General features: G+C 44.6%; 5 protein-coding genes and 1 long non-coding RNA gene across 11 annotated transcripts in view; 2 read left to right on the forward strand and 4 right to left on the reverse strand.

The window, feature by feature from the left end:
* Positions 1 to 13,707: 13,707 nt before the first annotated feature.
* Positions 13,708 to 29,646, reverse strand: LOC124476836 (two pore channel protein 2-like). The gene is made up of 23 exons (XM_047034230.1): positions 29,568 to 29,646; positions 29,222 to 29,298; positions 28,687 to 28,870; positions 28,407 to 28,523; positions 28,211 to 28,317; positions 27,251 to 27,323; positions 26,932 to 27,031; positions 26,609 to 26,674; positions 25,873 to 25,937; positions 25,180 to 25,289; positions 24,191 to 24,272; positions 22,795 to 22,881; positions 21,110 to 21,169; positions 20,671 to 20,799; positions 20,357 to 20,406; positions 19,422 to 19,521; positions 19,228 to 19,299; positions 18,854 to 18,927; positions 18,660 to 18,765; positions 18,447 to 18,529; positions 15,944 to 16,025; positions 15,670 to 15,761; positions 13,708 to 13,938 (listed from the first exon to the last, which is right to left on the reverse strand). The coding sequence occupies exons 1-23, from the start codon at positions 29,577 to 29,579 to the stop codon at positions 13,860 to 13,862; spliced, it is 2,007 nt and encodes a 668-aa protein (XP_046890186.1). The 5' UTR covers positions 29,580 to 29,646; the 3' UTR covers positions 13,708 to 13,859.
* A 1,163-nt stretch (positions 29,647 to 30,809) lies between these two features.
* ric8a (RIC8 guanine nucleotide exchange factor A) lies at positions 30,810 to 45,120 on the forward strand. The gene is made up of 10 exons (XM_047034212.1): positions 30,810 to 30,989; positions 36,617 to 36,664; positions 38,487 to 39,131; positions 39,555 to 39,649; positions 41,283 to 41,433; positions 41,896 to 41,991; positions 42,094 to 42,238; positions 43,234 to 43,378; positions 43,660 to 43,779; positions 44,189 to 45,120. Exons 1-10 carry the CDS (start codon positions 30,906 to 30,908, stop codon positions 44,325 to 44,327), a joined length of 1,668 nt encoding a protein of 555 aa, XP_046890168.1. The 5' UTR covers positions 30,810 to 30,905; the 3' UTR covers positions 44,328 to 45,120.
* A 1,387-nt stretch (positions 45,121 to 46,507) lies between these two features.
* LOC124476709 (cytochrome c oxidase subunit 8B, mitochondrial) lies at positions 46,508 to 47,645 on the reverse strand. The gene is made up of 2 exons (XM_047034008.1): positions 47,364 to 47,645; positions 46,508 to 46,740 (listed from the first exon to the last, which is right to left on the reverse strand). The coding sequence occupies exons 1-2, from the start codon at positions 47,472 to 47,474 to the stop codon at positions 46,648 to 46,650; spliced, it is 204 nt and encodes a 67-aa protein (XP_046889964.1). The 5' UTR covers positions 47,475 to 47,645; the 3' UTR covers positions 46,508 to 46,647.
* Positions 47,646 to 48,542: 897 nt separating this feature from the next.
* On the reverse strand, positions 48,543 to 49,555 carry LOC124477111. Of its 2 annotated transcripts, XR_006957084.1 has the most exons (5): positions 49,388 to 49,555; positions 49,241 to 49,318; positions 49,065 to 49,122; positions 48,852 to 48,926; positions 48,543 to 48,690 (listed from the first exon to the last, which is right to left on the reverse strand). It is a non-coding gene; the product is annotated as an uncharacterized LOC124477111 (long non-coding RNA). The 2 variants fall into 2 exon arrangements; XR_006957083.1 differs by having other exon boundaries at positions 49,241 to 49,555.
* A 562-nt stretch (positions 49,556 to 50,117) lies between these two features.
* On the reverse strand, positions 50,118 to 56,598 carry LOC124476971 (protein lin-54 homolog). The gene is made up of 10 exons (XM_047034441.1): positions 55,997 to 56,598; positions 55,623 to 55,751; positions 54,893 to 55,058; positions 54,037 to 54,221; positions 53,726 to 53,820; positions 53,505 to 53,576; positions 52,964 to 53,066; positions 51,670 to 51,807; positions 50,733 to 50,866; positions 50,118 to 50,521 (listed from the first exon to the last, which is right to left on the reverse strand). Exons 1-10 carry the CDS (start codon positions 56,432 to 56,434, stop codon positions 50,338 to 50,340), a joined length of 1,644 nt encoding a protein of 547 aa, XP_046890397.1. The 5' UTR covers positions 56,435 to 56,598; the 3' UTR covers positions 50,118 to 50,337.
* Positions 56,599 to 60,276: 3,678 nt separating this feature from the next.
* cax2 (cation/H+ exchanger protein 2) overlaps positions 60,277 to 69,261 on the forward strand; it is a 9,493-nt gene continuing 508 nt past the window's right edge. Inside the window, exons 1-19 of one of the 5 annotated variants that reach the window (XM_047033261.1) lie at positions 60,277 to 60,627; positions 61,062 to 61,220; positions 61,330 to 61,436; positions 61,553 to 61,661; positions 61,819 to 61,935; positions 62,112 to 62,173; positions 63,652 to 63,801; positions 64,316 to 64,507; positions 64,578 to 64,677; positions 64,753 to 64,894; positions 65,000 to 65,183; positions 65,343 to 65,442; positions 65,615 to 65,733; positions 65,923 to 65,960; positions 66,053 to 66,165; positions 66,300 to 66,448; positions 68,204 to 68,298; positions 68,630 to 68,708; positions 68,910 to 69,018. In XM_047033261.1, coding sequence (XP_046889217.1) covers positions 60,549 to 60,627; positions 61,062 to 61,220; positions 61,330 to 61,436; positions 61,553 to 61,661; positions 61,819 to 61,935; positions 62,112 to 62,173; positions 63,652 to 63,801; positions 64,316 to 64,507; positions 64,578 to 64,677; positions 64,753 to 64,894; positions 65,000 to 65,183; positions 65,343 to 65,442; positions 65,615 to 65,733; positions 65,923 to 65,960; positions 66,053 to 66,165; positions 66,300 to 66,448; positions 68,204 to 68,298; positions 68,630 to 68,708; positions 68,910 to 69,018 — 2,203 coding nt within the window. In that variant the 5' untranslated portion in view covers positions 60,277 to 60,548. The other 4 variants (XM_047033262.1, XM_047033263.1, XM_047033265.1 and 1 more) reach the window with 4 other exon arrangements.

The raw sequence follows: 69,261 nt of genomic DNA on the forward strand, positions 1-69,261 counted from the left end.
GCAAGGCCCATAACTCTGCCTAGGAAGGCCCTAGAGGCCCCAAAGTTGGCCTGGCCTGTTCATCAGGGTCCCCCCTACGGTCATATTTTCCATTGGATTTGGACTTTTTTTGAGCCATATTCGCCTTGCCCTTTTGCAAGGCCCATAACTCTGCCTAGGAAGGCCCTAGAGGCCCCAAAGTTGGCCTGGCCTGTTCATCAGGGTCCCCCCTACGGTCATATTTTCCATTGGATTTGGACTTTTTTTGAGCCATATTCGCCTTGCCCTTTTGCAAGGCCCATAACTCTGCCTAGGAAGGCCCTAGAGGCCCCAAAGTTGGCCTGGCCTGTTCATCAGGGTCCCCCCTACGGTCATATTTTCCATTGGATTTGGACTTTTTTTGAGCCATATTCGCCTTGCCCTTTTGCAAGGCCCATAACTCTGCCTAGGAAGGCCCTAGAGGCCCCAAAGTTGGCCTGGCCTGTTCATCAGGGTCCCCCCTACGGTCATATTTTCCATTGGATTTGGACTTTTTTTGAGCCATATTCGCCTTGCCCTTTTGCAAGGCCCATAACTCTGCCTAGGAAGGCCCTAGAGGCCCCAAAGTTGGCCTGGCCTGTTCATCAGGGTCCCCCCTACGGTCATATTTTCCATTGGATTTGGACTTTTTTTGAGCCATATTCGCCTTGCCCTTTTGCAAGGCCCATAACTCTGCCTAGGAAGGCCCTAGAGGCCCCAAAGTTGGCCTGGCCTGTTCATCAGGGTCCCCCCTACGGTCATATTTTCCATTGGATTTGGACTTTTTTTGAGCCATATTCGCCTTGCCCTTTTGCAAGGCCCATAACTCTGCCTAGGAAGGCCCTAGAGGCCCCAAAGTTGGCCTGGCCTGTTCATCAGGGTCCCCCCTACGGTCACATTTTCCATTGGATTTGGACTTTTTTTGAGCCATATTCGCCTTGCCCTTTTGCAAGGCCCATAACTCTGCCTAGGAAGGCCCTAGAGGCCCCAAAGTTGGCCTGGCCTGTTCATCAGGGTCCCCCCTACGGTCATATTTTCCATTGGATTTGGACTTTTTTTGAGCCATATTCGCCTTGCCCTCTTGCAAGGCCCATAACTCTGCCTAGGAAGGCCCTAGAGGCCCCAAAGTTGGCCTGGCCTGTTCATCAGGGTCCCCCCTACGGTCATATTTTCCATTGGATTTGGACTTTTTTTGAGCCATATTCGCCTTGCCCTCTTGCAAGGCCCATAACTCTGCCTAGGAAGGCCCTAGAGGCCCCAAAGTTGGCCTGGCCTGTTCATCAGGGTCCCCCCTACGGTCATATTTTCCATTGGATTTGGACTTTTTTTGAGCCATATTCGCCTTGCCCTTTTGCAAGGCCCATAACTCTGCCTAGGAAGGCCCTAGAGGCCCCAAAGTTGGCCTGGCCTGTTCATCAGGGTCCCCCCTACGGTCATATTTTCCATTGGATTTGGACATATTTTTTTTTTGACTTTTTTTGAGCCATATTCGCCTTGCCCTCTTGCAAGGCCCATAACTCTGCCTAGGAAGGCCCTAGAGGCCCCAAAGTTGGCCTGGCCTGTTCATCAGGGTCCCCCCTACGGTCATATTTTCCATTGGATTTGGACTTTTTTTGAGCCATATTCGCCTTGCCCTTTTGCAAGGCCCATAACTCTGCCTAGGAAGGCCCAGCCCCAAAGTTGGCCTGGCCTGTTCATCAGGGTCCCCCCTACGGTCATATTTTCCATTGGATTTGGACTTTTTTTGAGCCATATTCGCCTTGCCCTTTTGCAAGGCCCATAACTCTGCCTAGGAAGGCCCTAGAGGCCCCAAAGTTGGCCTGGCCTGTTCATCAGGGTCCCCCCTACGGTCATATTTTCCATTGGATTTGGACTTTTTTTGAGCCATATTCGCCTTGCCCTTTTGCAAGGCCCATAACTCTGCCTAGGAAGGCCCTAGAGGCCCCAAAGTTGGCCTGGCCTGTTCATCAGGGTCCCCCCTACGGTCATATTTTCCATTGGATTTGGACTTTTTTTGAGCCATATTCGCCTTGCCCTTTTGCAAGGCCCATAACTCTGCCTAGGAAGGCCCTAGAGGCCCCAAAGTTGGCCTGGCCTGTTCATCAGGGTCCCCCCTACGGTCATATTTTCCATTGGATTTGGACTTTTTTTGAGCCATATTCGCCTTGCCCTTTTGCAAGGCCCATAACTCTGCCTAGGAAGGCCCTAGAGGCCCCAAAGTTGGCCTGGCCTGTTCATCAGGGTCCCCCCTACGGTCATATTTTCCATTGGATTTGGACTTTTTTTGAGCCATATTCGCCTTGCCCTTTTGCAAGGCCCATAACTCTGCCTAGGAAGGCCCTAGAGGCCCCAAAGTTGGCCTGGCCTGTTCATCAGGGTCCCCCCTACGGTCATATTTTCCATTGGATTTGGACTTTTTTTGAGCCATATTCGCCTTGCCCTTTTGCAAGGCCCATAACTCTGCCTAGGAAGGCCCTAGAGGCCCCAAAGTTGGCCTGGCCTGTTCATCAGGGTCCCCCCTACGGTCATATTTTCCATTGGATTTGGACTTTTTTTGAGCCATATTCGCCTTGCCCTTTTGCAAGGCCCATAACTCTGCCTAGGAAGGCCCTAGAGGCCCCAAAGTTGGCCTGGCCTGTTCATCAGGGTCCCCCCTACGGTCATATTTTCCATTGGATTTGGACTTTTTTTGAGCCATATTCGCCTTGCCCTCTTGCAAGGCCCATAACTCTGCCTAGGAAGGCCCTAGAGGCCCCAAAGTTGGCCTGGCCTGTTCATCAGGGTCCCCCCTACGGTCATATTTTCCATTGGATTTGGACTTTTTTTGAGCCATATTCGCCTTGCCCTTTTGCAAGGCCCATAACTCTGCCTAGGAAGGCCCTAGAGGCCCCAAAGTTGGCCTGGCCTGTTCATCAGGGTCCCCCCTACGGTCATATTTTCCATTGGATTTGGACTTTTTTTGAGCCATATTCGCCTTGCCCTTTTGCAAGGCCCATAACTCTGCCTAGGAAGGCCCTAGAGGCCCCAAAGTTGGCCTGGCCTGTTCATCAGGGTCCCCCCTACGGTCATATTTTCCATTGGATTTGGACTTTTTTTGAGCCATATTCGCCTTGCCCTTTTGCAAGGCCCATAACTCTGCCTAGGAAGGCCCTAGAGGCCCCAAAGTTGGCCTGGCCTGTTCATCAGGGTCCCCCCTACGGTCATATTTTCCATTGGATTTGGACTTTTTTTGAGCCATATTCGCCTTGCCCTTTTGCAAGGCCCATAACTCTGCCTAGGAAGGCCCTAGAGGCCCCAAAGTTGGCCTGGCCTGTTCATCAGGGTCCCCCCTACGGTCATATTTTCCATTGGATTTGGACTTTTTTTGAGCCATATTCGCCTTGCCCTTTTGCAAGGCCCATAACTCTGCCTAGGAAGGCCCTAGAGGCCCCAAAGTTGGCCTGGCCTGTTCATCAGGGTCCCCCCTACGGTCATATTTTCCATTGGATTTGGACTTTTTTTGAGCCATATTCGCCTTGCCCTTTTGCAAGGCCCATAACTCTGCCTAGGAAGGCCCTAGAGGCCCCAAAGTTGGCCTGGCCTGTTCATCAGGGTCCCCCCTACGGTCATATTTTCCATTGGATTTGGACTTTTTTTGAGCCATATTCGCCTTGCCCTTTTGCAAGGCCCATAACTCTGCCTAGGAAGGCCCTAGAGGCCCCAAAGTTGGCCTGGCCTGTTCATCAGGGTCCCCCCTACGGTCATATTTTCCATTGGATTTGGACTTTTTTTGAGCCATATTCGCCTTGCCCTTTTGCAAGGCCCATAACTCTGCCTAGGAAGGCCCTAGAGGCCCCAAAGTTGGCCTGGCCTGTTCATCAGGGTCCCCCCTACGGTCATATTTTCCATTGGATTTGGACTTTTTTTGAGCCATATTCGCCTTGCCCTTTTGCAAGGCCCATAACTCTGCCTAGGAAGGCCCTAGAGGCCCCAAAGTTGGCCTGGCCTGTTCATCAGGGTCCCCCCTACGGTCATATTTTCCATTGGATTTGGACTTTTTTTGAGCCATATTCGCCTTGCCCTTTTGCAAGGCCCATAACTCTGCCTAGGAAGGCCCTAGAGGCCCCAAAGTTGGCCTGGCCTGTTCATCAGGGTCCCCCCTACGGTCATATTTTCCATTGGATTTGGACTTTTTTTGAGCCATATTCGCCTTGCCCTTTTGCAAGGCCCATAACTCTGCCTAGGAAGGCCCTAGAGGCCCCAAAGTTGGCCTGGCCTGTTCATCAGGGTCCCCCCTACGGTCACATTTTCCATTGGATTTGGACTTTTTTTGAGCCATATTCGCCTTGCCCTTTTGCAAGGCCCATAACTCTGCCTAGGAAGGCCCTAGAGGCCCCAAAGTTGGCCTGGCCTGTTCATCAGGGTCCCCCCTACGGTCATATTTTCCATTGGATTTGGACTTTTTTTGAGCCATATTCGCCTTGCCCTTTTGCAAGGCCCATAACTCTGCCTAGGAAGGCCCTAGAGGCCCCAAAGTTGGCCTGGCCTGTTCATCAGGGTCCCCCCTACGGTCATATTTTCCATTGGATTTGGACTTTTTTTGAGCCATATTCGCCTTGCCCTTTTGCAAGGCCCATAACTCTGCCTAGGAAGGCCCTAGAGGCCCCAAAGTTGGCCTGGCCTGTTCATCAGGGTCCCCCCTACGGTCATATTTTCCATTGGATTTGGACTTTTTTTGAGCCATATTCGCCTTGCCCTCTTGCAAGGCCCATAACTCTGCCTAGGAAGGCCCTAGAGGCCCCAAAGTTGGCCTGGCCTGTTCATCAGGGTCCCCCCTACGGTCATATTTTCCATTGGATTTGGACTTTTTTTGAGCCATATTCGCCTTGCCCTTTTGCAAGGCCCATAACTCTGCCTAGGAAGGCCCTAGAGGCCCCAAAGTTGGCCTGGCCTGTTCATCAGGGTCCCCCCTACGGTCATATTTTCCATTGGATTTGGACTTTTTTTGAGCCATATTCGCCTTGCCCTTTTGCAAGGCCCATAACTCTGCCTAGGAAGGCCCTAGAGGCCCCAAAGTTGGCCTGGCCTGTTCATCAGGGTCCCCCCTACGGTCATATTTTCCATTGGATTTGGACTTTTTTTGAGCCATATTCGCCTTGCCCTTTTGCAAGGCCCATAACTCTGCCTAGGAAGGCCCTAGAGGCCCCAAAGTTGGCCTGGCCTGTTCATCAGGGTCCCCCCTACGGTCATATTTTCCATTGGATTTGGACTTTTTTTGAGCCATATTCGCCTTGCCCTTTTGCAAGGCCCATAACTCTGCCTAGGAAGGCCCTAGAGGCCCCAAAGTTGGCCTGGCCTGTTCATCAGGGTCCCCCCTACGGTCATATTTTCCATTGGATTTGGACTTTTTTTGAGCCATATTCGCCTTGCCCTTTTGCAAGGCCCATAACTCTGCCTAGGAAGGCCCTAGAGGCCCCAAAGTTGGCCTGGCCTGTTCATCAGGGTCCCCCCTACGGTCATATTTTCCATTGGATTTGGACTTTTTTTGAGCCATATTCGCCTTGCCCTTTTGCAAGGCCCATAACTCTGCCTAGGAAGGCCCTAGAGGCCCCAAAGTTGGCCTGGCCTGTTCATCAGGGTCCCCCCTACGGTCATATTTTCCATTGGATTTGGACTTTTTTTGAGCCATATTCGCCTTGCCCTTTTGCAAGGCCCATAACTCTGCCTAGGAAGGCCCTAGAGGCCCCAAAGTTGGCCTGGCCTGTTCATCAGGGTCCCCCCTACGGTCATATTTTCCATTGGATTTGGACTTTTTTTGAGCCATATTCGCCTTGCCCTTTTGCAAGGCCCATAACTCTGCCTAGGAAGGCCCTAGAGGCCCCAAAGTTGGCCTGGCCTGTTCATCAGGGTCCCCCCTACGGTCATATTTTCCATTGGATTTGGACTTTTTTTGAGCCATATTCGCCTTGCCCTTTTGCAAGGCCCATAACTCTGCCTAGGAAGGCCCTAGAGGCCCCAAAGTTGGCCTGGCCTGTTCATCAGGGTCCCCCCTACGGTCATATTTTCCATTGGATTTGGACTTTTTTTGAGCCATATTCGCCTTGCCCTTTTGCAAGGCCCATAACTCTGCCTAGGAAGGCCCTAGAGGCCCCAAAGTTGGCCTGGCCTGTTCATCAGGGTCCCCCCTACGGTCATATTTTCCATTGGATTTGGACTTTTTTTGAGCCATATTCGCCTTGCCCTTTTGCAAGGCCCATAACTCTGCCTAGGAAGGCCCTAGAGGCCCCAAAGTTGGCCTGGCCTGTTCATCAGGGTCCCCCCTACGGTCATATTTTCCATTGGATTTGGACTTTTTTTGAGCCATATTCGCCTTGCCCTTTTGCAAGGCCCATAACTCTGCCTAGGAAGGCCCTAGAGGCCCCAAAGTTGGCCTGGCCTGTTCATCAGGGTCCCCCCTACGGTCACATTTTCCATTGGATTTGGACTTTTTTTGAGCCATATTCGCCTTGCCCTTTTGCAAGGCCCATAACTCTGCCTAGGAAGGCCCTAGAGGCCCCAAAGTTGGCCTGGCCTGTTCATCAGGGTCCCCCCTACGGTCATATTTTCCATTGGATTTGGACTTTTTTTGAGCCATATTCGCCTTGCCCTTTTGCAAGGCCCATAACTCTGCCTAGGAAGGCCCTAGAGGCCCCAAAGTTGGCCTGGCCTGTTCATCAGGGTCCCCCCTACGGTCATATTTTCCATTGGATTTGGACTTTTTTTGAGCCATATTCGCCTTGCCCTTTTGCAAGGCCCATAACTCTGCCTAGGAAGGCCCTAGAGGCCCCAAAGTTGGCCTGGCCTGTTCATCAGGGTCCCCCCTACGGTCATATTTTCCATTGGATTTGGACTTTTTTTGAGCCATATTCGCCTTGCCCTTTTGCAAGGCCCATAACTCTGCCTAGGAAGGCCCTAGAGGCCCCAAAGTTGGCCTGGCCTGTTCATCAGGGTCCCCCCTACGGTCATATTTTCCATTGGATTTGGACTTTTTTTGAGCCATATTCGCCTTGCCCTTTTGCAAGGCCCATAACTCTGCCTAGGAAGGCCCTAGAGGCCCCAAAGTTGGCCTGGCCTGTTCATCAGGGTCCCCCCTACGGTCATATTTTCCATTGGATTTGGACTTTTTTTGAGCCATATTCGCCTTGCCCTTTTGCAAGGCCCATAACTCTGCCTAGGAAGGCCCTAGAGGCCCCAAAGTTGGCCTGGCCTGTTCATCAGGGTCCCCCCTACGGTCCATTTTCCATTGGATTTGGACTTTTTTTGAGCCATATTCGCCTTGCCCTTTTGCAAGGCCCATAACTCTGCCTAGGAAGGCCCTAGAGGCCCCAAAGTTGGCCTGGCCTGTTCATCAGGGTCCCCCCTACGGTCATATTTTCCATTGGATTTGGACTTTTTTTGAGCCATATTCGCCTTGCCCTTTTGCAAGGCCCATAACTCTGCCTAGGAAGGCCCTAGAGGCCCCAAAGTTGGCCTGGCCTGTTCATCAGGGTCCCCCCTACGGTCATATTTTCCATTGGATTTGGACTTTTTTTGAGCCATATTCGCCTTGCCCTTTTGCAAGGCCCATAACTCTGCCTAGGAAGGCCCTAGAGGCCCCAAAGTTGGCCTGGCCTGTTCATCAGGGTCCCCCCTACGGTCATATTTTCCATTGGATTTGGACTTTTTTTGAGCCATATTCGCCTTGCCCTTTTGCAAGGCCCATAACTCTGCCTAGGAAGGCCCTAGAGGCCCCAAAGTTGGCCTGGCCTGTTCATCAGGGTCCCCCCTACGGTCATATTTTCCATTGGATTTGGACTTTTTTTGAGCCATATTCGCCTTGCCCTTTTGCAAGGCCCATAACTCTGCCTAGGAAGGCCCTAGAGGCCCCAAAGTTGGCCTGGCCTGTTCATCAGGGTCCCCCCTACGGTCATATTTTCCATTGGATTTGGACTTTTTTTGAGCCATATTCGCCTTGCCCTTTTGCAAGGCCCATAACTCTGCCTAGGAAGGCCCTAGAGGCCCCAAAGTTGGCCTGGCCTGTTCATCAGGGTCCCCCCTACGGTCATATTTTCCATTGGATTTGGACTTTTTTTGAGCCATATTCGCCTTGCCCTTTTGCAAGGCCCATAACTCTGCCTAGGAAGGCCCTAGAGGCCCCAAAGTTGGCCTGGCCTGTTCATCAGGGTCCCCCCTACGGTCATATTTTCCATTGGATTTGGACTTTTTTTGAGCCATATTCGCCTTGCCCTTTTGCAAGGCCCATAACTCTGCCTAGGAAGGCCCTAGAGGCCCCAAAGTTGGCCTGGCCTGTTCATCAGGGTCCCCCCTACGGTCATATTTTCCATTGGATTTGGACTTTTTTTGAGCCATATTCGCCTTGCCCTTTTGCAAGGCCCATAACTCTGCCTAGGAAGGCCCTAGAGGCCCCAAAGTTGGCCTGGCCTGTTCATCAGGGTCCCCCCTACGGTCATATTTTCCATTGGATTTGGACTTTTTTTGAGCCATATTCGCCTTGCCCTCTTGCAAGGCCCATAACTCTGCCTAGGAAGGCCCTAGAGGCCCCAAAGTTGGCCTGGCCTGATCATCAGAGTCCCCCCTACGGTCATATTTTCCATTGGATTTGGACTTTTTTTGAGCCATATTCGCCTTGCCCTTTTGCAAGGCCCATAACTCTGCCTAGGAAGGCCCTAGAGGCCCCAAAGTTGGCCTGGCCTGTTCATCAGGGTCCCCCCTACGGTCATATTTTCCATTGGATTTGGACTTTTTTTGAGCCATATTCGCCTTGCCCTTTTGCAAGGCCCATAACTCTGCCTAGGAAGGCCCTAGAGGCCCCAAAGTTGGCCTGGCCTGTTCATCAGGGTCCCCCCTACGGTCATATTTTCCATTGGATTTGGACTTTTTTTGAGCCATATTCGCCTTGCCCTTTTGCAAGGCCCATAACTCTGCCTAGGAAGGCCCTAGAGGCCCCAAAGTTGGCCTGGCCTGTTCATCAGGGTCCCCCCTACGGTCATATTTTCCATTGGATTTGGACTTTTTTTGAGCCATATTCGCCTTGCCCTTTTGCAAGGCCCATAACTCTGCCTAGGAAGGCCCTAGAGGCCCCAAAGTTGGCCTGGCCTGTTCATCAGGGTCCCCCCTACGGTCATATTTTCCATTGGATTTGGACTTTTTTTGAGCCATATTCGCCTTGCCCTTTTGCAAGGCCCATAACTCTGCCTAGGAAGGCCCTAGAGGCCCCAAAGTTGGCCTGGCCTGTTCATCAGGGTCCCCCCTACGGTCATATTTTCCATTGGATTTGGACTTTTTTTGAGCCATATTCGCCTTGCCCTTTTGCAAGGCCCATAACTCTGCCTAGGAAGGCCCTAGAGGCCCCAAAGTTGGCCTGGCCTGTTCATCAGGGTCCCCCCTACGGTCATATTTTCCATTGGATTTGGACTTTTTTTGAGCCATATTCGCCTTGCCCTTTTGCAAGGCCCATAACTCTGCCTAGGAAGGCCCTAGAGGCCCCAAAGTTGGCCTGGCCTGTTCATCAGGGTCCCCCCTACGGTCATATTTTCCATTGGATTTGGACTTTTTTTGAGCCATATTCGCCTTGCCCTCTTGCAAGGCCCATAACTCTGCCTAGGAAGGCCCTAGAGGCCCCAAAGTTGGCCTGGCCTGTTCATCAGGGTCCCCCCTACGGTCATATTTTCCATTGGATTTGGACTTTTTTTGAGCCATATTCGCCTTGCCCTTTTGCAAGGCCCATAACTCTGCCTAGGAAGGCCCTAGAGGCCCCAAAGTTGGCCTGGCCTGTTCATCAGGGTCCCCCCTACGGTCATATTTTCCATTGGATTTGGACTTTTTTTGAGCCATATTCGCCTTGCCCTTTTGCAAGGCCCATAACTCTGCCTAGGAAGGCCCTAGAGGCCCCAAAGTTGGCCTGGCCTGTTCATCAGGGTCCCCCCTACGGTCACATTTTCCATTGGATTTGGACTTTTTTTGAGCCATATTCGCCTTGCCCTTTTGCAAGGCCCATAACTCTGCCTAGGAAGGCCCTAGAGGCCCCAAAGTTGGCCTGGCCTGTTCATCAGGGTCCCCCCTACGGTCATATTTTCCATTGGATTTGGACTTTTTTTGAGCCATATTCGCCTTGCCCTTTTGCAAGGCCCATAACTCTGCCTAGGAAGGCCCTAGAGGCCCCAAAGTTGGCCTGGCCTGTTCATCAGGGTCCCCCCTACGGTCACATTTTCCATTGGATTTGGACTTTTTTTGAGCCATATTCGCCTTGCCCTTTTGCAAGGCCCATAACTCTGCCTAGGAAGGCCCTAGAGGCCCCAAAGTTGGCCTGGCCTGTTCATCAGGGTCCCCCCTACGGTCATATTTTCCATTGGATTTGGACTTTTTTTGAGCCATATTCGCCTTGCCCTTTTGCAAGGCCCATAACTCTGCCTAGGAAGGCCCTAGAGGCCCCAAAGTTGGCCTGGCCTGTTCATCAGGGTCCCCCCTACGGTCATATTTTCCATTGGATTTGGACTTTTTTTGAGCCATATTCGCCTTGCCCTCTTGCAAGGCCCATAACTCTGCCTAGGAAGGCCCTAGAGGCCCCAAAGTTGGCCTGGCCTGTTCATCAGGGTCCCCCCTACGGTCATATTTTCCATTGGATTTGGACTTTTTTTGAGCCATATTCGCCTTGCCCTCTTGCAAGGCCCATAACTCTGCCTAGGAAGGCCCTAGAGGCCCCAAAGTTGGCCTGGCCTGTTCATCAGAGTCCCCCCTACGGTCATATTTTCCATTGGATTTGGACTTTTTTTGAGCCATATTCGCCTTGCCCTTTTGCAAGGCCCATAACTCTGCCTAGGAAGGCCCTAGAGGCCCCAAAGTTGGCCTGGCCTGTTCATCAGGGTCCCCCCTACGGTCATATTTTCCATTGGATTTGGACTTTTTTTGAGCCATATTCGCCTTGCCCTTTTGCAAGGCCCATAACTCTGCCTAGGAAGGCCCTAGAGGCCCCAAAGTTGGCCTGGCCTGATCATCAGAGTCCCCCCTACGGTCATATTTTCCATTGGATTTGGACTTTTTTTGAGCCATATTCGCCTTGCCCTTTTGCAAGGCCCATAACTCTGCCTAGGAAGGCCCTAGAGGCCCCAAAGTTGGCCTGGCCTGTTCATCAGGGTCCCCCCTACGGTCATATTTTCCATTGGATTTGGACTTTTTTTGAGCCATATTCGCCTTGCCCTTTTGCAAGGCCCATAACTCTGCCTAGGAAGGCCCTAGAGGCCCCAAAGTTGGCCTGGCCTGTTCATCAGGGTCCCCCCTACGGTCACATTTTCCATTGGATTTGGACTTTTTTTGAGCCATATTCGCCTTGCCCTTTTGCAAGGCCCATAACTCTGCCTAGGAAGGCCCTAGAGGCCCCAAAGTTGGCCTGGCCTGTTCATCAGGGTCCCCCCTACGGTCATATTTTCCATTGGATTTGGACTTTTTTTGAGCCATATTCGCCTTGCCCTTTTGCAAGGCCCATAACTCTGCCTAGGAAGGCCCTAGAGGCCCCAAAGTTGGCCTGGCCTGTTCATCAGGGTCCCCCCTACGGTCATATTTTCCATTGGATTTGGACTTTTTTTGAGCCATATTCGCCTTGCCCTCTTGCAAGGCCCATAACTCTGCCTAGGAAGGCCCTAGAGGCCCCAAAGTTGGCCTGGCCTGTTCATCAGGGTCCCCCCTACGGTCATATTTTCCATTGGATTTGGACTTTTTTTGAGCCATATTCGCCTTGCCCTTTTGCAAGGCCCATAACTCTGCCTAGGAAGGCCCTAGAGGCCCCAAAGTTGGCCTGGCCTGTTCATCAGGGTCCCCCCTACGGTCATATTTTCCATTGGATTTGGACTTTTTTTGAGCCATATTCGCCTTGCCCTTTTGCAAGGCCCATAACTCTGCCTAGGAAGGCCCTAGAGGCCCCAAAGTTGGCCTGGCCTGTTCATCAGGGTCCCCCCTACGGTCACATTTTCCATTGGATTTGGACTTTTTTTGAGCCATATTCGCCTTGCCCTCTTGCAAGGCCCATAACTCTGCCTAGGAAGGCCCTAGAGGCCCCAAAGTTGGCCTGGCCTGATCATCAGAGTCCCCCCTACGGTCATATTTTCCATTGGATTTGGACTTTTTTTGAGCCATATTCGCCTTGCCCTTTTGCAAGGCCCATAACTCTGCCTAGGAAGGCCCTAGAGGCCCCAAAGTTGGCCTGGCCTGTTCATCAGGGTCCCCCCTACGGTCATATTTTCCATTGGATTTGGACTTTTTTTAGCCATATTCGCCTTGCCCTCTTGCAAGGCCCATAACTCTGCCTAGGAAGGCCCTAGAGGCCCCAAAGTTGGCCTGGCCTGTTCATCAGGGTCCCCACTACGGTCATATTTTCCATTGGATTTGGACTTTTTTTGAGCCATATTCGCCTTGCCCTTTTGCAAGGCCCATAACTCTGCCTAGGAAGGCCCTAGAGGCCCCAAAGTTGGCCTGGCCTGTTCATCAGAGTCCCCCCTACGGTCATATTTTCCATTGGATTTGGACTTTTTTTTAGCCATATTCGCCTTGCCCTTTTGCAAGGCCCATAACTCTGCCTAGGAAGGCCCTAGAGGCCCCAAAGTTGGCCTGGCCTGTTCATCAGAGTCCCCCCTACGGTCATATTTTCCATTGGATTTGGACTTTTTTTGAGCCATATTCGCCTTGCCCTCTTGCAAGGCCCATAACTCTGCCTAGGAAGGCCCTAGAGGCCCCAAAGTTGGCCTGGCCTGTTCATCAGAGTCCCCCCTACGGTCACATTTTCCATTGGATTTGGACTTTTTTTGACCCATATTCGCCTTGCCCTTTTGCAAGGCCCATAACTCTTTCTAGGAAGGCCCTAGAGGCCCCAAAGTTGGCCTGGCCTGTTCATCAGAGTCCCCTCTACGGTCATATTTTCCATTGGATTTGGACTTTTTTTGACCCATATTCGCCTTGCCCTTTTGCAAAGCCCATAACTCTGCCTAGGAAGGCCCTAGAGGCCTCAAAGTTAGCCTGGCCTGTTCATCAGAGTCCCCTCTACGGTCATATTTTCCATTGGATTTGGACTTTTTTTGACCCATATTCGCCTTGCCCTCTTGCAAGGCCCATAACTCTGCCTAGGAAGGCCCTAGAGGCCCCAAAGTTGGCCTGGCCTGTTCATCAGAGTCCCCTCTACGGTCATATTTTCCATTGGATTTGGACTTTTTTTGACCATGCCATTGGATGCCAAGTCAAATCTACTTTTAACCGTTTCACTCGTAAAATCATGGCACAAACCCTGTACTTCAAAAGCATACAAAGCTTAAACAGAAGGCAATTTAATTCTCTGATCCTCCAGCATTCTTGGGGTTGGTGCTGCTGTGGTTTGATGGTTGATTCACAATTGGATTCACAAGTAGGGTGTTTTTTTGCTAACCTAGCAACTATGCCTTGAGTTTGGAGGGATTCAAACCAAAATATCTTCAATGCGTTGCCTCTCTACTGCAAGGCTGTGGTCGGTAGACAGGAAAGTAGCCCATCCAATCATTGCATTCGATCCAAATGCTGTCTAATCATTTTGTTCGGTCCAAACAAAATAATTGGTCGTGTTTTTAACAGTCCTGCAATGCCCACAGATATCGAATGTGTATAATTTTACTGTCAAACCTTTAGATTTATTGGCTACTAATCAAGATGTGTTCATTTCAGAAAGATCTCAGAAGTTTATTTCAAAAAATATGACAAAATGCTGCACCAACACATTACATACTCATGCCTGTAAGGGGTTATTTAAGTTAAATGTTACAATGCGGAGGAGACGTTTGGTGTGATGATGTCACAGAGTCTGAGGAAAGTGACGGAGCTTGAGAAGGTCACATGGTGAGATGGAGGTGTGGATGCTGGAGTGGCTGAGAGACAAACCCTTCCTCTGTTGGCTCGAGCATCCGCTCCCTGAAGACAGAGATCAGACCGTAAATAAACACAGTGAACACATTTTTGTGTCCTGAGGCCTGTTCCATAAAGCCAGTTTATCAAATAAGCCAGACTTGTGTCAGTTAGTCTGACTCATTTCTAGTTCATTCGGTTCCATAAAGCTAGCTCAATGTAGTTCTAACTCGGTTACTATGGCAACTTAGGCTGCAAAACTGTCTAGTCAGTGTCAGGCTAACTGTCAGGCTTAGCGTGACTTGGTGCATAACCAGACCTTCCTGTAACATGGACCCAACGGGAAAACGATGATTTATCACGTATATTCTCATTTTCTTATGCTCATCAGTTCAATATGTTGAACATTGGTAGAAAATCTACTTAAATAGCCTACATAAGCTACAACATTTAGCCTAATGCATTAAATGAAGATGAACAATGATTTGATACACGCCACGTTAAACGTATGGCTGTATAGCCTAATTATTGATTTCAAATGTTTAGACATCAGGCATAGGCCTATCTCAATCTAAATTATCCGAGTATAATTATTATGGGTATATAGGCCTAGTTGTTAACAGTAGTCTACAATTACAAAACTAAACTAAATCCATTAGCTACATCTATATCCTCCATGTTCCCGACACAACAACCATGTTATAAAAATAGGCTACTGGGTAATGTATTGATTAATAGTTGGCTATTTATTTAAAACAATGTCAAAAAAGTAAATGTACATGTGTTTAGAGGTTGTCTGTTTTTCAATCAACAAAGTAAAGGTCTAAAAAAGGACCTCGACCTACATAGCCTTTCGTTCATGTGAATCATGGCGTGTCGTTTCATTTTGATGAAGCGGTGGATGAGGGGCTGTCATAGTAAAAAACTTAAAGAGAACGTTCTTTCTGGAAGAAGTCACATGGGCGTGTGCATTTCTTTTGCCTTGTTGGATTGTATGATCCATGTTTAACCTCTCGGGTTGCTTAAGAATAGGGTGCACGCGCAATTAGCTTGACTACTTAAATCTGACTTGAATTAGTAGGAGTGCGTGAACTGAAATTGGCCTTTGTGGAACCGCTTTAGCCCTGCTTGACTTGTTAAGCTAATTCAAGTCTGTTTTGGGACAAGTCCAATTTATTTGAGCGGCCTTTATGGAACAGGCCCCTGGTTACACGTGTTCTTCCAAACAGAAGTTGCTGTGGATCATACGATAAAGTATTAAAATCACAAAAGAATGTCTAGGGTTCCAAGCTCCCTGTGCACAGTTACGTACGTACATGGTAGGTACGTAAAAGATATGTATGTGTAGCGGTTGTTAGTACTCCTCGCGCGTTGTGTATGTGTATGCAACAGATGTCGTCTTGCAAGCTCTGTCAGAGTTACCGGTCCGTGTTCATCCTTCACCGAGAATCAAACACGCCATCTCTGACTTCCCAAGCGTGACCACTACCAGCTACGCCGCGGGTGGCCTGCTACATGCTTGAGGAGTGAGTTTCACCGATTCACACCGGCTAGACATGCGGTATTGTTCACATACTCAACTGCGTTCTTTGGAAACATGGTCCACTTGGAGGACCATGCAAGGGAGGGAGACGTGCAAAAAGTACGCACCAACCAAACAACGGATACCTAGGGCGTCATTCAGCGTATGCATACACATACTTATTGTGAAGGATATTTCCGCTTTTACACACACAAGAATAAACATAATTGAATAAACACAATAAAATAAAATAAATAAACAACATTGTGTTGTACCTGAACATCAGCTGGACTGTGGTCTCCACATCAGCTCTCCTTACATCAGACATGGATTGACTTTGGCTACGATCCCACTTATAGATGAAGTTCTGGGTGAAGATTGACATGACACACACACACACACACACCAGGAACAGTGTGTTAGCCCCACCTCCAAGATAGAACAGTGTGCTAGCTCCACTTCCGAGATGGAACTGTGTGCTAGCTCCGACTCCAAGATGGAACAGTGTGTTAGTCCTATCTCAAGAAAGGAACAGTGTTTAAGCCCTACCTCCAGAATAAATGCCACGAACAGGTTAGCCCACATGACAGAGGATGTGAGCCACCAGGCTATGAAGTACAGCTTTGACCACCTAGACATGAATTGGACGTCATTAACATCATAAAACATCAACTCGAACAAATGAAGAAAGTAGGTTAACAAATGGCTGAATATGTGTGGATGCATAGGTGTGATTAGTAGAATAGATGGAGGAATACTTGGATGAACGAATACTTGTTTTAATGAATGAATGCATGATTTAAGCCGGCTGCACACTGTACGATTTTGGCCACGATTGGATCGTCTGGGACAAATTGAGAATCCTGAAAGATTCCTATAATCTTAAAATATTCCTATAATCCTAGGCAAAAATCTGGTCTTTGATCAATAGTTTGACATGTTCCCTGCCCCCCGAAGTATGGATGTTGCAATCAAATTTAACCTCAGATTAAATTTGGGCAGTGTCATAAGATTTTTTTCTCCTACGACAATTCTCAAATCATAAACTAATGCAGAACCTGATGACGTACATAGTGCGTCTTCATGGAGCACCTCTAAACAGCCATCATTGAGTCCATCCTCACCTCCTCCATCACCATCTGGTACGCTGCTGCCACAGTCAAGGACAAGAGCAGACTGAAGCGTATCATCCGCACTGCTGAGAAGGTCATTGGCTGCAATCTGCCTATCCTCAAGGACCTCGAGGACCAAGGCCAGGAGGACTCACACTGATATACCACTTTATCTACAGCAGTGGCGAACCGTGAGTACTACAACTGGGCCTTCACCTCGGCCATCACCGCAGAGAAAAAAATAATCGCGGAAAAAAGGAACAATACGATTAATTAAATGGGTTAAACAAGTGCAATCCTTTAATTACTGTAGCTAAAGATGACACGGATGTAAACAAATAGACCATACTGTAACGTCAATAACATCTGTTCAGGCACACCGAGTACAACGCTCGCCTTCTGCGTAGGAGTAACGCGTATCAAGTGATAATAGTTGTATCTGAAGTAGTACACTAACTAAACTGGTAAATAAATTATAGAGATGGAGCAGCATATTTCTTTCACCTTCCATGTTCATCTTGACATTAGCTATAGCTATAGAGCGCAAGCTAACCCCAGTGTCATGGCAACTGAACATTATCGTATCTGAAAAGCTCCGAGGACCCCGTCCACACTACTACGCGAACCCGGCGTTTTCAAATGTCTCCGGCTAGGGGAGCATATTCGAAAAGCTCCGTTTTCAGTGTCCGAATACGCCGTATTAGTGTGGACGGGAGGTGCAAACGCAGACATGTATGCGTTTCTAAATGTACCCGGGCTAGTGTGGACGGTGCCTCTGTCTCTCAACCGCTCTCACCACTCTGCAAGAGGTTAGGACTTCATGAAGGCCTAAAATGTTTTGTTTTGCTCCCGCCCACTTGAAATCAAAGCGTGATTGGTCAATTTGCCCGTCACTCTTCACACCAAAACACATAGCTTGGCCCTTTCCAGGATTTGTGAAGTCCTAACCAATGAATGAGCCAGCTAACTGGGCCTTAATATAGACAGACGATTCTGATTGGATAACATGTTTTCAGGACATGAACTTGACAGTAAGCTTAACTATAGAACATAGATGAGCGAAAATGTATTGTATTAAATTAAATGAGATATAATTGTTTTAAATTATTTATTGAATCCTTTATTATTAGTATTACATATATTATTATTTATAATTTGTTTAGGCCTTCTCTGAAGGCGTGGAAGGCCCTGAAGGTTCCCCACTGATCTACAGTATATCCTTTCACAAGTCCATCCATATCCATAAGTCCATTCACCACCTATTTGCACAATTCATTTTGCACTATGCTGCCGGATTTCATATCTTGTAACTTTGTAATATCTCATATTTTATATTGTATATATATTTTATATCTACATTGTTTAGCTCTTTAGGATATGTTTAACTCTTTAGTATTAGACTTTTAAAATTGTATTTATACAATCTGCTTTTTCTACAACAACAAAAAATATTCTGATCCGTATATGTGTTTATTGTATGCACCTTCCTGCCACAGTAAATTCTGTGTTTAACCCTAACTTACATGGCAATAAAACCCAGTTCTGATTCTGTCAAGATGTGTTTTTCTGCATTTATTATCAAGACAAGACATTGATCAAATCAACACTACAGATTTTGTGGTTTCAGATTCTGATGTTTTGTTTGCCGCTAGCTACCATAGTAAATTTGCGGGTGAATGCGGCTCACCGTCATAGAACGTATCACGGATGGATGACGTAAAAGGACTATTACACTGTGCACCCGGCTTCGGGCCAGAAGGGGTCAGTTCTTCTGGGACCAGAGAAGGGCAGTGGGACTGGACACTCACTTTGGTTTACAAGTGAATTAATACATTAATTTATCTAGAGGGAGGTAAGAAATCTTGTTGGTGTGACCTTACCCAGGTGTGTATTAATGTGAATAAAATAATTAAGGAATAAAGGAATTTGTGTTATATTACTCAGAGGTGTATCGGGAGTAGACATCTAGAAATACATTCCAGTTGTTGACCACCATGATGTTGTAGAGCAGTACCAGCGCAGACTGGAGACAAAGCACAAAACCACAGGTTGAGACCTTTGGTGAACCTGTGAAACCAATGTCACCCGACATTGGTGTTTATTCCACAGTCAATGTACCTTCTGTCTTGAAGGTTGGGTTTCTGTTAACTCACTGCAAAGTCATCAAAGTTGTTTGACCAGTATCCCAGCTGCTCGTATGAACCACACACTACAGTTGTGTTGGAACTCATCTTCCCTGTTCCAGAGCCATTTGTCACACTGTAAGACAGGAAAATGAATAAATAGAAAATAACAAGCGCCTTTAAATGAATAAGAGACCATTTATCTGGTCTAGCATGTCCTATACCTCCCAGTAGCAGGTGCAGTGATGACCCCTTTGAAGAGCCAGATTCCAACCACCGCAAACATGTAATACACCACCTGGCAGAGATTGTGAACACAACACAATCCCTGTACACCTCGTTCACTACAATGATTATTTGAAGCTTTTGAATGACCTAATAATACTCCGAACCACCTAATAAAGAAGTATGGTCCTTTTATTTCACAGAAGTGAATTTGGTCAATCAAGCACACCCCAAAAAACGAATCGTATTTGTAGCAAGTATTTTAAGAAGAATGAAATCCCACGCAGCCTTGGTCCTCTCTTGTGTTTAACGGTAAACCCCACAGGGACATCTCCTTCTGATTGTGAAATAATGACGGTGCACCAGCACTCACCACCAGAATCCCAGCGAAGGCTCGGAGGTTCTTCACCAGGTCCATTAGGGTGCTGGCCACCAGGGCCATCAGCTGGTGGTTGGGACAGCAGAATAAGAGGCCTGGCAAATAACTCTAGGTTTGAGATTAATCATACCCCTAGACTAACGAGACAGACATGTAAGGTGTATTAGATTGTGGTTCAGTGCATGTACCTTGATGTTAGGGATGATCCTGAGGAAGCGAAATATGATCAGCATGTTGAGGAGCCGGCTCATCTCCCACAGAGGCAGCAAGCCTTCATGGGACGGGTTCCTGTCACACAAACACCACACGCACACACATACACACACAAAGAGACACACACTCAAAATGAACATAATATTGCTCTACAGCAAACATGCACATACAGTGTATGTGCCATTTTGTATGAGCTTTTAATGTGTTGACAAATTGCAGTGCATTTTCAGTTACAACATGGAGTTAAGAGTGCATTTCCCCCAAACCGCCACTAGAGGTCAAAGTGACACTGTTTCACTGATGTAACCTGACAGCACCGCTGGAACACCCAGTGTTGCCAGTGGGAGGGAGAGTAAAAGTCAGAGACTTTTCTAAGAATTGCTCAATTGGGCTCATTGGATTTGATCCATTAGGCTCGTTGGTATAGGGGCATAATTCTTGCTTTGGGTGCAAGAATCCCTGACCTGACCGACAATTATGATGTAGTTTGAATCAAGTATAACTACCAAGTTACCAGTAGAGCGCCAGAAATCTGCCACATCACCAAGGCAAAAGTCGAAGAAGGACGGGGTTTAAATAGTATTTGGCGCCTTCTCAGGCAGGCTCATTGGTCTACGGGTATGATTCTCGCTTAGGGTGCGAGAGGCCCTGGGTTTGAGTCCCGGGCGGGCCCTGTTCGTTTGTGAACATATTGCAGAGAGGTAACAATGAACCGTGTATGTAAATGCCTGATATTAAAATAAAAATTGTATATGTTTGCTCATACGTGTGGATAGAGGGTGTACTGATGTGAGGCTTGTTGAGCTATTATTATGTCATTAAGGATTGCGGTAACCAAAAGCCTGAAGATTTTTGCACAAAGCCTCTGACTTACACATAAAATATTAATTATAAAAAGACTAGATCTCACCACTGGGAGAAGGGAAGCCGATAGGTGGCGAATATGGATATCTGGAGACCCTGTTGTAATAGAAAAATAAGACAAAATCAGGTAGCCGTTTTATTTCAGGAATTTTTTTCAGAACGAAAAGATGCAACTTAAGACAATGAAAAGAGGCATTAGAATGAACTGAAGTATGAATTTTTGTGTGAATGGATACCTGAAAAAAAGAAAAGGTGTATTTTAGAGAATGAAAGTGTGCATTTCAGAGAATTAAAGGTTGGGTTTTAGAGATGAAAGGGTGAGTTCCAGATAATAAAGTTAGTACTGGTGAGAGCACATACCAGCAGAAGGAGTGTTATGGATCCATCAAAGATGTTACTGTTGTAGGACACGTAGCCCCTCAGGCCAAAAGCTACCATCTTCAGCCCCATCTCAAGCAGGTAGCAGACAATGAAGAAACTGTTAATTGTCTGTAAAAGTCACAGAGCACACAAAGACAAATATACAAAGAGGCACAGACCGAGAGATACACAGACACTTACACAGTGCATTGTTAATGGTAATGTTTTGAACGTAAAAACGTTTCATAATTTCAACAGTGAGTGAACAGAAACCCAAACATATAAAATACAGAAATAGAGTTAAAAACAGTGACTGGTAATAAATATGGGTGGTGTACATTGCTAGCATTGAGACAGATGTAACAACTTTACATGATGCAACATAACTTAATACGGTATGATCAATCCAAGAAGGTATACAAACTACATACGTGTTTACCTCTAAATAGTAGTCCTCTCTTTCAGACAGCTTCTTCTCTGAATCATTCACCAGGATTATCTGAGAGCATGAAATTGCTCACATTATGGATGCAGTAGTGGCAAACCAGGTTTAATCCAGTAAATAGTTATTACACCACTCACAGCATTGTAGCTATGTTGACAGACTGTACCTCAAACAGGAATACATTAAAAACAGTCTAAAACTATGAAACATGATGGGATTCTCTGTACACAGTTTCCTTTACGATCGATTGTTCTTTACATTCTCCTCGTCCCATTTACAGTGTTGAACTACCTAACTACTATTCATATAGGTTGCTAATGTCTCTTGATGAAGATGAGCATGCTAACATCTAGATGCAGTACCTCTATCTTGCAAGATTGCAGTGGCAGGGTTTTCCAGAAAGCTATGTGAACTCTTAAAAGTGACAAACGGGTTAAATCCCAGACAAGAAATGAGAAGTTAGTTTATAACGATCCCAATAATGAGATGATAGTTTATAACGATCCCAGTGGACCTTAACCCTTTTAATGATACGAGTTTCACTATTATAGTAGACATTTGAGCATTGAACAAACACATAGAGAACACAGTAGTAAGCACTACCAGTAGTACTGCATCCACACCAGGGTGAAATGAACTCACACCAATGCAGATTACATTAGACAGAGCCACCATGTTCCCCACCACGGTAATGTAATGCTGGCTGAAGACACGTTGGACTCTCTGCAGGCTCCTGCTGGAGTATTTGGGCAACACAGGATGCTGTCATGGGAGTAGATGAGGGAATCATGGTTTCCCGCAGAACATTTTTTTAGTTAAGGTGGTAGGGTGTGGTTTGCCTTCAGATCGGGGGGGGGGGGGTCGTCTATCGCTTGTTGGGGGGTCTATTAGTCTATCGCTTCGTTTGTTTGTGCGATAGACTAATGCGTTCTGCAGAGAAGGGAGATTGGCATTGGTCACGGTTTGAAATGAACGGGAGAAAATTATTATTTTTTTTTTACTTTTTTACGATGTAGTTACGGTGGCAGGCGTGTGTTGCTTAGGTGGCCATTGGCTGCAAAGTACTGAAGGGAAACCCTGGGATTCTGACTGGGAACCCTGGGAATGAATGACTTACGGTCATAAAGGAAGAATGGAAGGAAGTAAGGAATGTTGTCAGTATGACCATAGGTGCTTGTCAAGATGAATTAATGAAGGGTTAGGGCTAACTCTAACCCTAAAGACAGGATTCTGTTATGAAAGGCAAAAAAATTACAACAGAGATATATCTTGATCTTGACATTCGCCAATAGAGGCTTTTCTCACTTTCCAACGTCCGTCACTGTTTATCTTCTAAAACATTCTTACTTACAGAAACAGGAAATAGTACTACCATGTACTAACTAAATCTGCAAGGCAGTGCTAGCAGCTAAACTGTGGTGACTCATGTTTATGGACAATTGACATTTACTTTTACCACCCTAATAGACTTAGACTCTAATAGAGGCAAATATGATTACGGTACTGGTTCTGTTTAATGGGGCTTTAATACCTCACCTATATACTAAACTCTATCAAACTGAATACAGTAGGACCACATACTATAACCTTTCTTCAATTTGAGGTGCAGGAAATCATGAAGGCAGAAACTTGAGGAGTGGAATTCCAAGGTGCTATTGTCCAAACCATGTGATAGCTACCTCTTTGATCCTGTCCTTGTCCAGCTCATCAAACAGCTCCTGGAAAGCTTTCCGGCCAAGGTAGCCACAGTACGACTGGTGGGCTTTCTGAGGAGACATCAGTTACAGGATATTATTTTCACTTGGGATGGGAAAGGTGTGGTCATCCATTTTTCATTTTCTTTCTTACAGTTTTTTGCAATCGCTAGGACCCGTTTCTCAATCATTTGGCCACATTTTCTAAACTCTTCATACACAGTTCTCCAAACCCACTTTCAGCTTGGCACAGCAGTTATTTTCCAATCCAAAATGCACTAAAACTACCAAAACACTTCATACATGTCTTATATCAACTCTACTTCACTCTATCTCTACTCTACTATCACCCAACAAGGCTACTACTCATAAATCACTGACCTAAAAAACATCAGCAACAGGTACCATTACACAATGATATCGTTAGTAAATTCTATTTACAAAACAATGACACCTCTCAACTGTTTAGATTTCACTGCAGTATGTCTTACAGGAATGAATCAGACATGGTGCAATTAGCATCGATATGACATACATTGCCAAATATTTTATTTATTCATTTATTTAATATTCAAAATACAATATAGTAAGTTGTACCCCATCTACAGATACAATAGCAATGCTAGGCAACCCTGTCATTTACATTTGGCTACAGGTTCTCATGCACATCATATCTTGTCATCTTGGGTAATACACGTCGGAAAAAAACTTTTGGCATGCCTGGTCCATCCTTGACTATCTTCTGCTGACATGTCCAGGAAACCAGATTTCATTGCTTCCAAGAGGGAGTGAATTGGTATAATTGTTATGATAGTATATAACTATGACATTTGTAATATGTTTCTATATTTTCTATAGAAATGAAGCAAATTGCAGTCTATTTGGTGTCATGTTATGTTTAGAACGTAAGTTTAACAGTTTTGAAAAGAGTATAAAACGTACAAATGGGCTTGAGCGATGTGTTCATGTGATATGAAAGATGTTGTCAATGTATTTTGTGCAAAAACATTGAGAAATTATCCACAGTTTAGATGAAATAGACTGCTCTTGTGCTCAATGTATAAAGAGTTTTGAAAATGTGACCTAAAGGGCTTTATATGGGCATTCCACCTAGACAAAGGCGTTCCCATCTGTTCGTTTTTTGGAAAACAGTTAAACGGAGTACCCTAAGTCGACCTTTAGTATTGACAAATGGATCCTAGAGATTGTAAAACAAAAAACTGTAAATAAGTGAGAGAGAATGTGGTCTCATGAGAATTTGTGGATACATACACACTTTAAAACAATAACTTAAGAATAAAACATACTTTCTAAAAACACTTTTAAAACTCTGTCATACATAAGACAATTGAGAGAGAGAAAAATAAAACTGCCAAATCACCCTGATGATGGCTTTTCTGTAGTAATCGTTTATTTTCACCCTCTTCATCACCTTCACAACAGTCTTGACCAGAACACACTCACTGAAAGAGACAAACATTTGGTGTTACAGTAAAACCATATTCCATTTTCATTAAATATGGATTAAAATATTATGAATTAAACCTACAGTACTCAACATCAAGGATGTAAACTCTTCAACCCCAAAGTCAGTGTATCATCCACATTTCCAAGATTCTCTGTGGGTATGCTAGGGTATGTAGGGTGTGTAAGTCTGTGGCATGAGTATCTCGCGAACTAGGCACTTTATGAAGTTGATAATTGTCATATCTTTCTCAGGACTCAAGGAGGTGGAGTTTTGCACAGGTGTGTTGTTGTTTGATGAGTTACTTGTGTTTGTGAAAAATGTATAAGCCCAAACAGTTACATATGCAGCATCACAGGCACTTTATGCAAAAACTGCATTCCCCTTTTCACCAATACACTGTCTGAACCTGTTGCAGTTTTTAATTCTGTTAATCACTTGACAGTATTATAAGGAGGTACACAATCAACTCACGCGCCATCCGTTTGTTTAGTAGCCTAAAGTTTAGCTCTATATGCAGGTATTTGATTTCCATTGCTTTGCTAGACATCATCAAATGAGGACCGCACAGACTACATGCACCAGCTAAAAATTTTCGTGGGGCTGAAATGGCGTAAAGTCAAAGACCGCCGAGGGTGGCCAAGGGCTGTCTCCAAAAAACTCAAAATATGGTCACTTCCAAAAACCCAAGATGGCGACCAGGAAGTGTAAAAATCAAAGCTTCAAAAGGGCTTTCACAAACCAATGGGTGACGTCACGATGACTACGCCCATCTTTTATATAGTCCTACACTCTATGGTCAAAAGAAACAAACATACTACCACACACACACTACCACACACACACAAATATTTTCATGTCTAAACACTTTGCAGAGGGAGCTTTGTACCCCCATGCAGCCTTACCTCGTGTCTTCCTCAGTGTGACTGCGTTCCTGGAAGACCTGTCCGTGGAGCAGCTCAAACGCAGCCCTGATAGCCAGCCGCCTCCTCGCGATGGATGTCTGGATTGACATCTGCAGCACCATAAAGCAACTTGTATGAATAAATGTTCATCAAAATAATGCAATTTTATTATATTATATTCAGAACAAGGACATACCTTTTGCTTTGTGATAGATGATACAAACAGACAATTCAAATGAATGGCTCGTTATAATTTATAGGGCCTCATTTACTAACATTGCGACCGCAGCTTAATCTGTGCCTTTGCCCAACCGCGGAAGGTGTATTTCCGCATTTTGCGTGGTATTTATCAAACCAGGTCCTTGTCTGGCAATCTGTGCCCATTAGTGTTAATTAGCGCACCGTTAAAATATGGGAAAAATCCCCTGCATGTTACTGCCACCATGGGTGATTCGAGGAAAATAAGAAAAAAAAGGTCAGCGAACAGGAGCTAGAAATATACACACACACTTTCCCTAATACCCTCCCAGCAGCGGTAATCTGCGTTTTTACCCAAATGCGCTGCCTTTGTAAATACAGTGTTATGGCTTTACCCGCTATTTCACGCCTGAAATGGGCGCAATCCTGTTAGTAAATGAGGCCCATAGTCTTAACAAACCTTCTAAAGACACAAAAGGATCTACTCTGACTTACCACTAGGTATCCTCTGAATTGATTGTAGATGATAGCCGTCACAAGATTCATCAGAAAAAAAGTTCCTGAAGTATATAAAAAACTTTGAAGATTACTGTAGATTACGGATTACAGTAAACATGTAACGGAATTAGAACCGTGAAACTCGCTCTTCAGGTATGTAGCAGGACACCCTCGTCAACGAAGAGCTAGCTTTTCTTTGGCGTAGCTGGAAGTGGTCACGCTTGGCAAGTCGGAGGTTGTGCGTTCAAGTCCAGTGAGTGGGGAACGAGCCTTGTCGTGACGGAGCGTGGCTACAGCTGTTACATACCCGTCACATTGGTGCCGTGACCCGGATTCACGAGGTTAGCACAGCTAACCACCGGAGTGAGTTTCAGAGGGGTGAGTGTAACGGAGTTAGAACCGTGAAACTCGCCCTCAGGTATGTAACAGGACACCCTCGTCAACGAAGAGCTAGCTTTTCTTTGGCGTAGCTGGTAGTGGTCACGCTTGGCAAGTCGGAGGTTGTGCGTTCGAGCCCAGTGAGTGGCGAAGGAGCCTTGTCGTGATGGAGCGTGGCTACAGCTGTTACATACCCGTCACAAACACACCAGGCTAAAATAAGATAGTTGATCAATTATTTGCATTAATACCAACACTTATATGAGCATATGAACAATCCATTCATATCATTCATATCATTGATATCATTGATATCATCAAGAACAAAACAGAGAAACTGTTTCTGTAGACAAACCGAAGCCACTGAAGAGCATGAAGAAAGCTGAGAAGGCTCTGTTCAGGGAATACGCCGGCGTCATCACTACACAACAGAGAGAAAGCAAGAATCATAATCTAAACTGCCATGATGCTGCTGTTTTGGTTTTCTAACCAGGTGGAATCCTATGGTATTATAGCAAGAGGTATTGGGCAAATTTGTAGCAGGGAGGATGTTTGTCAGAGATGGCAAACCATAAACAGTTTTGAGGATGAGATATATATTTAAAAACCTAACAGTTCAGAGCATATGTTCAGGCGCCTATACGTGCAGTTGTGTGTCTGTGTGTTCCAGTACTTTACCGTCTGGGTTGTTGGCAGTGGTCAGCAAGACTAGCAGTGATGTGAGTGACTGAGGAAAGTTTCTAAAATAGAAGTCCCATTCCTTATTCTCTTCTGGGTTCTAGTGAAAAACATCCACACACATGTAAACACCCACCATCAGCTTTGGCTCCAACTGCAATTCACTCAATAACTCAGAACTATTTTCTAATAATCATCAATTCTCTGTGTTGTTGCTGGTGCTGATATATAATAACATACAAATTCCAGAAAGGCCATACTAAGCTGTCTCACTTGCTACTACAAGGAATTTAAGAAAATGTCAACAAGTTTAACCTACCTCGCCCCGGACAAACAACAGCATAGCAAACATGGTGAACAGGAACACATGTAGAACCACAAGGAACATCACACTGGCAAGAAAGAATAACTTTACTTTACCATCTGATTATGCATGGCATGCTACATCTGTGCCCATTCCCCCACCCAGGTCAGCAGATGTGGTGAAAATGTCGCTAATCGCCTGGTAGAAATAAATGAACAGGAATCTGTCTGAAAATCTCAAATTTCGAATACCTTCAGGAATGTACCTTTCATGTGCCCCTTTGTTACATTTAGTAATTTTGTAATGACAGGTTTTTTCTAAAAACCTGCCCTGTGTGAGGCTCGAACTCATGACCTTCAGATGACGCGCGAGACATGCAGTATGTCTGAAGCCCTCCCCCCACAGGTCAACAGTTGCAGTGATATAAGCTTAAAAAGAACCAACTGGTATCTGTGAGGTACATACTCATGACCTGCAGATTATGATACTGAGATTCTGCTTAGTGTGCTAAAATGCATGAATGAATGTGTACATATGTAACCAGTGTAAATCGGTGAAACTCACTCCTCAGGTATGTAATAGGCCACCCGCGTCAACAAATAGTTAGGTTTTCTTTGGCATAGTTGGTAGTGGTCACACTTGGCAAGTCAGAGGTCTTGCGTTCGAGCCCAGTGAGTGGCGAACGACACCTTGTTGTGACGGAGCGTGGCTACGTCTGTTACATACCGTCACACATACTGTACGTAAATGCATGGGTATCAATATTACAATCTAAAGTTTAGAAGAAAAAAACTGCCCTATCTGGGATTTAATCTCACGACCTACAAATTTTGAGATTGACGAGCTGCCAAGTGCATTCCAACACCACACGCCTAAAACAGTTCAATCAATACAGATGTCACCAAAAAATCTGAATCTCACAATCTTTGACGTACAACTGTCACGCTCTACAATCAACAATGGAACACTAGCTACCTTGCAATCTCAGGTACTGTCCTCTTGATGCATTTCAAAGTTTTCTTCATTAAAGATGAGTTTTGAAGGAGGAAGAATGGACGCAAAATTCTTCTAATTCTCATTGTCTGTAGTCAAGAATGTTAACACGCGTTAGGATACATCTCTGTTTCAAGTAAACAGATGCACAATATATAAAGTATCTGGCTTGACTTACTCCATCACAAGCCAGACCCAGGGATAACATCCAATCAGCAATAGACACTGTGATGACCACCATGTTGCCTATTAGCCATTTACACTTCAGGAATTCCTCTCGGCCAATTAGATACAACTACAAAGTAAAAAACATTGAGGTATTAGATGTTAGAACCAAAACAGAACCCACCCTAACAGATTAAACTGAGTTATAAATCAGCGTCTATAAATCTGAGTCTATAAATCTTAGTCTATAAATCTGAGTCTATAAATATGATTCTATAAATCAAAGTTTATACCTTGAAAATTAGATCAAGACTCAACGTGACGAGGCAGGTGATCTCAATGGTCTCTGTAAGGCCACAAGGAGGTTCCCATGTAGCTTTCTGCTGTCTGTAGCGCAGGTCTGAGGTCACAGTAAGGGATGTTGGTTTCTCTATGAAGGCCAGGGCCAGAAGCACTGTGATGACCACATTCAGCCCCCTGACAAGATACACATAAAAGAAACTTGAAGATTGTAAAATGATGTACTGCAAAAGGTGGACTACAGTTTGCGCAGTGGAGAAAAATGCTCAACTTGTGCAAACATTTGCAATCAAATTACAGATGTAATAAAATATTAATGGATGAATTAATGGCACAATATAAGTCATGCACAACAAGTTTCACCACAAAGAAGTTGAGAGTACTCTAGTACTCAAAAAAAAAAGTTAATTAAAGTTTATTTGTATATGTCCATATTCCGATCCGGTCTCTCTTTCACAGTCTCTCCTCATCTCCGACTCAACACTCAGTTTATCAACACACACACACACTATTTGCCTGTATCTGTACCATTGACAGGGTCTGGAGAAGTACCACCTGTACAATATGAGTGATCGCAAGTCCATGCGGTGGTTTATGGATCGATACTACAGAAAAAACACACACATAGCAGAACAAGTTTTAGTACAAATTGAACAAGTTTCTGAAAAACGTTCAAAACTTGATAACATTGTTGAATACAACGTGGAAAAGTCAGCGAGTACTACATGTATGGCGTCTTCAACAATTACAACAGCTTGCTGGATAAACAGCTCCTTTTCTGTGAACAGAAGAAAGTAGCACCATTCCACCACATGCCTCTCCATCTCTCTATTCTCTGTCACATCAATAAAGAGATGTTCTAATTAAATCGTACCTTGACCCTCATTCCCCCAGGTAGTGAGTTTTAGCTTCGGTCTCCAGTCAAAGCTTGACCTGTAATGGATGTCTTTGAGTAGCAAAGGAATTGTCTCCATTGTCAGGATCTAAGCTTTCTTTTGGTTTAGGACTGGCCAGAGGTCAGTGTGTAGGCCTAACTGTTGACTGGTTACAAAAAATGTACTTGACGTAATGAATGAGTCGGTTTCATTCACAATGCTCAACTTCTCTGCCTGAGACAGTCACAATCTTATTTATTAGCTGTGTAGTTATGAAGGATTTTACGTCTAAACATGTCGAGAACGGACCAACAAAGCACACAACATCAGTGCATACTTCTTAATGAACTCTACTATAAACTACCAAGTGACGTCGATTTCAAAGCCTACCGCGAGGTGATGTTATCTTCAAAAGCCGTTCCAAATTTAGGAAAATCCTATGTAGGATAGTGTAGCAAGGCTAAACCTTCTCCAATTCAACGGCCAGACAGAGTATTGCCAATTGGCCATCGCGCGCTGCATGAGGTGACAAAGTTATGTCAAGTATTTCCCATGTACGTCGTAAAAACGGCTTTCTCTGCTAGGTCATATTAATTATACGCTAGCCCTTGCTATTGCATACAATCCATGACTCAGTCAAGTCAGTAAATTGTCCGCACAAATAATATCAGCTCTCTTTCATCACAGCGGAAAGATATGAGTGAAAAATTTAAGCAGAATTAGTAGACTGGAAAAAAATGCTAAATTTGAAAGCTGTAAAGTCAAGGCAAATACAAAAATATATATAATGATTCCTCCAGTATTGATGCGCGAAAGCCTTCTGAAGTAGCCTAATCATGAGTTAAACTCCTCATTTACCCTGTCACCGCCGACGGTAGCCTCTACCGTAATTAGGCAACGATCAGTTTTACTCTAGATATTCTCACGAGAATGCATGCACAGTGTGTGCAAAGATAGCCAACCCGTCCTGTAGACAATATAGAATGATTTGTTAAAAAAAGGCATTATACCTCAAATGCCAGAGTTGTTATAGTTGACAGTGTTGGTTAAAGTAAAATGGACGGCATATGTCTCATTGTAATTCATACGGATAAAAACGGTTTGAGAAGATTGTGCACGTAGCCTGTGTAAGGCTGGAAACTACAAATCCCATGATCCTATGCTATTAACTCTTAATCTTCCACTAATCTGATCATCCCGGGTTTTCGAATCCCAGGCATCAGAACCTAGGAGTGCGGATTACAGACCAACTCATGAATATTGACTTCGGAAGAGATCGTACATGATTCAAGGCGAGACGGGTAACATTCGGGTGCACTTGGAATACAGCAGTGAAAATGGATTTAAATGCCATCATAGAAAACATGGAAACAGGGGATCAAAATGCCGCATTAATGGCACTACAGACGTATAATAAAGAGGTAAACAAATCTGACTACCATTACCAAGTATAAAACCTGCGACTTTTTACCCTTCTTTGATGATTGCACTTGTAAAGAATATCCTATTGATTTTAAGATGATCTCTTTCCCGTCATCAATCATACCATTTTGTTATGAAGTGCAACACTAACAAGCCGTCATGCCTCCTCAAAACAACAACATATTGTAGTTATTATAGTGATCTGAGAAGTGGCTAGTAGCTTCAGCGATTAGCAATGGCTCCAAAAAAAATAACGCTCATCAAATGACACAGTAGCCTACCATTACCAAGTATAAAACCTGCGACAGATGTCCAAGCCTGTATCGTATGCGATTCATTTTAGGCGCACACTGTAAAAAAATTCAGATTAAATTACAGTACTATTTTTGTAGATTATACGTGTTTTTTTCTGTATTTCTGAATGACAGGAAATACAGATAGAAAGACAATGGCCAAATGTAAATTTATATATTTACATTAAAATTACAGCAAAAATATTGTTACTTAAAAATACACTGAAAAACATTTCATTTAAAGTAAATATTAAAAGTAGTATTTACTGGTAAAGAACAGCCTGTAATGTAATATCACAGATATATCTTGTAAATTTGGTACTGGAACGTGTCATAACATGCGTTTATAATGTGAACATACACAATGTACATATGTTTCTACAATTACAAATCTTTTTTCCCCCACAAATCTGGTTTATTCAGGATAATAGTACAAATTTTAAATTAGAAATGCGTTTGTTTTACAGAAAAAGTCATTTTTACCGGCAAAGACCAAATAAATAGAATAAATACAATTATTTTACAGTTAATTGTAATTTTCCTGTACCAAATTTACAAGACATATCTGTGATTTTACATTACAGGCTGTTATTAACCGGTAAATGCTACTGTTAATAATTAAACTTTGATGTAAAAATACAGCATTTTCAATTACATAAAAATATTCAAGAAAGCCAAAACACGATATCACAATTGACATGTTTATTCAAAACAAGTTGTGTGCACAACATACAGCATCCAGATCCTGTTATCAGCATCCAGATATTTACAACTATAGCTTTATATGATATATACATATATTATATATATTATATATATATATTGCTTACATAATGTATGTCTTTGAAGACACGTTAGACCGCTATCTAATTGGACAACATTCACACTCAGGGTGAACACGTAATTTATCCAAACTACAGTCCATCACATTACACATATCAAAACAGAACAAATACAACCACAAAACTCCAAACAATGCTTATCTAACTAAGTTTAAACCTTTAACTCTGTAGCTTTTCAGCTTGCCGCGGGGCATTCTGGGTAACAGAAGCGTTGCCGCTACACAACTATCTAATCAACTCTCCTTGGTCCTACTCTGGAGTTTTTACATATATTCATTTAGCAGACGCTTTTATCCAAAGCGACTTCCAAGAAAGGGTGTAACCGGTGTGAATCGGTGAAACTCACTCCTCAGGTATGTACTAGGCCACCTGCATCAACGACTAGCTAGCTATTCTTTGGCGTAGCTGGTAGTAGGTGCACTCGACATGGACTGCATGAAACATTTACATTTTACATTTTAGTCACTTAGCAGACGCTCTTATCCAGAGCGACTTACAGTAAGTACAGGGACATTCCCCTCGAGGGAAGTAGGGTGAAGTGCCTTGCCCAAGGACACAACATCATGTGGCACGGGGGGAATCGATCCGGCAACCTTCGATTACTAGCCCGACTCCCTCACCGCTCAGCTATCTGACTCCCGAAAGGCGGCGAGAGTAGCCGCTTGCAGTCGGTGAGGAGTTGAAAACAGCTGCAGCGCTGCATGAAGTCAGTCAAACGTAGTGGTCGCGCTTGTCAAGTCAGAGGTCGTGAGTTCGAGCCCAGTGAGTGGCGAACGACACCTTGTTGTGACGCAGCGTGGCTATGTCTGTTACATACTGTCACAAGAGCTTTACTAAAAGTGCATTGGTCAATGATCATAAACAACTAGATAGCTCCAAAAAGGTTTTTGCAGGCTTTTGTAGTCCGATGTTGACTGGTTCATGCTGGGATTGCATGAAGTCAATTACCCAAGCTCAGTTCACAATTCAAGGTTCTTATGTCTAAACCAAAGAACTTATTAAGAAGTTATTTGTCCGTGGGATGAAAGTAAATATCTGCAAAATAACTGTTAAAATAGCTAGTTTTGATCAAGTGAAGTTATATGTTTTAACAGAACATTTTGGTGAAAATGTTATTAATATAAAAAAAAAATGTATTTCTAAGTAACAATATTTTGCTGTAATTTTAATGTAAATATATACATTTAAATTTTGCCATTGTATTTCTATCTGTATTTCCTGTTATTCAGAAATACAGAAAAAAACATGTATAATCTACAGAAAAATACTTTAATTTAATCTTTTTATTTTTACATTGTAACAGCGCCTCCACTGGCACATCAGAATCAGAATTAGAAGGATTTTATTCGCCATGAATGTTTGCACAAACAAGGAATTTACTTTGGCAGGGAGGTGCATACATTAAACATATAGGAATATTGAAACTTAAATATGTGGACTAACTATATAAAAGGAGCAAAGTCTAGCTAATACTAAGGGTGGTCTAGCTAATACTAAGGGGAATAAAAAATAAGATATAAAATATAAGTAGCCCTAATTAACAATCTAGATACAATTGTGCAAATTGAAATGTGCAGGGTGTCATTGTGCAGATTGTGATTTAAAGTCAGTCTGAGTCCTTGGCCTTGTTAAAGAGGACAACAGCGGATGGGAAGAAACAGTTTTTGTGGCGTGAGGTTTTGGTCTTGATGGACCGCAGCCTTCTGCCGGAGGTGAGTAGCTGGAACAGGGAGTGTCCAGGGTGGGAGGGGTCGGCCACAATCTTCCTCGCTCGCCTCAGGGACCTCGAGGTGTGCAGATCCTCGAGGGAAGGCAGATTGCAGTCGATCACCTTCTCAGCAGTGCGGATGATACGCTGCAGTCTGCTCTTGTCCTTGGCAGTGGCAGCAGCGTACCAGATGGTGATAGAAGAAGTGAGGATGGACTCAATGATGGCTGTGTAGAAGTGCACCATCATTGTCTTTGGCAGGTTGAATTTCTTCAGCTGCCGTAGGAAGTACATCCTCTGTTGTGCTTTTTTGGTGAGGGAGCTGATGTTCAGTTCCCACTTGAGGTCCTGGGAGAGGATGGTGCCCAGGAAGCGGAAGGACTCCACAGTGCTGACTGGGGAGTCACTCAGGGTGATGGTGGTGAGTGGGGCTGTGTTCTTCCTGAAGTCCACAACCATCTCCACTGTCTTAAGAGCATTGAGCTCTAAGTTGTTCTGGCTACACCAGGTCACCAGGTTGTCCGCTTCCCACCTGTAGTCAGACTCGTCCCCGTCAAAGATGAGTCCAATAAGGGTGGTGTCGTCCGCAAACTTCAAGAGTTTGACAGACGGATGACTCGAGGTGCAGCTGTTGGTGTACAGGGAGAAGAGCAGAGGAGAAAGGACGCAGCCCTGAGGAGATCCGGTGATGATGGACCGGGAGTCAGAGACTTGTGTTCCCAGCTTAACGCACTGCTTCCTGTCAGACAGGAAGTCTGTGATCCACCTGCAGGTGGAGTCGGGCACGTTCAGCTGGGAGAGCTTGTCCTGGAGCAGGGCTGGGATGATGGTATTGAAGGCAGAACTGAAGTCCACAAACAGGATCCTGGCGTAGGATGCTGGGGAGTCCAGATGCTGTAGGGTGAAGTGGAGGGCCATGTTAACGGCATCATCCACCGACCTGTTGGCTCTGTAGGCAAACTGCAGTGGGTCCAGGAAGGGGTCTGTGATGGATTTGAGGTGTGCCAGCACAAGGCGATCAAAAGACTTCATTACCACAAAGGTCAGGGCGACGGGTCTGTAGTCATGAAGTCCTGTTGGCCTTGGCTTTTTGGGCACAGGGATGATGGTGGAGGACTTGAGACAGGCTGGCACATGGCATGTCTCCAGGGAGGTGTTAAAGATGTTTGTAAACACAGGAGACAGCTGGTCAGCACAGTGCTTGAGGGTGGCAGGAGAGACAAAGTCTATTTCTCTATGTCTGAGTGTTATGTCTCTCTCTATGTCTGAGTGTTATGTCTCTCTCTCTCTATGTCTGAGTGTTATGTCTCTTTCTCTATGTCTGAGTGTTATGTCTCTCTCTCTCTCTATGTCTGAGTGTTATGTCGCTTTCTCTATGTCAGAGTGTTATGTCTCTCTCTCTGTCTGACTGTTATGTCTCTGTCTCTCTGTCTGAGTGTTATGTTTCTCTATGTCTAAGTGTTACGTCTCTCTCTCTCTATGTCTGAGTGTTATGTGTAGTATCAACATTAATTCCTGCCGTTTTGTATGGTAGAGAACACAGCCGAGAGACTAGACTCTGTGCCTCACAGAGGAACTGTTAGCATCTGTATTTTGTTTTTTACTCACACAAACACTCGCACCTCCCTATTGACAGTGAACCAGCCCTGAAGTCAGTTGTCCAGGTAACACATCTTAGGTGATCTACTGTCAACAATCTTTACTTCTCTGCCTTCAAATGCAACATTGATGTGGTTTGTTTTTATTTAGTATAATTGCCTGTCTACAGGTGTGTATTACCTGTAATATAAATGTAAATCAGCAGTTACATAATTTGTAACAAAACAAGTGAGATCTGGAGCTGGAAAGTAACCTTTGCCAACAGAATATTGGATCGGGAAAATAAATATTTTTTGGATAATCTGAATTGGTGTTCTCCTGTGTCATCTGCGCAAGTGTAGTGACGCGCCACCTGGAACTATCCAATAGGACTATCAATTAAATTAGAAGCTTAGTGTGAAATTCAGAATATAGTTTTACCTCCACGTTATCTCACAGGTGCAGGTCTCCAACATGGAGCCCTGCTCAAAGCTGGTTGGGATTACTCAGAGCAGGCTGTCAAGACACAAATAGCAGGCCTGTCAAATCCTGCCCATCAAACCGGCTCCCACCTGATCTGAGCTTAGAACTAGGTGCTTGGCAGACTTTGGAAGTGTACGTTACTCTCAGAAAACCAATTGCTCACCTAATGTTCCAAATTGACCAGAGAAATAAAGACAGAAAGATGACTTGTACTTGGACAAAAATAGATGGCTTCTCTTTCACATTTCGTTAACAAAGGTTCGAATGTTACTCTGAGAAACCTGCTGTTTCTCCTTTAATCTTCTCTGTGACCTAACAGCAATACAGAGTTAATCTCCCTTACTCTTCAGATTTTCAGTTCAACCAAGGTTTGGGAATCTGACTGAGGCTGACTTTTGTATTTTTCAGAGGGAAGGTGGGGCAGGAGGTGCTGTGCAGGGGGACAGACTGGAGGTAGAGGGACAGAGCAGAGTGAAAATATAACATTTGAAGGCAATATGCTGCGCAGCATCTTTGGTCATAAAAATGCATCCAACTCAAATGACAAAGTAAAATCATGTTCTGTCAACTTCTTTCCTTCAGCCAAGGAGTTTAGCCAAGGAGTTTAGCCTTTCTCCTGCTCTCAAGGCACCTCAGCACAGAGCACAATGTTCTAAAGCCACATCACATGAGCTGATCTGACATGTTATTGATTCTTCCTTTTGTATCTCTTCTGCTTGCAGAAGGCTCATTGCTTCAAATTTAATACAGAGGATGAGGCGGAAAGAGAGGTACTTAATTTTGTTTCTTAAATTTGACTATATACTGTCTATATACAGTTTTCTTTTGCTGCTTGCAACTATAATGTATATTTATAAAATCGACATAATACTTTTACTAAAGGAACAGTGCTATTCAGAAGTGTCATTTTGCATTTCATTTGTACATGTAAATTACTGTGAAGTGATTGTCATTTGTATACTTAGTTTTACAGTTAAGTGCTGAAACATCAACTCATCCAATCTTCCTTTAACACTGTCTTTGTCATCTACCTGTCTCCTGCATGCCTGGGTGTTAGGATGGGAAGTTACAAGAGGTATCATTCTAAAGATGGCAGTTGCATTTGAGAGAAACTTAATCCAAAGTTTATTTCTATAGCAAGTTATTGTGACATGAAATTAATTTGGGATTAATGTGATTAGAGAGAACTTGTTGTTTTCATGAGGGCTAGCTGTCATTGGTCGAGGATACACTCCCAATGTGTTTCACCAATTAAAAGCACCATCCGTGTTTCTAGCTCCCACCCCCTCCCTCCATTGCAATGACAACACCCAACATAGAACATTTGTTAAATTTGCCATGTTTCTTCACACATTTAATTATTAAAATGTGGGTTAGCCCTAACCCTAGTTTTGTTAGTGAAGCTATTTTGTGTCTTTTTGTCCTTAGTTTACTCTGTAATCCTTTCCATCTGGCCACCAGTATCTATATTCAGTCCTACAATCAGAATGTCAGGCTTCTTTCTGTTCCACACTAGACTGTAGTATTGCTCTGCTGACCCTAACAGTTACTGGAAGGAGTTATGCTAGGCAACTTAGCGGACCCTGCCTGGAATTCATACCTGTGGTACACCTGGCTCTGGTAGCTTCTCCTCTGCACTCAGAAGGCACTTCTCCTACTCAGAGCCATAGAGATATAGATGGCTTACCTAGGCACCATTGTTTGCCAGGATGCACTTCTACTCAGGTACCGTTGTTACCCAGGAACCACTGGGAGTCATTGGCTGAATAAGAAGAAAGAGTGGAGAGCAACTTTGTGAAGTCCTTTATCCCAGTGACTACAAGAAAGGGAAAACATATTTAATTTATGGTAATAAAAAGTTGCCATTTTACCTGGTGTGAAAATGGTATGATAGTTGTTTCTGTTTTATAGTTTTACGGGAATGAGGTCGGCAAGTAAACATCTGATAAATAATGTTGAGTGCTTCTTATTTATGGCTTTGCTGAGACACTAGCACGTAACAAAAAAAATTCCGCTCTCAATATATCTCTATCTCTCACACACCCTCTCTCCCACACAATTTCTGTTTCTGTCTCATGCACACACACTCTGTCTATATCTCCTCACACGCGCTCTTCTCCTCTGGCACAGGGCTTGGCTGGGTCTTGTTGGTATAGGTTTGTATACTATATACTATAGCTTCAAAATATCCTGAACACAGACATACACACACTTTAGGTCTGAGGTACATAATGTCTTAATGTCATAATGTAGATACACCTAATTATGTAAATAGCTCATCAAGGAGCACATTAAATTATTTCATATTCTGATCTTCCGGAAGAAAAACATAGATGAACAACAAATTTATGTTTTGTCAGAACCTGAAAACGTATGTATTTATATGTATGTATTTATCTGGACCTCATGGAAACAAACTCTCTGTCTTAGTCATCTCTGTGCTGGGCTGTCCTGTTGGGTTTGGCGACATTAAGACTCATTGTGGTTGGTCAGTCTGTGAGGGAGTTATTTATTGACCAAAATGGATTAATCCCAATGTAGGGCAAGGTGTTAGACCAAGCAATCATGCACTGTGTCTCTGGCACATCCTAGCGTCTGGGAGAGCTGGTGATGGGTTTCCTGGAGCGAGGCCTCCAGCCTTCCTGCCAACTGGCCTGCCTGGAGACCATCCGCATCCTGTCCCGCGACAAGAACAACCTAGCGCCCTTTGTCACATGCCGTTCCCTCGCAGTCCTCAGCCACCACGCGGGAATCATCCCAGGCAATGGGGAGGCTGTTTCAGGCGACGCCCCCGAGAACCTGGATTTGGAGGTGATCGTGGAGGCACTGAAGTGTATCTGCAACCTCATACTGCACAGCCCCACTGCCCAGGAGCTCGGCCAAGAAATGGACTTGATGACCGGCATCGCCGAGCGCCTTAAGCAGTGCCACGACAATCAGTGGAACCACGAGGTGCGCTTCTTTGACCTGCGCCTCACCTTCCTCCTGACCGCGCTGCGTGTTGATGTTCGGAGCAAGCTGGCCCGCGAGTTGCATGGGGTCAGCCTCCTGGGAAACGTGCTCGATGCCACGCTGGGTCTGTGCTGGCCCGACACCCTCGAGGTGGCGAGGGAGGGCGTGGTGGAGGACGCCAAAGAGCTGCCGCAGCTAAGCCGTGAGCAGATTGAGCGGGCCATGGAAATCCTTAAGATCCTCTTCAACATCACCTTCGACTGCTCACGCCGCACAGTGGATGAGGTGAGGACGTGTTCTTTTTTATTTTATTTTTATCTAGCCAGTTATTTTTTAAGATATTATATTGTTTAATATTGTGTAACTGCTACTGTCAAACTTTATGTTGTGTTGTGTTATGGGTTATGTTAAGACATAAAAAGCACAGCATCAGCTGTCCTGCCACATTACTGATGTGCCTTGCTCAAGGGCATCAACAGTCTCCCAGCTGCCAGCTCGCTCTGTCTAAATGGAGAGACAAAACTTGGCTACAAGCAAAGGATAATTTGATATTAGATGTGCGCACAGACACACACACACATAGACATCTCCTTTTGATGGTTCTCTATGCTGTTGGGAGCGGAGTAAAGGAACAATACTTCGGATAAGAACCGGTGGTGAGGTTTGTTTAACTCTGGATGTGTGTGACTGTGCGTGTGTGATCTTCAGGAGGAAGCGGCCACCTACAGACACCTCGGAGCCATACTCAGACACTGCCTCTTGAGCAGTGCAGATGGAGAGGAGCGCACAGAGGAGTTCCATAGGTGACAACACACTAGTGGAGATGTCTTTAAGACTGCAAGGGAAGCAAATGTCCCAAAAAGATGATGGTCAAATATTGACTATTATGTTAACATTTTAAATGCGTTATAACACGTTCATCTCGAAGACTAGTTCGTTCAGAATCAGCTACATATAGCAGGTTGACTGACTCGATTTCCTTCTCATACTTTCAGAATCAGAATCAGAATCAGAAGGATTTTGTTTGCCATTAATGTTTGCACAAACAAGGAATTTACTTTGGCAGGGAGGTGCATACATTAAACATATAGGAATATTGAAACTTAAATATGTGGACTAACTATACAAAAGGAGCAAAGTCTAGCTAATACAAAGGGGGGTCTGGCTAATACTAGGGGGAATAAAATATAAAATATGAAAAATAAGTAGCCCTAATTTACAATCTAACCAAAAAATACAGCGTGTAGCGTTACAGTGCATTTCCCTGTTGAAGCCTGGCGTCCATATTCTTCAATGGGGTTGCTTTGAACAGTTTTTTTCAGTGCTTTGAAACTACACGGTCATTGGATAAATGCTGCGAGAATGCCCCTGGACGCTCTGGACGCTCAGCGTCTCTGGGGGTGAATGGAGGAGTGGGCTGGCCTGGACGCCGGGCTTCTGCGTGATGATTGGAGGGTCTGTCGAAAGACTGCATCTCCTTTTGATTGACAGCGATTTAGTACTATAAAAAGTCACCAAAGCTATTCGAGCTCAGTCCCATCGTGGATTTTGCAAGGGTAGTCGAAAGACAAAATGTTGCAAACAATTTATTGGTATTTGCTTGGCAAAATTACTTGCCAATTTTCATCATACATTTTAAACAATTATAAAGCACATTACTTGTGTCAGTTTAACCTAATTCACACATTTCCTCCTTCAAGTTTAATATCATTTTGTTAGATTGTTCATTCATTCATTTATTCATTCATACAGAAGGCTAGGCTAGTGTTGTAGGGGTGAACTAGCCAGTGAACTAGCCTAATAAATGGACAATCCAGAGCGACTTACAATAAGTACAGGGACATTCCCCCGAGGCAAATGGGGTGAAGTGCCTTGCTCAAGGACACAACGTCATTTGACACAGCTGGGAATCAAACCGGCAACTTTTTGATTAAAAGCCCGATTCCCTAACCGCTCAGCGGTCTGACCCCGAAAATAAGCTTCCCGTCTTTGAAAGACCAGCAGACGCCACTGCAACACACTGCAACACACACATATGTTCTTCCCTTTGGGACTTCTTTGGTTTCACAATGTATGCTTCATGTTTGGCTACCCGCAATGTTTGGGGCTATCTCATTGTTATGATCAGTGACCTATGCACTTTTGTAAAACTCTCTCTTGGAAGTCGCTTTGGATAAAAGCGTCTGCTAAATGAATAAATGTTAATGTAATGTAATATATATTTACACACCGACACACATTGACACACATAGACACATACTGTACAAAGACAGAGAGTCACAGATAGACACACAGTCATACACACACCTAAAAACACATACAACAAACACACAAAAAAGGTCACTTTCACTGTTCCATAGTGTTAACTTGCCTGTCTCTATGTGTGTGTCTCTGTGTGTGTGTGCGTGCTCATGCTTGTGCGTGTGTTTTATCCAGCCATGCAGTGAACCTGCTGGGGAACCTGCCTCTGACCTGTTTGGACGTCCTTCTAGCACCCAAGGTTCAGCAGGGCTCCATCGAGCACATGGGACTGAACATGGATGCTGTCAACATGCTCCTGGAGTTCATGGAGAAGAGGCTCGACAGGGTGAGCTTCCTGCCTGCCCAACCTCCTGCATAGAGAGCACACCCTAACATACCAAACATTCACGTTACATGCTCTCTCATACTCCCTCTGTTGGGTGGGCTAGTGTGTACCAGTCCCCGTCGTTCTCTCACCAAGCTCAATATCCAGTCTAGCATCAGACCAGCTGCTCCCCCCTCCAGACCAGATGGTAGTGTCTGAGGGACGAAGCCCTTCACCTCTCAACGGCTGCTGTCTCTGCCCAGTGCGGGTCACTGGTATTGTGCTTGTTCATCCAGCAGGGGGTGCTAGCGTGACCTGAGGTCATTACTGGGTAGGGATGAGCTGTTGGGTTAACAATGACCTGGGGTCAGCTGATACTGGCCACAACACATGTGCAGAACATATACGGTTGTTATGGATGTGAAGACAGATGAAAAAAAACAACGTTCAAGAGTAGGACTGGGTGTGTGTGTCCGTTTCCAGGGAAACAAGCTAAAGGAGACACTCCTTCCTTCCCTGAATCTGCTCACGGAGAGTTCCCGTGTCCACAGAGAGACCCGCAAGTTTCTCAGGATGAAGGTCGGTGACTGCTTTGGGACATTTCCTTATTCAAATTGCCCAAGCAAATCATTTAAACAAGTGTACGTACGTGTGTGGGTCTGCATGTGTGTGTGTGTGTAGGTGCTTCCACCACTGCGAGATGTGAAGAACAAGCCGGAGATGGGGAACGCTCTTCGTAACAAGCTTGTCCGCTTAATGACTCACATCGATACGGACGTCAAAAACTGCTCCTCCGAGTTCCTGTTTGTTCTCTGTAAAGAAAGCGGTGAGACTGCTAATGGCAATTAGGGTCAATTTAGTTGTATTGTTTTAATTTATAAATCATTCATTGAATTCTTATTTATTAATTGAAAATATATTGACATGCAAGATCCTTTACATGTATGTTTTTTAGTGGTGGGCATAGATTATGTTTTTAAATCTAGATTAATCTCACTGTAATCTTGGAAGTAATGTAGATTAATCTAGATTAAAATGGCTAATTTCAATTCCGCCGAAGTTACATTTAGTCATTTTTAGCAGGCGACTGATCCAGAGCGACTTACAGTAAGTACAGGGACATTCTCCCCGAGGCAAGTAGGGTGAAGTGCCTTGCCCAAGGACACAACGTCATGTTCACTTCAGATTACTAGCCCGATGCTCTACCCGCTCAGCCACCTGACTCCTCAAGTTTCTTGAGTTTCCTCAAGAAGTTTGACGACGACTCTTCCCCTGCGCTACATCAGTGCTTGGCCCGGCATCTTCCGCATTAGCTAAGGGATGCTTTGTGTTTAGGTGGTATTTTAGACTGGAAGAACTCCTACAGTAAACTAATTCTGTAAAACAACCTTAGTCTTGTCGAGGTTTCCATTGGGAAGCTTCTAAAAAAAAGAAATTCCCTGAAGCAAACCCGGCGGCTTCATAGCTGCATCCATATTTTGTGTGGTAATTTTATACACAAGGTTTGATGTGGTAATTTTATACACAAGGTTTCGAAGACTCGTTCTCGCCCCCTACAGTGCAATTTGGCTAGGTATACATCCGCGCTAAAATATCAAAGTGTAAGTCATCATAGCTTGCGTAGTATAGACCCAACTCCCAACCCAACTTTGAGAATAGATTAACGGCAATGTTATCGCCCGATAAGAGTCTCACGTTAATGCAGCATGTTAACGCCGATAACGGCTCACCACTAATGTTTCTATTACATAGTTCATAACGGATTTTCAAAACACCATTCCTGTTGAAAAGTTCTCCTCATCCTCCTCTTCCTCTCTGCAGTTTCCCGGTTCATCAAATACACTGGTTATGGGAACGCGGCAGGGCTTCTTGCTGCCCGGGGTCTGATGCGTGGAGGAAGCGACCCTGGCACATACTCAGAGGATGAGGACAGTGAGACGGAGGAGTATCGGGAGGCCAAGAGCCAGTGAGTCCTCCCACCCCCTACCTCCACAAACACCTCCTACCTCCACACAATACCCCTACCATCTCCTCACACCCCCTACCTCCACATCAAATTCATTCACAACCTTTGCTACTAACCTCCACCTCAAACCACCTACCTCCATCTAAAACCACCTAACTAGGATGTACTGTAAATTGGAAAAGACTGGCCATGGTTGTGGCTGGAGGGTCTGGCCATGTTGGTGCGTTTCTGTCTGTGTACATTTGTGTGAGTGTGTCTATTGTTCTATGTGTTCTGTGCAGGATCAACCCAGTGACAGGTATCGTTGAGGATGAGCAACCAAACCCCATGGAGGGGATGACGGAGGAGCAGAAAGAGATGGAGGCCATGAAGCTGGTCAACATGTTTGATAAGCTCTCCAGGTAAAACAGCAATGTATTCACACTAAGCAATGAAGGCTGAACCGAGTGTCACTTACGCAGACACATCTGTATGTCCACCAGATGGGTTAGGGTTAATCAGATGTCCAGTTTCCCTCAGCAATGGTATTGTGATGTGGGCACCAACATGTTTTGATGCGTCTATAAACAATTACATTTACATTTACAAATGCCCTTTCTGCATTTTCATCATTCAACTGTATTAACCCTGTAGTCATCAGATGAGCTTTAACGAATGTTTAGCTTTAACGTATTGTAGCCATACCCCATCTACACATCAGACTGTTCTGCACAGCAGCATGTTATGAAAAGTCTTCACAAGCTGTGTGTGGATAGATTGACATCAGTCTTTCCTTTTTGTCATCCTGACATCTGACGTCTGTCCGTCCAGGAACCATGTGATCCAGCCGATGCAGTTGGGAAGTGATGGGATGATGAGGGAGATGAACGTGTCTGACCTGAAGAGGTTGACCCAGCAGGTTGCCCCCAACCAGCCACATGCCTCTGACAGCGAGGAAGATCTGGAGTAAGCCCCCAATGCGGTATGGGTGTGGCCCAATATGGCTAGGTTGGGGAGGGGGGGATAGGTTGGGGGGGGCTAAGTGGGAATTGGTGCGGGGATGTGGCTAGCTGCGGTGGAGCGTAGCTTGATGTAGCTCAGCTCCACAGTTTTACAGATTTAAACTGGTGTGTTTTTCAGTCTAACAGTCTAACAGTGGTTGATCAGAATGTGATTACAGAAGAACATGCTCACAATGTCTGTTCACCCTAACCCAACACTAGGAGCACTATTGCTTTGTTCAATGCCTAGTATCACCTCTCGGAACACATTTAAATTCATTTTGTGTAATCCTGACTCAACAATCAGGAGGACACCAGCTATGTGAGAAACTGACCAGCCTCTTTGCAACATGGGAAGCTTCTTCCTCTACAAGTTATTCTTTTCTGTAGTAGATGTCAGGTCTAAAGTATTTCTGCTTTTTGAAGGTAAAAATCTGATCAGGGCACTCAAAATATACCATTTTGTCACATTATTTCAGTGTGATCCTAAATACAGGTACAGGTTACACTACTAGTTGTAAAAAATCCACAGCAATATCTATGGTCTTTGACAATATCTTGATGAGTTCACTGCAAATGTGATTAAGATGTGCAATCTCTTCAAAGTTGCAATGATAGTACAATACATTCTTCTGATATTGAGATTGTTTCCACATGAACCCTACATGTCCTACTGGATGAAAAGACAATTAAAAGTATCCTCTATTTTAGTTGGTAAGAATGATGATTGTAATGTGGTATGCAAAGATTCAGATTATATATTTCCTGTATCCTAATTTATATTGTGTATATATTTGCTCTAATGTGAGGTTCAGTAAATACGTTTCAAAATCATTTTTTCTTTCTGGGGTTGTTTTTGTTAACCATACAGCAAGATAATTAAGTGGAGCTGAAAATGTGATTAAATTATTCTTCAGAGCGTACAGTAGTAACAGTATACAAGTTCTTGTTCAACGACAGAAACACACAATAGAAAATCAAAAGGGGATTTCCATGTCACAAGAGAGGGTGGTTGTGGGTAATATTTGGCAGTCAGCCAGATCTTATCAAGTCTATAGTTTACTGGTCACAAACACATAACAGTTGTTCTCATGGCATCGCGGGACCAGTATATTATGAGAACTCTGTTACTATAACAACATCTCAGACTGATCAGTGTCTAGTTGTTCCGCATTATTGCATTTAGCATTTTGTGTGAAGACAGGAATTAAAGGGGAAAGAGAAAGGGGATGAAATGCTTGGACTGGGGCTCTCTCCTTTAGTGTTGTTTTGACACTCCAGAGATTTTGTATAAATACACAGCTACATAGAGATAAGAAGGGCCATTCAAATTATATTTTAAATACAATTAAAGTTACTTCACCTTATTATGGAAATTATTCTGAAGCCTGCTATTAAAATGTGACATGACTCATGAGTCATGTTTTTATGCTGAGCACATTGCTTTACCTTCTCACACAACCTTTCAATGTGTCCTCTCCCTAGACCCTTTCTCACCAGGTCTGGGACAGTCCATTTCCTATCTAGTTTTGTAAGGGAAGTTAACCATAAGAAAGAAGCATATTATGGCTACATAGGTATCTCAGAACCACATTTGTTTTCTCACACAACTGGGGCTTTACATTGCTGAGAGCATGCCACACCATTCTCATAATTCATATAATCGGAGACTGCTTCTCAGATCTGTGTTAATCTACAATGAGATTAAGAGATGTAATGATTCATCTAGAGATACTGTGTCGGCACTAGTGAAGACAAACCTCGGATCACACCCCTCGGTAAGTACTTGCTCCCCACCTTCAGGTTGTTAGGCTGGCGTTCTATATTTGTTGCTAATCCACTTCGGAGACCGGTGGCAGCCCAGATACAACACTAGTGTTGTTGACGTCCAAATGTAGACGGGAGAACTGGGGATATTAGGGGATGCTCACTGTACTTAGGAGGATATTTTGGGTGTCGTCTGAACAAGATCCTCTAACTATATTTTCTCTGTACAGGACTGGTAGCATTCATTCAGCATTCGATTCCAGTGTAAATATATATTTAATTAAAAGATTTATTACAGTAACTATTCTTCATCCCAAAAGAATACATGTGGGACTTGTGGTATGATGGACACAGAAACAGATACATTTGCAATCCCGAGTGCTGGAGTTTTTGTTTGGTATATTTATTTAGTAGTCAGCAGACTGATACAAATAGTGTAGGTGAAGAGGAGGCAGGAATTAGTGAGATACAGCTGTCCTCGAATCTTGGTCTCCTCTCTTTTTCTTCCTCCATCTCTCTTTTTTAGTGCTTCTTGTAGTCTTCAATGTGTGATAAAATCCAACCGGATGGACCCAGGATGGCTACGAACATGGAGATCAAGGCAATGCATTGCTCCTGTAGAAACCACACACAACAAAATAACATGGCATATTGAACATCAGCAACAAAACTGAGGCATTTCTAAATCTCTAAATCTATCTATTGTAAATATCTCCCTTGTCAGACTGTGTCAAGAGTTGCAATTCGATTATCTCTCTTGATAAACAAGTAAACTCTCCAAATTAAAAGAATGCCCAATGCTCGTAAAAAAAACTGCATTGGGCACAACCTGACTATATTTGGTTGTTGCCTACCACCATAACAAGGTCAAATGTTTGGCAAACTGTCAAGCCCTAAGTCACAATGGCATAATCACGAGACAGAAAGCATAACTAATAGTTATCAGTGACTGGAAATCCATTCCTCTTAAGGTTAAACTATTGTTGAAGTGAAAAATGTAATCGTAAAAAAGCAAGAATCTTGGTACGAGAAGGAATTGGGCGGAACAATGGCGATCCAGCGTGTGCCTTAAATGGTATCGCTCAAAAACCATTCAATCAGTGATACCTAATTATTATTATCATTATCCGTAAGCACATTTACAAAATTAAAGCAAAAACTATTAGTAAAAACAACTCAAACTTTTACGCGCGCGCAGCACTCTAGGAGAGTGCGACACAACCTGCCGCATTACTTACGCCCGCTGATATGTGATTCTTGGCAGGCTTTGTAGAAATACTGCTTCTGGGGATGATCTGACACCTTACTGCGCCACGCAGCAAATTCACTGAGGCATTAAGCGCAGACATTATGCTTAAGAATTGAATCCAAAGTGGTCAATATGATATCAGTTGTGTTCCGTCCCGTTGAGCACTGGTTGTATGTCCTTCAGGGGTATCCGTTGGTTTCAGTCTACCTGCCAAGAGTAATGAGGTCAAGCAAATAAAAAGTGAGCTAGCCTGGGAGTGGAGTGGCGCTCCGCCTCGCGGAATGTAATTGGCTAGCTTGTCAACGTTGCGCCACGACACAGCAGTGTCCTCAGCTCACCCCGCCTGTCTTCTATCGATAGATGTGTCAGCTGCTTTGGAAAACGTTGTGTGTGTGTGTGTGTGTGTGTGTGTGTGTGTGTGTGTGTGTGTGTGTGTGTGTGTGTGTGTGTGTGTGTGAGAGAGAGAGAGACAGAGAGAGAGAGAGAGAGAGAGAGAGAGAGAGAGAGAGAGAGAGAGAGAGAGAGAGAGAGAGAGAGAGAGAGAGAGAGTTTAATGTGTAGTTATTTTAGGGTACCTGCCACCAAATTTGAGCTCATGGCTCGGTTTGTAGCCTAATGCAAAATGAAACGAAGTACGATATGATCGCTAGTGCTGAACCGAACCTGACCATTGACTAGATACCGCATATTTGTCAGGGTTGCGTTCGATAATCTTCTATTGCAAAATCAAGATGTATACACTGAAGACATGCTCACCATTTCCAGCAGATGGATATTGTGCTATGTGTCACGTAAACTTTCACGATGCACCTGAAATGAAATGTAGCCTGCCTAGTAGCCTACTGATCTCTCCAGATAGCATACATAATCTGCTTTCAACAAAATGTAGACGCGCACTTATAGACAGTCAGTACCAATGATTTAATCAATAGTTTATTCACAGTTCAGCACTGGGTGTAGGCTGCAACACATTGTAAGACCGGTCTTTTTACACAACAAAGATGAAACATTTCAACAAACAGCATATAATATATATATATATATATATATATATATATATATATAGCATAACAATACCTAAAACTGATGAGAAATGGAAGAACTACAGTTCTTTACAAAAGATAGATTTAGGTCAAATGAAAAATATGGATTAACTACAAACACACGCTCTTGGTTTCTCTCTCTCTCTGTTACTTTACAATAACTGTTTCAGATTAGCTCCACATGAATCATCTTTTAACCAAGAGGTGCAGTTTCTGGTCCTGTCAGAAATATCCTGGGGTTTCTGAATTCCACTGATCTCAACCTCTGGAAACCTGGAACAAAATGCAACGTGACCAATGAACAAAAAAAGGCTTACTCAGTTTCAATAAAATTTCACATTTGAACTGTAAAACCTGTCAATTATTGTTACTGATGATTGTATGGTATGTTTTAGCATGGCAAGTCTATATATAGTCATAGAATGAAGACATACCTTTGATTGCTGTAAACCAGCCATTTAAACCTAATTTGACAGTGCTTTGAGCGTCAGGTAAATATCTTCTGCCATCTGAAATAAATGAAATTGGATACTTTTTAGGTTATTGATGGAATTTTTATTGAGAAGCTACGAAAATGTTTATATGTACATTAATGTAGATGGACAGACAGACAGATAGACGGATCGATTGATGGATCTAAGGCGCACATTTTCCCTTCAGGTACATCATAGACTGGGGCCCCCAGTGATGTGGATTTAGTTTAACCTGTTTGGGAGACACAAGGATTTAACATAACTGCAGTGAAGCTTATTTTCCTGTTTCCTTACTTTTTGGGTAAAGCCTTCATGACAATGAGAAGGAATGAGAAAATGCAGCACCTCACCTGTTGCGTGTGGTGTGACTCCACAATCAGAGAGATCACTAGTAAAGTACACGTCCACTGAACCGACACTCTCGCTCTCTGTAAAGCCAGGGATGCATTTTTTAACAGGAATAAATACAAATAAAAAACTCTTTATGAGTTACTTACAATAGCAGCCATCGAAAGAGTTGGTAGTCTTCAGCCAAGCCACACCATCAGTGATTAAACGAATGTCCTAGTCTCCTTTTATCCCTGACGGTAACAACAACAACCGAGCTGGGGTTCGATATGCCCCCTGCTGCCCCCTGTGTTGAGCACTTCCCCAGGTGCTTCTTCTCCTAGCTCAACATGTACTGTCGGAGCCTGCAAATACAGGCCTACGTCACAAACAGGACAGCCCTAATGAAAGTCAATACCTCAAAAGCAGTCAGGTGTGCTTTGGACTATACCATCTATCTAGTGCTATTTTGTTTAAACCACCTACCTAATACCAGTTTGTTTATACCAGCTATCTATTCCCAGTCTGTATATTTTTCAGCTATGTAATAGCAGTTTGTATAGGCCAGATATAATACCAGCTATCTAATATGAACCAGGTATCTAGTAGTAGTAATAGTTTTATACCAATTACTTAATTGTGAGGAAAAAACACTGTATAACATGAAATTAAAGACTTCAGTAGAGTGATAACAGTTAGAAGTGAAACATTTGTAAATGTTTTATTGTAGCTTTTTACAACAGGACAGGAACTTGAACAAGTAAATGGTAGAACGACTAGTGATATCGTTATATCAACACGTGGTGATACGAAGGGGACAACACCAATGAACTACTTAACCTGAACATCTGAAATAGCTATAAATTCACCCGGTTCACCCCTCACTCAATGAGTGAGTAAATGAATATGTTAAAATGTATAAATAGATAAATCATAAATAAATAACAAAAATGCGAGTGTAAAAACAAAATAAACTCTATGAGAAATCTTTTTGCCATCTACAAATGCTTTAAAATAATTAAAAAGGACAAGCATTCAAAACAGAGGACATCTAAAGCATAAGCAACATTTAGGAATTAGTTATGACAGCCACACATGTGGTCTTTGATCCAGTTTTCTCCTACAAGCTGGTGGATTTAAATATTGAGCGGACTATTTGCGTCAAACACTGGCCAAACTCTTCCAGGATGATTCTCTCAGCTTGAGTCAGAGAGTACAACTCCTTCTCTGCCTCCTCAGCCTGGGCCAACAAACAGCCGCATGTGGCTTCCACAACATCGAGCGTGATGCACGACAGAGGACACCTATCAACACACACACAAACACATATAAAGACACCACATACAAACACACACAAGCACACAAACACACACAGCCAAGAAAACGCATCTATTAGCAATTGTTGTTTTGCTGGAGTTTGATTATGTCTGTAGTAGTAAAAGCACACTATCTTTAATGCAATACTTTTCCCTACTCTGCATCCAACCGGGTTTAACTAACAGTACAGTAGCTCACTTGTTTTTCTGGCAGTTGGCCTTCTTGTAGAAGGTGGTGTCAGGACTATCCCAGACGACAGTCCGTCTCGCTGGGCTGTCCTCGTAGTTCCTGCAGCCCACACACTTACAGGTCGAAGAGCACATGATCTTGGCCTGTGTGAAGGATCAAGGGTCACCAAGGGGTCAGGACACATTCTGGTACCTCTCGGTAGTGTGAACGTAGTGTTGAACAGACCAGCCCATCAGAGACATGTTAGCTTGGAATAGCTTCACCCTTAAAATTATTGTTTTGTATTTTCTGATCCACTGTTAAGTTGATAGTTAACCAGCTATATTCCACTCATGTAGTGTTTTTTTTAGAGTTCCCTGTGAAATCGTTGTCTCATGTCTATCCACACATGTAATCCTTGTGCCAGATCTATATTCCACTCATATGGTCAGGTCTACAGGAAGGGCATCATATGGTCAGGTCTACAGGAAGGGCATCCTATGGTCAGGTCTACAGGAAGGGCATCCTATGGTCAGGTCTACAGGAAGGGTTAGGGTCAGGTCTACAGGAAGGGCATCCTATGGTCAGGTCTACAGGAAGGGCATCCTATGGTCAGGTCTACAGGAAGGGTTAGGGTCAGGTCTACGGGAAGGGCATCCTATGGTCAGGTCTACAGGAAGGGTTAGGGTCAGGTCTACAGGAAGGGCATCCTACGGTCAGGTCTACAGGAAGGGCATCCTATGGTCAGGTCTACAGGAAGGGTTAGGGTCAGGTCTACAGGAAGGGCATCCTATGGTCAGGTCTACAGGAAGGGCATCCTATGGTCAGGTCTACAGGAAGGGCATCCTATGGTCAGGTCTACAGGAAGGGTATCCTATGGTCAGGTCTACAGGAAGGGCATCATATGGTCAGGTCTACAGGAAGGGTTAGGATCAGGCTACGGCCTGATGATGAGGAGCTGCAGTACCTCATAGCACTCGCAGTAGTTCTTCAAACAGCCTGATCGTTTACAGTTGCAGCCTTTGTTGTGACGACCTTTGACCTCTCCTGATTTACCCTGGCCAATCTTGGGCCTGAACGCCTCTGGGTTCCTGTCCAGGCAGATCTTCAAACACACACAGTTTAACATCTGTCACAGCTCTCTCACTTTGTGGCATCACAAACATACAGCTCAGGCCTTGTTAGGGTTAGGGTCATGCTTTCACCTCTCCTGCTTCACTGCATTTGAACTCCAAATACATTTGATTGACTTGGAGCATCCCTCACAAAAGAAATCTTTCATCTTTCACCCTTCATAATTTTTTTAATAAATAATACAAATCTAAATAAAAGGATTTCAAATAAAGCAAAACTATTCTTAGAGTTCCACTTGGATACAAAAGGAGCAGAGTGTGTGCAAATACCCTAGCAGGGAATGAAGCTGGTCGACAGTCCACTGAGATACGGAGACACAGTAATTGTGTGACCTGCTCACTTCAGTGGAACACTACTCTATCAGCTCAATAACAGGTTTGCCTGGTTAATTCAGGTGTCAAGGAGTCAGTCAGGCAGAACAGCAGGGAGTCAGTCAGGCAGGACAGCAGGGACATACAGAGGGATCCCCAGGACTTCTGCTTCCTGCGTCCTGATCTGCGTCAAGCTACAGGTGTTATGTCCTGATCTGCATCAAGCTACAGGTGTTATGTCCTGATCTGCGTCAAGCTACAGGTGTTATGTCCTGATCTGCGTCAAGCTACAGGTGTTATGTCCTGATCTGCGTCAAGCTACAGGTGTTATGTCCTGATCTGCGTCAAGCTACAGGTGTTATGTCCTGATCTGCGTCAAGCTACAGGTGTTATGTCCTGATCTGCATCAAGCTACAGGTGTTATGTCCTGATCTGCGTCAAGCTACAGGTGTTATGTCCTGATCTGCGTCAAGCTACAGGTGTTATGTCCTGATCTGCGTCAAGCTACAGGTGTTATGTCCTGATCTGCGTCAAGCTACAGGTGTTATGTCCTGATCTGCGTCAAGCTACAGGTGTTATGTCCTGATCTGCATCAGGCTACAGGTGTTATTTCCCTTCACAATTCTGAAAACAACTGAAACCTGCCTGGTCTTTTACTGGACTTTTTTTTTACCTTAATGACACTATACTAGCTGTCTGTATTTCGACAAATATTTGTAATATAATTTGACAGTTAATTCCAGACTTTCCAAATGCACTATTTGTACAGTATGTCACGTGACTCAGATTCAGGCTTTCATGGGGGCAGGTGCCTACCTTGATGGCCTTGTATCTCTCAGACTCATGATCTTCATTGTTGAAACAGTTGACACAGTTACAGTTGCTGCACACATCACCATTGGCAAAGCAGTCACAGTATCTGGAATAGACAGATTCACAGCTCATATGGAGTGTTAAGAACTAATATGGGGAGTCAGATGGCTGAGCAGTGAGGGAGTCGGGCAGGTCGCCGGATCGATTCCCGGATCGATTCCCCGCCGTGCCAAATGACGTTGTGTCCTTGGGCAAGGCACTTCACCCTACTTGCCTCGGGGGAATGTCCCTGTACTTACTGTAAGTCGCTCTGGATAAGAGCGTCTGCTAAATGACTAAATGTAAATGTAATATGTGGAGATGTGTCTAGATGAAGACCCTTGACAGTGTGTGACCTTCCTACAGACAGATGCTTAGTCATGCTGTACACAGGCCACACAGGATGAATGGCAAGGCTTGCCGGACATTTTATTGTATAACAAAATAAACGATACAGAATATAAAGGACAGATAAAGATGAGGTCCTGTATTCTCCAAGACTCACAGTTTCAGACACTGAGACTTGGTACAGTTACAAGGCTTCTTTGATTTGGAATCCCACGCTAATTCAAGCTTTCTAGAGACAGATCAGAAAGATAAGTTAGCAGATAACTATCAACACATCTTCATTACAAAAGAAAACGTTTTTTCATTAATTGAATCAAATGTTTCTAGTGGCATGTGTGTGTATAATTATGAGAAGAGCTCCAGATGTGTGTGGCCTACGGTGGGTCTGGAGCAACACGCTGGGAGTCAGGGGCCAGAGGCTGGACATCCGAGTACAGAGGGCACAAGGCCTGGTGGCACACGGCCTGGTGGTACTGCAGGAGGAAAAGAGAAGACAGGAGAAGAGAAGAAATGAGAAATGGAAAAAAGTAGAACAGAAGTCTTAGATTAGCAAAGAAAAATATCCCCGGGTTAGCAAGCACCATGCTCGGTGGTGTGTGTGTACAGTAGACAGCACCCCTGAGCTGAGAGCAGGCCACAGGGCCTCAGTGACGATGTACTCTGACTGGACTGAGAGGATGTTGGCTGACCTGTGAGTAATTGTGACCAGGCAGGTGGCCATAGCCGTAGGCCGGGCTGATCTGCCCGTGGGGCAGTGGTGTGTGTGTGCCCACAGGCGAGGGCTGGAGGCCCAGATAGGAAGGCGCCCCTGGGGCGGGGGCCTGCCCCACCACGGCAGCCCCCAGCTGGCCGGAGCTTACTCGGACCCCCATGTCTGAGGACCACACAGAAATGAAAGCCAGAGGGGAGGATTCACTACGTGCCTCACAAAGGGATCTAGGTGTTTCACTTAAAACCATTACATTTGACATTGTATTTAGCAGACGCTTATCCAAAGTGAAAAAGCGCATATGTCTGCATTTGTATGCAGGGCTCGAAATTAACTTTTTGGCTTACCAGCCAAAATGGCTGGTAGATTAAAAAATTACCAGCCAATAATATTTTTTACAAGCCAAAATTAAACCTGGCAAACCTTCTTTAGCTGTTATAAAGGCTATCTTCCCTGTTTTCTGCCACCTACACGCGCACACAACTGTTTGTGTTGGCTTTGCAAGCTTTTTTTAACCATGACAGCGCGGTAGTCGGGAGCTGTACTCCGCAATTTCACTCGCCAAATGGCGGAGCATCGGACGAATTTAGACGCCAGCCCAAAAATCTACACGCCATTGGCGCTTGGCAGGTGCCAATTTCGAGCCCTGTTTGTATGCCAACCATATTCATTCCTGGTAGATTCAAACAGATCAATATAGGTCTATATACTTATATAACAACAGATATTATTGTACTTTAAAGAAATACTGCAACATGGACAAAACAATAGACAGTAGAACTTAACTATATTCTCATCAGATATTCAGTTGGCATCATCTCCAGAGCAGTTCTCACCCAGAGAGAGGCGGTGATCTAGGGGTCGTCTGGAGGTTGGGCTTTCATAGAGGGGCTCAGGGCTGGGCTGGTGACCTGCTGCTGGTGCCAAGGAGTGGAACATCTGACCTGGGCTACAGTTGTTCAGCAGCACCACCTGTCCTCCTCCATTCATACTACACACCACCTAGACAGACGTAGGACCCATCTCAAAACATCAGAGTACTGTTATGTAGTAGTACTGTACTGTGACATGACTACTGTACTGTGACATTACTAATCTGTGACATGTTTACTGTACTGTGACGTGACTGTGGTATAGTAGTATTATATTGTAGACACACTGTAGACACCACAGGGTTGACACCAGGTGTTTTAACATTTTAGTAACTTAGTAAAAAGTTGTATCCAAGCAACTACTACACCCCAGTCATAATGTATTTATTGTAATTAGTGACTTGAGTGTAAATAAATACAATGGCTGAGGCATCTAAATAGATGAGACTCCAAATCCAGAAAATGGCAGTATGGTGAATAAACTGTTCTGACTTTGGTTTCCACATCTGGAAAACCACCTCTACAGTATGCAGGGGCGTGTTCAAGGAGTGGCCTAGGGTGGCACGGGCCACCCCTGAAATCTGATTGGCCACCCCAATATATGATTGGCTATATGCCCAGTCAGAGGCGGGCCACCCCTGGTGCCACCCCTATCAAAAATGTCTGGACACACCGCTGACAGTATGACACTTACAGACTGGCCGATGTCCATGTGGTTTTGAGAGATGACGTCTGCCATCTTGTCTGGTTGGGGGACGATCTCTCGGGCATGGTCACCCAAACTATCCGGACAAATACTGGCCACGGCATCATATAACTCGCCCTTGCCCAATGTAATAAATAAAAATGACTTTCAAAAGCAATGCCTAATGACTCATGAACACAATACACAGGGGATCCACTTCTTAAACATCTGTAACATGTAATACCGTTTATAGTTTTTCGTTCAAACGAAAACACAGCTGATATACTGTATTAACTATTTTTTATCCATTTTGAATGTGTCACAGCAATTTTGAAATAAGCAACAATCTCTGCGATCGACTTGTCATTTCAAGATGCACTTACTGAGGTCATATCGCAAAGCACTGCCCCTTCCGTTTCCCAGGAGCCCGAACGGGAGCAGTTGGGGTGAGCGCTGCTAGCCAGACCGGTCATGGGGTTGAGTAAAGGATACGGTCCAGACTGGGTTCCCAGTGAATGAAACACTGGATGGGTAAGTCGCTGTGGGAGAGACCCCTCGGGGTCATGGTGGGGTGGTAGAGAGCAGTAGAATATGTAGTTGGTGCACGGGTGTTCCCCCACCCTGCTTTGGCCAGGCCACCCTCCATCACCTCCGCCGACAAGATGAGGCAGCACAACGGGATCGATTAAATCGGAGGGGTCGCCCGGGCCATCGATGCTGGGTTCGTAGGCCCGGCCTGCATGGAGGCTGTAGCAGTCCGAAGATTCACCTGTGCTCTCCAACCGACTCGTACTGTGGTTTTGCTCTTTAAAGCAACTCATTCTCGGAGCGATAATCGTCCCTGACTGAAAAATATGAAATTAAATAATATTTATCGTGTCACATTACTATTTTTTACAGCCATTTTAACTCTGGAGTTATCCTATGATCGTCCATCTCGGTTTATTTGAATTTGAGTACGATAGATCAACATAGACACGGTAGATCGATGTTGTGTGGCTACACTACTGTACTGTACGGTAGTGCTAGCTATAATCTAACTCGTCTAACGCGATGTCTTAAGCAAAACTTTAGTTAGCTAGCGTAGCTAGCCTAGCTACATAAAAATAATGATAATTTGCTGGTTAGCACTAGTACATAGAGCTAGCTAGCTTACAAGTTGGGAGCGTTAGGCTACCTGATTGTCGGGGATTTGACGATGGATTGAGGTGAACTATTACTGGTAGTACACGCCCACACTGATTCGCGCTAAACGTGTGACAGTGCGTGTCCACGACAGCGACGCGATGCGAACGACGCTTTCCATTCATTTTCCATGGATCCAGGGGAAGAGCGATTTTCGCGAGCGATGGCTTGTTTTTGTGTTTCTTGTAACGTAGCAACCGTTGATCATGGTCAACATACTAGCTTTCTAGCTTTCACAGTTTCAAGATGGACAAACTGATCGTATGTGTGGCTACATACCCAACCCTGTTTGATACGTCTCTGTCAGGGTCGGACTGGCCATCGGGAGACTCGGGAGATTTCCCGAACGGCCGGTCAAACAAACGGCCGCTACGGCCACGGCACTATTCAAGAAAAAAATCTTAGTAGTTTACGCTAACTTTGAGGACGGCCTACCATTCAACTGTTTAACTGGAGCGATCCAAAATCCAAAGGGTGGGGCTGGGCATTTCCCCCGTGTAAACTTGAACGGTGCACTTGTCCGTCCATTTTACAGATCACGATTGGTCAAAAATCAATCGTTTTCCGGGTACAGCCAATTCGTTGGAGCTATTTTAGCTAACGTCGTTGTCTCTTTAGCAAAGAAATGGAAAGGAAAAGAAAATGAGAAAAACAACGGGTACAGCAAGCAAATTCTGCAGAATGTACAAGGATAGAACACATGTTTACGCCATCAAAAGACGGAGAGAGTTTGCAGCCCGAAGATGCAGCTGTGCCAGACTCGCGCCAGTTGCAAGTAGCCTAACTGTAAGCTGCTGTAATTTCGACAGTTAGAAAATTCAAATCATTCCAAACCATATCGTTTTAATTTTTCTTATAACATTATACATTTGGTATTACTGTTAGCCAATATATAGGCTATACATTTTTTATTAAGTAATAGATATGGCCAAGAGAGAAAAAGGCACTCATCTAAATATGCACAACATGTTTTTTGGCTTCAAATAATACATGTGCTATGTGGCTCAAATGCAATTGTCTCGATTTTTTGTTCTGTGTATTAAAGCAGGCACAGTTGACATAGGGAAAGAGATGGAGGCTGCTGTGGTGACAGGGTCCAGTGGAGAGACTATGACAGGTGCAGCACTAAAACTGTACACAAGACTCAGTCTATTAACAGGGTTGTTATATGGAAATTAGTCTTGTTGAATTGATTGTCATCATTGAATATAGGTAACTTATTATTGTTCTTTTGCAACATCAAATAACAGATGCAGAAATAGAGACAAGTATAGAAAAAAAAAGTGAGGGAGTAAGGGGTGGGGGGGGGGGGGAGGGGGGGAGGGAGGGGGCGGGCCGGTCTGTGTTTCAAAGTCCCGGGCTGTTTTTCAGTCCCAGTCTGACCCTGGTCTCTGTATTCGTACAGAGATGTTAGGTCTAACAAAAACTGGGCATGGCGCAGGGTCATCGATGTTGTTGGTGCTCCTGGTGGGGTTTATCAATTTTTTAATTCAGTCTCTCAGGGCTCTCAAGTTTTGAATACAGGCAAGAGTGACACCCAGGGGCGAATCTAGGTTCCCACTTTTGGGGGGGCTAACGGTGCGTTCACACTGCAGCGGGGCGGGCAGAGCGGGGCGTCGGCTTCCAATTCATTTTCAATGAAACCAGGCGTTGACGCCCGCGTAGGTTATTGTGGGAAGGCGAGCGGGGCGTAGACGCCCTTGTAGGGCATTGTGGGAAGGCGAGCGGGGCGGCGAAAGTTGGATTTTCTCAACTTTATGTAAATGAGGAGCGTGAAAACGCCAGCGATGGCCAATCAGGTTGGTTTCTTGTTTCTTGTAACGTAGCAACTGTTGGTCATGGTAAACATTTCTAGGTTTGACAATTTCAAGATGGAAGAGCAACTCATCGTATGTGTGTCTTCATACCCAGTATTGTATGATACGTCTATGTTCAATTACAGAGACGTAAACTAAAAAAATTATGCCTGGCGCAGGGTTGCTGAGGTTGTCGGCGTCCCTGGTGTGTTGTATTTTGTACTTTAATTTAGTTTCTTTACATTACGTAACTTTCTTCTGTGATAGCTGCATAGTCTAGCTAGCTCACCCGGCACACGGATTGACATTCAACGCTGAAATGCTGGCTGGCAGCCACTCGTTATCCATACAGTGAATGTGTAGTGGCAAGTCATAATCTAGTGATTGATTTGCAGAGATTTCGAGTAATATAATAAAAGGTTACACATGTCAACGTTTATGTCTGATGCATCTTTTTTTCCAGCCGGAACAAGACCCGTTCCATAGAGTGCGGATGGCATTTAATCTTTCACTCGGCCTAAAAAAAGTGTGGAAAAAGATAACCGATTGTGTGCTGTAGATAACATCATGTCGGATATAGAATGCGTATCGGATTTTTGCTTAATGTGTGTAAAAGTTGTAATTTGTCTGCACATTTGCCATGACATTATACGAACTACAACAGTGATTTAAGAGAACTACAGCTCTGAATTAATCTGTCTGAAACGCCCCCGAGCGTGGTGCACTGTGGGAAGGCCGGCGGTGAAGAGCGGTAAAAAACGCTGCAGTGTGAACGCACCGTAAGCCCCTAGACCTTTTTTCCTGTGACCCAGCAAAACTAGGGGGGTCTGGGGGCATGTTCCCCCAGAATACATTTTTTAAAATATCCTTTTAAATAGTGTCCTCTAGTGGGTTTTAGAAAGAGAAATTAACACATTCGATATATTTAAAATAGGATAAATAAAAGATTATTATTTTTTATTATTTTTTATTTGGGGGGGGGGGGGCGGCTAAGGATACGCCCATGGTGTCAGGGGGTCAAAGGGGGGGTGTTTCATTAATTATATTATTATTAGTGTTTTTGTTGTTGTTATTAATAATTGCTCTGACTTGCATAAGAAAATATTTGACACATGGCACTGACTATTCAACCAAATACAAAGTATCTATTCAATTTCTCTGTGTGTGTGTGTGTGTGTGTGTTGGGGGGGGGGGGTGTAAGAGAGAGAGAAAGAGTCTGTGTTTGAGCGTGTAACATTTACTCATTTTGTAGACATATGCTTACCATATATGCTGTCCAGATGTTTAATCTCTTACCGGTCTGTTAAACTACAGCCATCCCATAAGGTAAACACACACCGTAGGAACTGGATCCATGGTTATCAGTTACAGTTTGTTGTTTGTGTCAAACAAGTTGTGAATCAGTTGTAACATTAAAACAGGAGATCATGACTTACTCGGTGCTCAAAGTGATGCTTGAGCTCCAGTGGGTTGCTCTGTGGATGAACGAAACTTTCTGAAAACGTTAGGTGCGTTCGACATGTACTACGGCTGCATGAGACGACCGGCGAGAGTAGCCGCTTGCAGTCGGGGAGGAGTTGAAACGGCCCTGTGAAGTCGGACATTCCAGCTTCTTGTGGTTTGCTGCGTTGACGTCAGTCATGGCTGATCAATCGCTGTTTGCTTACTTTACTTTAATAATAATTAAACGTAGTCTTTCCGTTAGTGAAGAGGCGGACTAAAACCTTTTCTTCAACACATTTTATTTCACAATTTTTTTCACAATTTCTAACGAACTACAATAATGACTTTAGAGGAACTACAACTCTGCATTCATCTGTCTGAGCGTGGTGCACTGTGGGAAGGCAAGCGATGGCAAGCGATTTGCGTGGCTGTAGTGGACACGCACCTGATGGCAGTAGACGACGGGATTTACTTGCATAGTTCCCTGTAAATAACAGACGCTGATACAGAAATGTCTACCTCGTCTTCCAACACACGTTTTTCGACAGACAAAGAAAGTAGAAGACGGAGAGTAGTAGCCGACAACCCGGGTGAGTCACATGATGTAGCCTATTGGTGAAATAAAAACACCACTGATACTAATACTTGCTTTGTAAACAGAAAACACGTTGTTGGTGTCTCTCAGGGGAATCAGTGGTATATGTCATCAACCGTAACCTCTTAACAGGTTTAAAAAAACATACAGTGTATAAACTATCAGTGTTGCAGGAGTCCAGACCCCACATCCCTAAATTCTGGTCGGCATCCTGAAGCATAATATGATTATGTGTCTCTAAGTTCATGTAGCGTTAGGTCAGCCACCCACCCCTGCCATCTGTCTCTGTGTGTCATAGGCATGCCATACACTCCTCTTTCCTATATATAACATAACATGTCCACAGTGACTGGTCTATAGTAACAGTCCCTCATACATTGTAACAATAGTTAAAACATGTTTTACATACCAGTCTCTCACATCTGTCAGCACACCTCTGGGTCTGTGACCCCCAGGGCCCACCACAAGAGCCTGCCTGTGAGCGCCTGCCCAGACACACCCCAGACCTAGTGGAGACACACAACCCCACATCCAGCACCCTGCACCCTGGACTCTGCCCCTCCAAATGCCTGGGGTCTACACACCTACGTGAGTACAGAGGCCTCCTCTAACCTTCAGCTCCTTGGGTCATTCCCTGAGCTGTGCACCTTTAAATGCCTGATGTCGTTGCTGTTTGTGGATGTGTGTCGCCTCTTAGGACCTGGCCAGCTCTCCTCTCAGGACATGTGTGAGGAGGTCAGCAGCCGAACCACCCTCAGAGCAGAGAATGAAGTGGAAGCTAATAAGTTAGCCAACAACTACAGGGTAGGAGAGACAGTCCTGAGCAGCAAACAGACTTGCATTCTTCCAAACCCCAAATATATAATTGTCCCCTTTTTTTACAATCCATGCTTTGCGTGTGCATCTAATTGTGTTCTCAGTTTGGCTTCAGAAAGTGGAAGAGTCATGTGACAGAACGACCATTTGAAGTCAGGTCTGATGTCGTAAAGGAACTGTACTCCGAGCTCACCGTCATTAAACCACACACAGGTGAGGATGTCAGAGTCGTACAGTCCAAATCAAGACAACGTGAGATGAATCATGCTTTAAAGTAGATGGTACGTCTTTGTAGCTTAGTTGGTCCTAATCATGTAACTCCTATCTGTCTCCCTCTATACTTTCTTTCTTTCTGTCCTTCTCCATTCAGGGTTCTTGATTACCTGTGGAAATGTGGTGTATGTGTTTCTGTTTGGCTGGTGGCTGTCTCTGACCTACCTCGTGGCCAGCACCCTCATGTTCCTCAGCATCATCGGAGCGCCCTATGGTATGACTGTGGAACCCAGTGGAAGTAGATAAACTCACTTCCTAGAGGACCTAAGATGGCACACTAGGGAAGACCCACTTTCACGTTTGGTACAGACCTCTATGTGTTACCATAGCGGCCATGTTGGATGGAAGATGATTCCAGTGACTCAGCAGCACACCTTCTTCTCATTACAGGTCAGCTCTGCTGGAATTTGTCATGCTACTTCCTGTGGCCTTTTGGGAAATTCATTCAGGAGGTACTCTACCCCCCCACTTCCCACCCTTCATTCAGGAGGTACTCTACCCCCCCACTTCCCACCCTTCATTCAGGAGGTACTCTACCCCCCCACTCCCCACCCTTCATTCAGGAGGTACTCTACCCCCCCACTCCCCACCCTTCATTCAGGAGGTACTCTACCCCCCCCACTTCCCACCCTTCATTCAGGAGGTACTCTACCCCCCCCCCCCCACTTCCCACCCTTCATTCAGGAGGTACTCTACCCCCCCACTTCCCACCCTTCATTCAGGAGGTACTCTACCCCCCCCCCCCCACTTCCCACCCTTCATTCAGGAGGTACTCTACCCCCCCACTTCCCACCCTTCATTCAGGAGGTACTCTACCCCCCCCCCACTTCCCACCCTTCATTCAGGAGGTACTCTACCCCCCCCCCCCCCACTTCCCACCCTTCATTCAGGAGGTACTCTACCCCCCCCCCCCCCCACTTCCCACCCTTCATTCAGGAGGTACTCTACCCCCCCCACTTCCCACCCTTCATTCAGGAGGTACTCTACCCCCCCACTCCCCACCCTTCATTCAGGAGGTACTCTACCCCCCCCACTTCCCACCCTTCATTCAGGAGGTACTCTACCCCCCCCCCCCCCACTTCCCACCCTTCATTCAGGAGGTACTCTACCCCCCCACTTCCCACCCTTCATTCAGGAGGTACTCTACCCCCCCCCCACTTCCCACCCTTCATTCAGGAGGTACTCTACCCCCCCCCCCCCACTTCCCACCCTTCATTCAGGAGGTACTCTACCCCCCCCCCCCCCCCCCACTTCCCACCCTTCATTCAGGAGGTACTCTACCCCCCCCCCCCCCACTTCCCACCCTTCATTCAGGAGGTACTCTACCCCCTCCCCACTTCCCACCCTTCATTCAGGAGGTACTCTACCCCCCCCCCCACTTCCCACCCTTCATTCAGGAGGTACAGATCTGATGTCTCTGATCTCCTTCCCCACCCCCCAACACCACAACCATCTGTGTGTTTCTTTCTACCTGTCCTTCCTCCCTCTCACTGTCTGTTTCCCTTTATCTGTCCCTCTCCGTTTTCTATTTGCCTGTCTATTCCTCCAAATCTCCTGTCTATTGTTACAATTAGGGTTAGGGCATCTATACTGACCCTGGCCTCTCCTATCTTCTATTACCATTGATCTTTTTTCAAAGTCAAACATAGCTAGCTATTTGTTCAAGGCCTCTACTCTCATTTCCTCATGAACTGACAGTTTTGTGACCGAAAGCAGAAGTCTGTATTTCCTTTTATCGCAACAAGTCTTTTCAACAAACAGCCAAAGAGTGTCTTAATGCCCACCCCAACCAACAATTTGTCTTTATGTTATATAGATCAAGAAAAAGGTTAAAAAGTTATACGGTATTGATATGCACTGGGTTGTGTTCCGTTCCGGGTTGGGATTGAACTAGGTGCCAAACTCCACCTCTCTTCCTCTCCTGCTCCAGGTTGGAGGTGGGGTGGGGAGGGACCCAGGCTGTGAGGATGTCCCAGTGGAGGTGGATGAAAACAAGGACAGCTCCCCCATTCTTCTGCCCTCACCCACAGAGGGGCCCTGTGCAGACCCGCCCCCTACAGACCTGCCCAGGCCCTATTGGGTAAGAGCTGCCACTCAGTTGGATACTAGGGGTATGCCATTCTGATGCAACACATCGTGGGTTGCTTGTTGAAAAGGTACTTGTTGACATGACTTTGCATCATGTTTTTCCTATAAATATCTGTTAAAATATATAAATAGAGAAAATCAAGTACTGATAAAACATAAGGTACTGTACATATACAACAGTTAGTTCTGACCAAGTCATTTGATTGGACAAGAGACCAAGAAGATATTTGACAAAAACAGCACTGGGACTTTTAATTTATGTGTGTGCCTCCGCTTACATTAATGACCATTATCTATCAATACAAAGTTTGTGTTTTTTGGAAACAGTCCAGTGGAGTTGCAGAACAATTTTGTGTTGTCAGAGCCAAATAAATGATTAAATAATCAAAAAATTATAGTCGCTTTGTTTACTAATTATTTGCGCTTGTAGAACTGTTATATTAAGGAAAAATATGAGTTAATTATACGACACACCTGTAAATTCATGTCATGTGTGTAACATGTAGCTACGTGCAAGCACCTATGCGTGGCTGCTGCTGGCATACCCTATTCTGGCCCTGGCCCACAGTCTGGCCTGCCTCCTGGCCTGGACCCTGGTCTTCACCATCCCTGTGGCCAAGATGAATGCCCGCACCCTGCGTGTCATCCTCCTCATGCCCCCAGAGGCCGTCGCTGTCTCCAGCTGCTTCCCGAGGAAGGTGAGCAGACTAAAGTGAAAGGTCAACATTGAAGGTGAGGCGTGCATTCTAACCAGTCCTCTGTGTTCAGCATCCGACCAGTGAGAGCCGGGCGCTCCTGTGCTGTTACCATGCTGTCAACTGGTACTACTACAAGTACACCGTGGATGGAATTAATGTGTTTGCTGCCAGTATCCTTTAATCCCCAAAGTGTGTGTGTAACCGTGGCCATTTTGATGAATTCAAATCCTTAAACTGCCATCCAGACCTCCTTCCTCTGGTGATTGTTGCCCTGGTGATTGGCTATGTTGACAAGGACAACCAGTTCGCCAGCTCCGAGGCCAAGTTTGCTATGACCATCTGCTCCATCATCCCACTGTCTTACTACATTGGGATGGGCATTGCCAGGTGAGCTCACACAAAGACACTCAGTGCTATTAATACATTTAAAAAGCATCCAATCACAACAATCCCGTTGGCCAGGCAAATAGTGCAGTGATGCCGTGTTTGCAGTATCTCAGCCCAGAGTAACTTTGCTGTGGGCGCATTGGTGAACGCCACCTTTGGGTCCATCACGGAGATGACCTTCTATATCACTGCCCTGCTCCGCGGCCACAGGGAGGGGAACACCTGCCTGCAGGAGATGGTGAAGGCTGCCCTGACTGGAACCTTGCTGGGCTGCATCCTCTTCCTTCCTGTGAGTTGGACGCACACACAAGCCTGGGGCAATTACAGAGTTCAATGATGAAATGTTCTCAGTTGTTCCAAGTGAAACTATGTGTCTCGTGGTTGCATTCGCATTTGATTTGTTCACGGTTGTCTGGTAGAGGACTAATCTGGTGGCTGTCTCTACCAGGGCATCTGCATGATCATAGGAGGACTGAAGCACCCAGAGCAGAGGTTCAACAGCCGCTCTGCTGGCGTGAGCTCTGCCCTGCTCTTCATCTCTGTGGGAGGTGAGGTGACTTTGGACCAGTGGCCCCAATACTAGCCCTGACACTACCACAAATCTAGATCAACACAACCCCAACACCACACCAACACTGCTGCAAAACCACCACAAAACTCTGGCTCATCCTTCCTGCCCCTCTTCTTTATCCTGTTGTGACCTCCTGCCCCCCCCCCCAGGCGTGTTTGCCCCCACATTGTTCTCCAAGGCATATGGACACCTGCTGTGTGAGGGCTGCACCAACGCCACGGGAAACACCAGCGGACCCTTTGTCTGCCGTAACTGCCACTACGACCTGGTGGGCAACGCTAACCTGCATGGAGCACTAATTCACACACGCCAAACCTCCATCCCAATCTCATAACACACATAACACCCCCACCAGCCCTCACCATACACACATCACAGAGCAGCAAAGTATTGTGCAACATACATATACTGCATGCCTTTCTTTCTTATGTTTCCATTTTATTTGTGTTTTATTCAGAGTGAGAACAACGACACACTGTTCCACAACCACATTGAGTAAGTCTGACAGCTGAGAACAGAGGTTTGTACACAGTCAATCTTGATAGTGTGATCAATCTGTGTGTGTGTGTTTTGTGTTCTCATTGCAGGCCACTGGTATACTCCGTCTCTGTCCTTCTGCCTGCTGCCTACATTATTGGCCTCATCTTCACTCTAAAGACACATTCCTACATTTATGATATTCATGTTGGTGAGGGACAGGGTGAGAGGGGCACACACACACCACATGCACAAAGACAACCCTCATCATGAATACTAATGTGCAACCATATGTCTACCACAAAAATCAAGTGTGTTTTGAGTGTTTGAGTTGTTCCATCATGTTGTCTGTTGTAGCTGTGTCCAGCCACCAGGGGGCGGTGGTGCACTGGTCCCGCTGGCGGTCCTTCCTCATCCTTATTGTGGCCACCCTCCTGATGTCTGCCTGTGCTGACCTTCTAACAGAGCACATCCAGCCCATACTGAGCCAACCTAATATCTCCCAGGTAAACACACACACAAATATGAGTTTCAAGCATATACAGTGCCCTCCAAAAGTATTGGAACAGTGAGGCGAATTCCTTTATTTTTGCTGTAGACTGAAAACATTTGGGCTTGACATCAAATAATGAACGTGAGACCAGAGATCAACGTTTCAGCTTTTATTTCCAGGTATTTACATCAGGATCTGATGCACAACTAAGAAAATATCACATTTTGTTTGAATCCACCCATTTGTCATGTGAGCAAAAGTATTGGAACAGATATACTTAAAACATATTTAAGTGAATAAGACTTAATATTTAGTTGCAAATCCTTTGCTTTCAATAACTGCAGCAAGTCTGTGACCCATTGACGTCACCAAACTTTTGCATTCTTCCTTTTTGATGCTTTCCCAGGCTTTCACTGCAGCCTCTTTCAGTTGTTGTTTGTTTTGTGGGGTTCCTCCCTTCAGTCTCCTCTTAAGCAGGTAAAATGCATGCTCTATAGGGTTTAAGTCTGGAGATTGACTTGGCCAGTCTAATACCTTCCATTTCTTGCCCCTGATGAACTCCTTTGTTGTTTTGGCAGTGTGTTTTGGGTCGTTATCTTGCTGCATGATGAAGGCTCTGCCAATCAGTTTGGTTGCATCTTTCCTTAAATTGGCAGACAAAATGTTTCTGTAGACTTCCGAGTTCATTTTGCTGCTGCCATAATGTGTTACATCCTCAATGAAGATTAATGAGCCCGTCCTAGAAGAAGCCATGCAAGCCCAAGCCATGACATTACCTCCACCGTGTTTCACAGATGAGCTTGTGTGTTTGGGATCATGAGCAGTTCCTTTCTTTCTCCAAACTTTAGCCTTTCCATCACTTTGGTAAAAGTTAATCTTTGTCTCATCAGTCCATAAAACTTTGTCCCAGAATTTTTGAGGTTCATCTCTGTACTTTTTGGCAAATTCCAGCCTGGCCTTCCTATTCTTCTTGCTAATGAGTGGTTTGCATCTTCTGGTGTAGCCCTTGTACTTTTGTTCATGAAGTCTTCTGCGAACAGTAGATAGTGATACCTTCACTCCTGCCATCTGGAGGTTGTTGCTGATCTCACTAACAGTTGTTTTAGGGTCTTTCTTTACAGCTCTCACAATGTTTCTGTCATCAACTGCTGATGTTTTCCTTGGTCTACCTGTTCGACGTCTGTTACTTAGTACACCAGTAGTTTTCTTTTTCTTCAGGACATTCCAAATGGTTGTACTGGCTATGGCCAATGTTTCTGCAATGGCTCTGATTGATTTTCCATCTTCTCTAAGACTCACAATTGCTTGTTTTTCACCCAAAGACAGCGCTCCGGTTTTCATGTTGTTTTCACCTCTGAATACAGTCTGCATAGACAAAACCTATCTTACCCAATCTGAACCTGAGTGTAGACATTCAGTGGTATTTATTGATTGAATAATGTATGTAATAGGACACACCTGGGCAACAAAACACACCTGTCAGTCATATGTTCCAATACTTTTGCTCACGTGACAAATGGGTGGGTTCGAACAAAAAGGTGATATTTTCTAATTTGTGCATCAGATCCTGATGTAAATACCTGGAAATAAAATATGAAACGTTGATCTCTGGTTTCACATTCATCGTTTGATGTCAAGCCCAAATGTTTTCAGTCTACAGCAAAAATAAAGGAATTGGCCTCACTGTTCCAATACTTTTGGAGGGCACTGTATACATGCGTCAACACACACCTGCGGTGCTGTTATGATGTCATGTCCATGTGCACAGTATTTCATAGGTGTGACCATCCTGGCCATGGTACCTGAGATCCCAGAGATTGTTAATGGAATACAGTTTTCCTTGCAAAACAACATCAGTCTGAGGTAAATTCCATAGGTTCCCAGTAGATCATGCTTCAGATTTTCCTGTAAATCCTCTTGTAGATCCGCCCATAGATTCTATATCAGATCTTCCTGGAGGTCTTTTTGTAGATCCTGTAAATCCCCCTATATCTCCTGTATATTCTACTATCTTGTAGATCCTTCTGTAGATACCATTAATGATTTTGAATATCCTCCTTATGCTTTATATATAGTTATAAGAATAAAATATAGTCATAATCTATCATGAATAATCTCAACCTGTGTCAGGTATAGTTAGAATAACTAGTAACAGGGTTAGGGTTAGTAACTGAGTCCTTGTGTGTCCTTCCAGTGTGGAAGTGGGGAGCTGCATCGCTGTCCAGGTGTGCATGTTGCAGATCCCTTTGCTAGTCCTCTTCAACGTCTTTTATGTAAGGGTCTTCCTCTTTCTCCTACCACATCTTTGTCATCCACTCAAAATGGACCAGTTATACAAGCCCTCCTACCCCCCAGGTTAGAACTGGGCCAAAAATGGAGATCTTAATAAAATTGGATAATTTATGTATTTAAATAGTTTAAAGCAAGATAAAAGCAGCACATGAATGGACAGTATTTCCTCTCTATGGTGACAGGATGTGGGCTTCGTGCTCATCTTCAGTGACCTCCACCTGGGGGCCAGCATCTTCGCTGTGATCATGGTCAACTACATCTTCATGGATGGGAAGTCTGACTACCTTCAAGGTAAATAACAAGTAGGACCTGATATAGTAGAGCTAGACCTAAACCCTAACCCGAGATATTTGCCTTCTGGTGGAGGGGAAACCCCCTGCCTGCTGGGTTAACCCTAACCCTCCTGAATGACTGAGTCCTAATGAACAGCTGAACGCAGCCAGCTGTCAGCATGCTGCTCAGTACTCACCTCTGAAATACAGCAAAGACGGCAGGACGTTGTGTGCATGTGTGTATCTATTCCTGTGAGGGGTG

The sequence above is a fragment of the Hypomesus transpacificus genome, chromosome 14 (genome assembly GCF_021917145.1).
Source record: "Hypomesus transpacificus isolate Combined female chromosome 14, fHypTra1, whole genome shotgun sequence".
Lineage (NCBI taxonomy): Eukaryota > Metazoa > Chordata > Actinopteri > Osmeriformes > Osmeridae > Hypomesus > Hypomesus transpacificus.

Coding starts and splice junctions, on each gene's coding strand:
- LOC124476836 (XM_047034230.1), bottom strand. Junction 28,318..28,406: donor TGGGTCTGGCTTGTGATGGA/GTAAGTCAAGCC, acceptor TCTTGACTACAG/ACAATGAGAATTAGAAGAAT. Junction 19,522..20,356: donor CGGCTTCCCTTCTCCCAGTG/GTGAGATCTAGT, acceptor TTTGTGTGACAG/GAACCCGTCCCATGAAGGCT.
- ric8a (XM_047034212.1), top strand. CDS start 30,906: ATGGATTTAAATGCCATCATAGAAAACATGGAAACAGGGGATCAAAAT. Junction 36,665..38,486: donor AGGATGAGGCGGAAAGAGAG/GTACTTAATTTT, acceptor GGCACATCCTAG/CGTCTGGGAGAGCTGGTGAT. Junction 41,992..42,093: donor GCAAGTTTCTCAGGATGAAG/GTCGGTGACTGC, acceptor GTGTGTGTGTAG/GTGCTTCCACCACTGCGAGA.
- LOC124476709 (XM_047034008.1), bottom strand. CDS start 47,474: ATGTCTGCGCTTAATGCCTCAGTGAATTTGCTGCGTGGCGCAGTAAGG. Junction 46,741..47,363: donor AGAATCACATATCAGCGGGC/GTAAGTAATGCG, acceptor TGGTTTCTACAG/GAGCAATGCATTGCCTTGAT.
- LOC124476971 (XM_047034441.1), bottom strand. CDS start 56,434: ATGAGTTGCTTTAAAGAGCAAAACCACAGTACGAGTCGGTTGGAGAGC. Junction 53,821..54,036: donor CTGGTCACAATTACTCACAG/GTCAGCCAACAT, acceptor TTCCTCCTGCAG/TACCACCAGGCCGTGTGCCA. Junction 50,867..51,669: donor ACTACTGCGAGTGCTATGAG/GTACTGCAGCTC, acceptor TCCTTCACACAG/GCCAAGATCATGTGCTCTTC.